Genomic DNA, 72,089 nt, shown 5'->3' with positions numbered 1-72,089 from the left:
GGTAATTTCCATAAGGGATTTATTTCATGTTGAGAGAGAGAAGGATCAAATCTGACAGCTTATTACTAATTGCATAAATATATTTATACTTCAAACCAATTCACTGATCAAACATGAATCTACTGAACACCTCATTAAAAATTAAAACCAGAAGAAAACACACTCTGAGGAAGGAGAGCTTTAGACACTGACAGCCCACCCCATTGTCATTTTTCCTGTCATTTTCCCACAAAGCCATCAGCTGTTGGGGGACACGGGGCAGCCCAGCATGGTGTCTCTCTGGCTACACTGTCGCCCCCCTGCCCTTTCCTCCCACCAAGCTCGGCTCCCTCTGAGTCCTGGACTCCTCTGCTACTCAGACACGATGGACCCTGTTCCTCTGAGCTCTGTGAAAGGCCTGAATGAATGGTCAGGTGCCATGTCCACTGTTGCAGGTCTCCTGACAGTGGATGGGTGCCAGGCCCGGGGGGCAGCGATGGTGCACAGACACCAGGCTGACTGCGGACAGGTGCCAGGCCCAGGGTGCAGCGATGGTGCACAGACACCAGGCTGACGGTGGACAGGTGCCAGGCCCAGGGTGCAGCGATGGTGCACAGACACCAGGCTGACGGCAGACAGGTGCCAGGCCCAGGGTGCAGCGATGGTGCACAGACACCAGGCTGACTGCAGACAGGTGCCAGGCCCGGGGTGCAGCGATGGTGCACAGACACCAGGCTGACGGTGGGCAGGTGCCAGGCCCAGGGTGCAGCGATGGTGCACAGACACCAGGCTGACGGTGGACAGGTGCCAGGCCCAGGGTGCAGCGATGGTGCACAGACACCAGGCTGACTGCGGACAGGTGCCAGGCCCGGGGGGCAGCGATGGTGCACAGACACCAGGCTGACTGTGGACAGGTGCCAGGCCCAGGGTGCAGGGATGGTGCACAGACACCAGGCTGACAGCAGACAGGTGCCAGGCCCAGGGTGCAGGGATGGTGCACAGACACCAGGCTGACAGCAGACAGGTGCCAGGCCCAGGGTGCAGCGATGGTGCACAGACACCAGGCTGACTGCGGACAGGTGCCAGGCCCGGGGTGCAGCGATGGTGCACAGACACCAGGCTGACTGCGGACAGGTGCCAGGCCCAGGGTGCAGCGATGGTGCACAGACACCAGGCTGACGGCAGACAGGTGCCAGGCCTAGGGTCCAGTGATGGCCAAGTGTTTGTCTGCAGGTCTGCGGGAACACCCCACCATGTTGGGACGAGCCCCACTGTCCACTGGTCCCCTCACCATTCTTTCCACAGTGTGCCTGACCCTGCAAGCACAGGGCATCCTTCTCCTCACTGTACCCTCCGTCCCCGTAGGGGTGTGTCTGTCTGTCTTCCCTGATAATCTACTGGCTGCTTAGGGGCTGGGCCTAGATTCCGAATTTTCTGGGACTCCCACACTATGCCTTGAGGAGAGCTGGTCCTCAACAGTGTTCATGGACAAATGAACACAGGGACAAAGGAATGCCCCACGAGGTAGAGGGAGGATTACCTACTCGCCGCCCACCCAAACTGCTCACCACCAGATCTGAAAGGCTTTATAGGAGTGGAAAACTCCTGGCAAGGAAGAAGGAGCTGAGAGAGAGTGAGGGAGGGAGAGAGAGGAGGGGACTAGCACCCTCACAGCCTCTGGCCCTGCACTGGGACCTTCACCTTCGTGACCTTACTTTAGTCTCCCCAGACCTAGAAGGGCTCATGCGCTGTCCACGGGGTGCACACCTACAGGGCCCTCCGCGTCTGCTCTGATGGGGCAGCTTGTTCCATCTGGTCGGCGCCGTGACGTTTCAGTTGTCCCATCTGGATGGCCATGCCCAGGAAGGCCCACAGGAGCAGCTGTTCAGGGTCAGGACCCCAGGCCTCTGGTCCCAAACCCAGTCCCACCACCTAGAATGGTGTGACCTTGGTCGGGTTACCTACGCTCTCCGCTCTCCCCGTCTCTGAAATGGCTGTAGTGACGGCAGCCCCGCCCTGAGGTCATTAGGACTGAGTGAGCTACTGCGGTGACGCACGGAACACTGCCGCGTGCACCGGCACCAGCAGGCAGTCCCACTGATGCCTCCATTTCCCAGATGCGGAGACTGAGGCTCCGCAGGGCTCAGAGCTTTACCCAAGGCCACACCGCTAGTGAGTGTCAGAGGGAGGAGTCATATCTAACTCTGTCATCACATGTTTATCACAAGGTCGGCAGACCCCAAGGTCTCCCGACACCCCCCAGCAAACAGCCCCACCCAGTGGCTCTGACTCAGCACCGGCCCAGCCCGGGGGCAATGGCGGGGCGGGCGCTGTCCCTGGAGTCTGTAACACGGGACACAATGGATCCAGCGGGGTCCTCAGAATGCTTCCAGCAGGAGTTGGGCAGGATTGCCTAGACCTCAAATATTTCAGGATGAATGCATTATTCTGGAATGTTCTCAGGTCACAGAAAGAGGGGTTTTCTCTTTACATTTCTTCTTTATATTTTTCTGTTTCCCAAACTTTATGGCATGATAAAATTTAGTGTTTGAATAGTGTCCCCTCAAAATCCATGTCTACCCAGAACATCAGAGTGGGACCTTATTTGGAAGTAAAGTTTATGCGGATGTAATTAGTTAAGACGAGGTCATTCTGGAGTAGGGTGGGCTCTACGAGAAGAGGACACACAGGAAGACACACAGGGACAAGGGTGACAAGCCACAAAGCAGGGACCGGAGCAGCGCGTCTGTGTCTGGGCCGAGGAGCACCAAGGATTGCTGGCCACCCACCGCCAGCGCTGCAGGACACAGGGGGACCTGCCCAGCGCCTTGATCTCAGACTTGCGGCCCCAGAGCGGAGAGAGGATGAGTCTCCGTCGTGGAAATCAGCCAGGCCCTGGCCCTTGTTGCCGCAGACAGCAAACCGGTCCACCCACAATAAACGTAAGCGGGGGCCGTGGGGCCTGGAGGCGCTTCTTGTCCAGGTGGGATGAGGACGGAGAGACACGGCAAGAGGGAGAGGCGAGGAGGAGGTGGGTGTGTGGAGGAGCGACTTTCCCCGTCCCAGGGGCTGTCTCCTGTGTGACTCTTTCTGCCGTGTTTCTGCGCCCGTCTGACTTGACTGTGCTATTTGTCTTCCTGGGGCGCGTTGGTCTCTCGTCCCTCCCCTCCGGCTGGGCCGCGTTCTGTGCCTGCGGCAGCACCCATGGGCCCCTGAGCCTCCGCTCTGCTGCCCCCAGTGCACCTCACGCCCCTGCTGCTCTGAGCATCCAGCCGGTTAGTGGAGGACGGCGGCAGTTAGGCTTGTGGACGTCTTCCTGTCCCGTGGAACTGTGCGCAGTCGTTTGTCAGGCCCTGCGAAGCCAGACCGTTGCAGATCCTTCACAGAAAGGTTAAGCAAAGCCCGTTTGCATGGGCCACAGCTGATCCACTGACAGGCACAAATTGCTTAAGGAGACTTCGTCTCGCCGCAGGCAAAATCAGTCAGCGTAGGGTTGGTTATTCAGCCCCAGAGCCAGCGGCCGAGGAAGCGTCAGGCTGTGCAGGAGCACGGAGCACCCTGGCCCTTCACTCCCACTGCCCGTCAGCAGGCTGGGCGTGATGGACAGAGAGCTCCTGCCCCCTTCACTCCCACCGCCCCCAGCACCCAGCACGAGGTCGCGCCCTGGATACGCGTCCAGCAGCTGTGGGCCGAGCGGGATTCCAGTTCAGGCAGCTCCTGGATTATGGCACATGCCTACGGACAGTGTCCCCACTTTCCTCGTTCTAGCGGCCTGTGCCCTGCACACCCTGCTGTAGCTCCGGGTGGGGCCTCCTCGCCCTCCCCCACAGCAGCACAGCTGTCACCTGTCCTGACTCTGGCCCCCATTGTCCCCACCCACAAAGGCCACAGCCCAGGCCTTGGCCCAGCCTCCCTGTCTGGGTGCCGGTCCTCCCGGGTGGTCTCACTTCCCACGGCCTCGGGCCCTCGCCACACCCTGCAAGGGCCCCTGGTGACCCTGTCCTCTCCTGCCCATGGTGACGGGGCCAGAGTGGCCACCCGAACTCAGCCAGCATCTTTCGCAGCTCCCTGGGGTCTGGAGCAGAGCCTGGTGCCAGGGCCCTGCCCACGGGTGGGGGCCTTGGACCCCAAGGCAGCAGGGGAGGCAGAGCAGAGCCCCGTGGTCCTGGGGTGGGGTTCGGCCTCCATGGGGGCTGCTTTCCCAGTAAACCACCCAGAATGTGTCTCTGTGGCTTGAGTGACAGGGACCAAAACTAGTGCCCAGCGGTCATGGCTTCCTGCTTGCCACCCGCTCTGCAGCCACAGGGGAGGGAGTCCAGGGCGGCCGGGAGCTGAGAGGCGGGAGGTCAGGTGGGCTCTGGAGAGCAAGATGCATGGACGCCGGGAGGTGCCAGGCGTAGGGGGAGCATGGGAGGGGGAAGACTCCTGTCCACGGGCCAAGGGCCGTCTGTCTGCAAGGAAGGGAGCAAGGTGGCGGGGGGGGGGGGGGTGTCCCAGTTTCGTCATGATGGAGAGCTCCCTCCAGCACTCTCTGGGGAGACCCTCATAAAAACACCATCCCTCTGGTTTGCTCTGAAGATCATGCCCTGGGGAACCGGAGCAGGAGTCAGCGGGTCTCCCGTGGGTCTCATCGCACCTTGGAAAAACCCAGAGTTGCTGCTGTCACAGGTCGTATCCACACAAAGACAGGCTGAACTCCTAACCCCTTGCACCTGGGAAGGTGACCTTGTTTGGCAAGAGGGTCTTTGCAGATACAATCAAGTTAGGATGTGGTCATCAGGGTGGGTCTCCTTATACGAAGAGGAAAACGCCCGGTGAAGACACACGCCCAGGGAGAATCCTGTGTGAGGGTGGAGCAATGCCTCGCACGCCAGGGACGCCAGGGGTCGCCGGCCACCACCAGATGCTGCCAGAGGCAAGGGCGGTTGTGTGGCCCTGCTGACACCTTGACTTCGGACCTTGGTGCCTCCAGAACTGCGCGCCAAATTCCTGCTGTGTCAGCCGCCCGCCCGCCTGCAGTAGTTTGCTAGGCGGCCCTGGGGAAAGGGATTCAGCACTAGCAGTTGTGTTCCAGGAGGTGCCCTTGGGAAGAAGTGCGGGGAGCCGGCGTCCGGCTGGGACGAGGGCAGCTAGAAGTACCTTGCCAGCCCTGGATGGGGGAACGGGAAGACCCCGGTTTTTGCTGTCCTTGCTCTCTGGTACCACATGGGACGGCAGGACGGGACCTGCCCTGCCCTGCCCTGCCCCCAGGCTGGAGGCAACTCTTCCTCCCCCGCCCCGGGGGGCGGGGGGGGGCTGGCTGTGTCCCCCCAAGCCCCTCTCTGCTGCTTCCTGACTTTCTTTCCTTCCAGCTCAAAGCACCTCAATTATTTGTTGATGGAGGGGTGGGGGTGGGGGGTGGGGGGGCAGAGGCTGGGGAGACAGGCAGGAAGCTCTAATTCTGCTTAAACAAACTTTCTTCTAGTTATCCCTACCTTGTACCTGAAATGGGTGTTTTTGGTTTGGTTTGATTTGAAGCCAGGATTACGACACATTGGTCTCTGGTTCAGTGTGACAAATGCCCTGGTGGCGATGGAGGTCCTGTTTGTCATGGCTTAAAGGTGGGGAGGAAAGACACGTGGGAGAGAGGGGCTGCCTCGGCCACCCCGGGTGCTGCCATCCTGGGGTGACAGGGGTGGCCGACTCTGCTTGCCCCTGAGCTGGGGGAGGGGGCTCTGGGCAGGCAGAGAGGGGCCTAGCACTGCCGAGGACGGTCCCCTCAGCCGGCCAGTGTCGGAGGGGAGGAGACTGAATTCCTTGTCATGACACTCACTCAGATGGTCTCCATGGGTCACCCTGGGGGTCCTGGGATGAGGGAACAACGCTCCAGGCCCATCTGCACGGGTCACACCTGAGGACATTTTTATTGGCACAGACCTCAAAAGCATTAAAAAATCACTCCACATGGTAATGTTACATGCACATAAAGTAAGTCCACACGATGCCTGGGGACTCGATGTAGCAGGAAGTGGGTCTTTTGGCCACAACTGCATACAATAGATGCAAGATATTGATATTTAACAAATACACACTTTCGCTCTACTTTTGGTGAAGAAGGGTCTTGTATTGTTTTTGATGGAGGATCCAAGAACCGAAATGATGTAAAAAAGGTAAGAACATTTATTTAAACATGAATTTCATTTCAGGTCCATGTGTGAATAAAATAGCCCCAGAGACATCATGTTTCATGTCCAAGCATCACGTGGTAAACATGCCTCAAGCTTTGAGCAGTTTTCCAGAAAAATCTATAACCGAAGTTAGAACCATGACAGCTCAATTATGTCATTAGTGTCGTGATAAAGAACATGAAATAACAATGTGGAGAAAAAGACAGATAAATTTAATTATTCTAAATAATTAAATTTGGTGTGATGTGTATCATGTGTGTGTGTATCGTGTGTTGTGTGTTGTATGTGTATCTCTGTGTTGTGTGTGGTGCATGTTTGTGTGTGTTGTGATGTGTGTTGTGTGTCTTGTGTATCTGTGTGTTGTGTGTGTTGTGTGTCTTGTGTATCTGTGTGTTGTGTGTGTGTTGTGTGTCTTGTGTATCTGTGTGTTGTGCGTGGTGCATGTTTGTATGTAGTGTGATGTGTGTTGTATGTGGTGCATGTTTGTGGTGTAATGTGTGTTGTGTGTGGTGCATGTTTGTGTGTGCTGCAATGTGTGTTGCAGTGTTGTATGTTGTGTGTGGTGTCGTGTGTGTCATATGATGCGTGGTGTGCGTGTATGCACAATCTCAATGCAGGTGGGTTACCTAGGCACGGAGGACACCTGGGTAGAATGCCTTTAGAAAGTTCAGCCAAGAATCGTTTCCACAAACCAAGTCAAAATCTTCCCTAAAACCTGCCCTTCCTCCTTATGGAGATGTTGTTTAATTTAGTTATTGTTGGGCAAAAAGGCAGAAACTTGAAGTTTTTAATCATCATGAAAGAAGTGTTATCAAACGAGTCAGTAAATAGATCCTAATAGCAGTATGCTGCAAAACATGTCAGTCTGAGCACAAACATGCTGCCTTATTAGAGTTTATGTTCTCCATCCTGCAACTCCTGCCACAGCCTCAGCCGGGTGGAAGGAAAAGGTTTAGGGAGCTGTCGCTGAGCAGAAATTGTTGGCACATTTTCTCCCTTCACCAAGGGTCAACATTTCATGGAAAGTTACACGTGACAAAATAATTCCACAGCCAAGTAGAACTGGGGTGCCACAACTCCCCTTCAAATTACATACAGCTTTGGTTTCCCGAGTGGTGGTTCTTAACTTGGCTGCCTGCTGGTCTCCCTGGGGAGCTGTTAGTCAGTTCTGCTGTTCAGGCTGCACCCCTCCCACTTAAATCAGAGTCCCTGGGCATGGAAACCAGGTATAAATATTTCTTAAAAGTCTGGATGTTTCCAGTGTGCAGCCAAATCTGAGACCCAGTGTTCTGCCCTTGCTACTAAGTTGCGGGTCATGCATTAGGAGTAGCAGCATCTCCTGGGAGCTGGTTAGTAATGCAGGATCTCAGCGTGCTTCTGACCTACTGCACAAGAACATGCATGTAACGATCCCCAGGAGATGGGCATGCACACTGGCATTTGAGAAGGGTAGAGTGGATCTTTGCTCTGCACCTGCTTGGTACCAGGGAGGCCAGACTTGGGGAATCAATTCCTTGCAACCAGGACAGTCTCAACCCAACCGTGTGGGAGAAAGCCCTCTGAGTCCCAGGCTGTAGTGCTGACAGCTCTCTTGCAAACCCGTGAGTGCTTAGACTGGGCGCCCAACTACTCCGGGGAAACATAATGTTTCCAGGGGACTCACAGGCACCGAAAATTTTAGGGAAACCCTAAACACATATGGATTATTTCTTAAAGCTGGTCTACCTGAGAACGCCTCTCCTCAGCCAGGTCTGTTCTCATTTCACCTTGGATCTCCTGAGCCAATCACGAAATGGCCCTACCTCACACCTGTCCCAGAGCTCTCCATGGTGCTGTGCTCTGGAGTTTGAAATGCCTGCTATTTTTGCAGAAAGCAACATGGGGAAGATAAACCAAAAGTTAATGAAAGCATTTGTGCATAAATGTAGATGGGAATGGGATGAAAGGGACAGGGGAAGATATCTTTTTATATCATTTTGGATTTGGGGATTGCAGTTAATGATTTAGATGCTCAAAAAATAAAATAAAATGAAATAATCAAAGATGTGGAAAATGCTCTAAATTGAATACAACCAGAAAAAAACCTTACCTTATTTCAAATGAATAACATACCCACAGTGAAGAAAAGAAGAACTCATCTAAGTAACTTCTGAGCATAATATTTTACCATACATCCTCAGTGCCTGAAGTCTCCTAGCAGGTTTATTTTTCATGGTACAGTGTAGTGATTCTGAAACAATTTGGGGTATGTTTAGAATCAAACAAATGAGCAACCATATTGATTGAATTAGAAGCCGGTGTTTCTAGTGTTGAAAAGATATAAAAATATAGGGTGGGAGAAGGCAAGGAAGGACCCTGTGTCATGGTTCATAGACATCAATATGGACTGTCAGAATAAGACTCAGAAGTTTCCAATGAAAAGATCTAGAAATGATGACAGCCTCGCCCAGCAGCAATGGGCACACCTTGCATACAGATCTTGATTTCTCAATACCATTCCATACTGAAGGGAACCCTAGTTCCCGGGAGAAACAGCTGATTCCAGGGAAGGGACAGGAAAAGCACAAGATAAACCTGGAACATCTTGGGCCAGAATGTAAGAAAGTGCTCAAAAAATGAAAAGGATATGTCAAAATGGCTAGAAGTCAGCTTAAAGAGGCTTTCTACTGGCCAAAGCTGGGACAATTAACCACATAAAAATGAATACTAACAGCAATGCAATATAAGCCATTAAATAAGAATCCATGAGTCCAACCTGAAAAGAAAGGAAGAAAGAAGAGAAAGGAAGGAAGGAAGAGAAAAGAGAGAAAGGAAGGAAGGAAAGAGGGAAGGAAAAAACATTACTTACAGTAGAATGCCAACTAATAAATGGAGGTAGAAAATCAACATTTTGCAAATAACATTCTAATATTTAACTCAGGCAAGAATCACCAGTGGATACTAAAACTAGTCAGTAAAATATGATGAGGAACAATATATTTATGTGATCCCAAAGTAACCCCCTCCACAGACACGCATTGTTCATTAATGATAAGGGAAAAAGTAATAACTTTACAGTGGAAAAATTTTACAGACATCGTCTTAACCAATCGATCAAAGTTAGCATCACCAGGAAGGAGAATATCACCATCATGTGTCGTCTGATAGCCATGCACCGAGGGGAACACACCATCGTGTATGGGCTGTTCCGCTGAGAAATATACGACCTGAATCCAATCATGAGGAAACAACAGACAATCTGAAATTGGGGGACATTCTACAAAATAACTGGTCTCTACTCATAAAAAAATCAGTATCATGGGGGCAAAGAAAGGCCAGTGGACGGACATTCCACAGATTGACAGCGTTTAAAACAAAAAAAACCAATCAACAACTAACTACAATGCGTACTTCTGGATTAGATCCTTTTCAAAACTGCTATAAAGAATATTATTAGAATAACCGGTTAAATTTGAATATGGATTATATATTAGGTAATAGTTTTATGTCAATGTTAAACTTTCTGACTTTGATAACTATACTGGCATTATGTGAAAGAAGGTTCGAATTTAGGGATAAATTATGTCTGCAACTCACTCTCCAATGATTCAGAAGATAAGTGAATGGATAGATGGAAGGAAGACAGAAAATATAAAATAAAAAACCCTGGACATCAACCATAGAGCCCATCACTCCTGTGAGGAAGCACCTCAGACTTTCATAAGAAAAATTGAATGTGCAGACACCATATTTCATTCAGTCCACAAATATGACGGGCTTTGTGTTCGCTCTGTGTAACTCTATTTCTATCCTCTTCTATATCAGCCATCTTAAAATTAAAATTCAGAAGTAAGAAGGTTGTATTCTGTATTATATATACAGAAATATTTAACATCAATATACTTATTTGAATTAGAAGAGCAAGGTTAGACTTCATCCAACTGGTATCTGGGGCTTGGCATATAGACTTGGCAGCAGGACTGGCCTTGCCAATTAGGTTATATGACAGACATTCTGCATGACTAAACGAGCCAAATCAGAATTCCAAGCTTTCGGCAAAAATCTATTTAAAGCATCTATAAAACATATAATATTCCTAAAAATATACTCACTGAAATTATGTAAAAAAATTTATATAACTTGAAATTAAGTGCAGAGATAACTGTTTTTCAAAATCCTTTAAGGGACTCATGAGCAAAATTTTAAAGTTTATTGTGCAAGTACACAGGTGGAAGAAGGTTACGGGAATGAATATAATTTCTTCTTTTACTTTTAAATTTTTATGTAATTTCAGACATAAAAAAATTGTAGCAATAGTACAAATAATCCCTGTATGCTACTTTTCACCCAGAATTCCACCCAAGTTAACATCATACAATCCTTTCTCCCCACCCTCACCTGTTCACTGCTTTTTACGCTTGTGATTGTCTATCTTCTTGGTTACAGCCATCTTAGTGGGTGTGAAGCTGTATCTCACGGTGGTTTTGACTTGCATTTCCCTAATGGCTAATAATGTTGTTCATCCTTTCTCATGTTTGCTGACAATTTGTTTATATTGTTTACACAAACAAGGGATTTGAATATAAATTTTTAATTACATTATTTATCTTTTCATTGTTGAGTTGTAATAATTATTTATATGTTCTGCACAGATCATTATCAGAATATCTGATTCCCAAATATTTTCTCCAATTTTTTGGGTTGTGTTTTCACTTTTCTGACAGTATGCTTTGAAGCACAAAAGTGTTTAATGAAGTCCAATTTATTTATTTATTTTTTTGGTGGCTTGTGTGTGTGGTGTCATAAGGAAGAAATCATTGCCTAACTCAAGGTCACAAAAATGTACTCCTATGTCTTCTTCTAAGGATTTTATAGTTTAGTTCTTATATTTAGGTCTTTAATCTATTTTGAGTTAATTTTTGTATGTGGTGTGAGGTAGGGGTCCAACTTTTTTTGCATGTGAATATCTAGTCATCCCAGCACCATTTGTTGAAAAGACTATTCTTTTCCCTGTTGAATTACCTTGGCACCCTTATCAAAAATTAATTGTCCATAAATGTATGGGTTTATTTCTGGACTCCCAATTATCTTCCATTGTTCTATATGTCAGTCCTTATGCCAATACAAAACAGTCTTGAAAAATGTAGCTTTGTTCTTATAGTTAAGTTATTTTGACTCTTCTGGGTCTCTTGCATTTCCGCACAAGTTTTAGGTTCAGCTTATCAATTTGTGCAGAAAAGGCAGTTGGGATTTTGACAGAGATTGTGTTGAATCTGTAGACTAATTTAGAAAATATTGCCATGTTAACAATATTAAGTTGTCTACTCCATGAGTATAGCATATCTTTACATTTATTTAGGTCTTCTTTAATTTCTTTCACTGATGTTTTATAGTTTTCAGTGTACAAGTCTTGCAACTCTGTGGTTAAATTTATTCCTAAATATTGTATTCTTTTTGATGCTCTTGTGAATGGGATTGTTTTATTAATTTCATTTTCTAGTGTATAAAATAAAATTAAATTTTCTTAGCTTGATTTTCTATCCCACAATCTCCCTGAACTTGTTTATTAGCTGTGATAGATATTTGGGGATTCATTAGGATTTTCTATACACAAAACCATGTGATCTGCACATAGAGAGAGTTTTACTGTCTCTTGCCAATCCAGATTCGACTTACTTTTTTTTTTTTTTCCACCCAACTGCCCCTAGCTAGCAACCTCAACAAATTATTGAATAGAAGTGGCAAAAGCGTTAGGGGAAAAACTCAGTTTTTTGGTTTGTTTGTTTGTTTGTTTTTTTGCAGATGCCTTTTCAGATTGAGGAATTTCCCTTCTAAATCAGTTTCCCAGGGTTGCCATAACAAAGACTCACAAAATGTGTGACTTAAAACAACCAATATTTTTTCTTTCATAGTTCTGGAGGCTATAAGTTCAAAATCAAGTTGTCTGCAGGGCCATGCCCTCCCTGAAGCTTCTGGGGGAGGATTCTTTCTTGCCTCTTCAGCTTATGGTGGCCCCAGGCATTCCTTGGGGTATCTAATTCCCCAGGTTTTCATTTTACACATTTTTTTGTTAGCTTATTGTTTGCAGGCAGCTGCAAAGTTAAACAATGTCTCTAATTCTTTCAACAAATTCCCCCAGAGAAAAGGCTTTTCACACAAGATGAGTTCTGAGACAGGTCAAATAAAGACCACTTTGCAAGTGAGGACTTCCAGGCAACCACTAAACATATCAAATAATGATGATTCTTTGAGAATGAGGCTTTGAGTGAGTGCCAGTCCTTTTCTGCCCTCTCTGATGATGGCCAGGCTGCTGTTTTCACCACAGGTGTCGGCTGTAGGTTTAGATGCTATAGCAGAATTGGAAAGTGGGAGTTGGGAACAGGGAAAGTTAAAACACCACAAAGATCACTGTTCTTACCGAGATTCAACTATTTTCTTGAAATATCCCCTCAATTGTTGCAATCATTTAATTTCCAGAACTCTGAATAAGTTGATTCTGACCATTTTGCCAGTTATTTTATTTCTTTTTATGAAAGAAATAATTTTCAGATGTTCTTACTCCACCATGTTTTGCTTATGTCATCACTCACTTCTATTCTTTTTAAAAAATTCTGGCAAAAAATGCATACTATAAAATTTATCATTTTAGCCATTTTTTAAGGTGTACAGTTCCATGACATTAAGCACATTCACATTGTTGTACAATCATCACCACCATCTAGCTCCAGGACTTTTTCATCTTCCCCAACTGAAACTCTACTTACTTATTAAATACCAACTTCCCATTCCTCTCTTCCCAAGACTCTGGTAACCTATCTACTTTCTGTTTCTATGAATTTGATTATTCTAGGTTCCTCATATAAGTGTAATCATATGGGATTTATTTTTTTGTGACTGGCTTATTTTCCTCAGCATGATGTCTTCAAGATTCACCCATGTTGTGTCCTGTGTCAGAATTTTCTTCCTTTTTAAAAATATATTATCCCCATTATCATTATGGGCCTTTTCACTGGATGTAAAATTTCAGGTTGGTATTTCATTTTGAAAATATCCTTTCATTGTCTTCTGGCTTTCATTGCTTCTCTTGATGAATTAGCTGTCATTCTAACTATTGATCTTTGAAAGTCATTAGTATTTTTTCTTTGATTGTTTGCTTGATTTTAAGTTATTCTCTTTGTGTTTAGTTTATTGCAGTTTTACTATTCTGTGTTTGATCCAAATTACTTGTTTTTCTTCCTGCTTGCAATTGTTCGGATGTCTTGAATCTGTGGATTTTAGAGTTTTGGAAAAATCTCAGCCCTATCTTTAAATATTTCTTTTTTCCCATTTTCTCTTTTCTTTTTCTAGGGCTCTAGTTATATTTTTCTGCTGTATTATCCATGGTTTTAATTCTCTTACCTGTTTATTTTTCCCCTAAACTTTTGTCCTTCATGCTTCATTCTGAATATTTTTCTTTTGATGTGTCTTCCACTTTGTTAATTCCCCTTTCTGCTGTGTCCAAACCACTTAAACCCAACTAACTGGATTTAAAATTTTATTTTGTTTATAAATTCTAGAATTTCTATTGTTTTTTTCCAAATATAATATTTCTTGTTTTATAAACTCTGGTTTTGTGATTATAATTTCAACCTTGCCTTTTGTCATCTTGAATATAGGAAATTTATTTATCTTAATCTTTGTATTTAAGAAATCCATACTCTAGAGTCTCTGTGGGTTTTGTCTACTGTTTGTCATTTTTGTTATTGTTCACTGTTTTTGTTCATCAAAAGGTGTTGATTCACTACTATTACAGCCAGACTTGTGTTTTAGAAAGAACTCTGCCCATGGTGTGGAAGTTAGATAGAAGTGTTCAAACTAAGGAGATAATTACAGTCCAAGAAATAATAAAAACCTGAACGAAGGCAGCATTGGTGGGGAAGGAATGGAGAAGAGATCCCAGAAACACTGAAGAGTTATAATCAGCATGATGTGGTGACTGGCTCTTAGAGGTGAGGAAGAGAGAGGAGTCAAGGACCACACTTGTCCTTCAGTTTGGCATTGGGTGGATGGCGTTACCATTGGCCAAGATAGAGAATATAGCAGAATTATTGGGTTTGAGGATGAAAATCCAAGTAGAGCCTTGTGGACAGCAGATGAATATTCAGAGTTGAGGCTCAGGAAGAGGGTTCAGGCTGGTTAACAGATTTCAGAATCCTAAGCATATAAGTATATTCACAGATGTGAGTAAAAGGGGGTTAGAGGAAGGTGTCAGCTGAGCTCAAATTTGTTACCTCTTCTGTCACCCAGCTGGCTGAGGAATGAGCAACCACTGCAGAGGAGGAAAAGGTGGCCTACTGCGAAGTCTGGAGGGGATCCCACCAGCATGTGAGGCTTTGGCTCTGAAAGCCAGTGGGGATGCTCCCGATACATGGTGGTGCAGGCACCCTGCCTTTCCATTTAGAGAAGGGGAAGAGGCTTACAATCCCTGTGGGCTGAGGGGAGGCACACGGGGCACAGTATGGTGATTCCTGGCTGCTTAAGAAGAGAGAATTTTTCTCCCACAGGAAGGCTGGGGGCTCACCTCAAGAGGCACAACCATGAGTGCTCTCTCCTTACCTACGCTGGCTCCTCTGCTCCTTGTTCATGCCCTTCCCCACACAGGCCCATTACAGTCTATCAGGCCAACATCTGCATCCCTTCCTTCAGGAAACTCCACCTTCCACAGCACTGGCTCCTTCCTTGGCTCCTCCCTTGATTGGCCCAGCCACTTCGAGGAGCCCTCAAGCTTCCCTTGGATGCACCATCAAGTCCAGAATTCAATACATAGGAAAAGTGGCATTTCGAGAGTGTGACTAAAGAAGCCATTCAATAAATATTTTGGGGGGCAATGCCTTTATATTTAGAATAAAATAAATTTAATGATTTTTTTCATACCACATGAAAAATAAATTGTAAAGGGATTAGGCACTAAGTATAAAAACAAGATCATAAATGAATAAAAGCATATGCAGCAGAATATTTTTGAAATCCTGTGGTTGGGAAAGCAATTTTATATAAGAAATTAAATTCAGAAACCATCAAAGAAGAGGGCAGATTGGACTACTTGAAGACAAATACCAGTAAGTTAAAGACACTAGAACAAAGTTAAAAAACAAGGACCAGAGAAGTGAGAATACACATGAGCAAGGATTGCTAACGTGCAAAAACTTCCACGCACCAGCAACAAAGGCAATCTGGTAGAAACTGGACAGAGCACACAAACAGGTCACAGAAAAACAATTTAGACGACCAATGATCATATAAAAAGATGGCATGTGGAATTTTCCTGTACGGAAACTGGCTTGAAATTATGTTCAAGCCGTTGTATGTTCAATTCTGTTGAAAATGTCTCTCTGTGTTACCTAACCTTTTAATTCTGATCAAGTCTGACAGTTTGTGTGGTTTTTCTAAATTTGAAAATCTTTATTCATAACGCAGAGTGGTCAGTTGAGTTGCCTTATCACTTTAAACACTCTTCTGATTTAGGCAGAAATACATTCTGTCACATCTCATGAATAAAATAAGTTTTAGGAAAACGTTTCTGTTCTTTAACACAGAAATTAAAAGCTGGGTAACAGGAGAGTAGCTGGTGATTTGTTAATACTATGGGACAGCGCAGGCCACATCAAGAAAGCCAGTGGTGTAACTTAAACTGCATTTTAAATTCTCTTAACTTCTCTCTATGAGCTGCCTCTTTCAAGGTGAAGTGAATTACTCCCTTTGCGGCTTCAAAAATAGCCACTAATACTTACATATCACCATTCCAACTTTAAAAAGCCACATACATTCAATGAGCCAACTTAATTAAAGTCGGCTTCCAGGATTGATATATATCTGAAGTAATTTAAATAAAATAATGAAATTAAGGCTGGACTGGACTGTGCTGGGCATTTCGGGCAAGTCAGAGAGACCGCGGTTTCCCCGAGGCTTTCCGGGGAGCATCGTTGATCAGGACAGCGACACCCCTGCTAGCGGGTCTCGTCCTTGACTCTGTCCTCCTGGAACGAAATTACTCTTGGATCCCATCTGGTCCCAGACTTTCTGTGACATGCTAATTTTCCGTCACCTTGTTCCCCCCTCTCTGTGTCAGTTTTTACCATCTCTTAAACGAGATTTCTTTTATGACTTAGCCAAATAGATACATTTTTATTACACAGATAAATGCTTCTGTGTTTGGGAGGAACTCACAACCTCTTTTTAAGACTTAAATATTTGCAACATGCGCATTATCTGGATCACTTAATTTTCAACGACAAACACCAACCAGGTACATGGACATGTGTGCTGTTGGTACCTGAGGAAGGAAGAATTAGTTATCGTCCTTTCAGAGAGCTTGCAAGCACAAAACTAGCTTTCACTTATCACAGCCTTCTACAGTCTCCACCCAAATTACCTCCCCCACATCTCTGCTCCCAACCCCTCCCCTGACATAAGCATTTTTTTTTAAAAAAAAAAGAATGTGCCAGAATTCAAATGTCATCTTCCTTTTGGAGATTAAATCAGTCGTATATGTCAAGGGCCTTGGGAATATTCCTGCACTACGACCCAATCGTTTCACTTCTGGGTTCTATCTTAAGGAGCAGATACCAAATATGGAAAAAGCCATGCATTCAAAGATGTAAATTATGTCATTACTTTTGCACTAAGATGGGATTATCTGCCCTCCCTTGCCTTCCCAGGCACAGCACGTATCCATCCCTCTGCTAGGGACCTGGGTCATACCCAAAAGTGCACTAAAACGGGGCCTTCTGTGAGAGAGAGAAAACAGCAGAGACAGCTGGCAAGGCAGTGCCCCAGCGGTGGCTGAGCTTCACTGTTTCCTTAGACGTCTCACTCCAGACGGGAAGAACGTTTTCCTCTGCCCCTTCCTACACAAGCTCTTGGAGAACTGGAAGCCCTCTTTCTCTAAGAAAGGAAACCGTTGGCTGAGTCTCAGTCAGAGAAGAACCACAGGAAAGACCTTGGGAGAAGGCAAAAAAGGAAAAACATCCAAGGGCGTTGAGGGGCAGCGGCGCAGAGGGGGGCAGACCAGACGGGCTCTGGGGAAAGCAGCGGACAGGTCTCCACCATCCTTTCTGCTCTTGGCAGCGCTCAGTGCTTGAGCAGAAACGCCTTCCTGGGGTGCTGAGCCTCTTACTTGGGTTCTCTGGAAAACTGAGGCAAAGAGTAAAGTGGTCATGCTGTATTTGGGAGGCACAACCCCCCTGGCAGCGAGGCTGAGGCTGAGGGGCTGTGCCCTGGGGAGTGATGCCCCAGCGCAGGGCTGCTCCACGCAGGGACAGGGAATCGCAGCAGGTCACATCGCCAGTGCACCAATTTGCCGCGGGGCTGCCAGGAGGAACCACCAAAAAGAGCGGGGAGAGGAGGAAGGTGTCCGCGAGCCTCCCCATGGTCTATCTTCCACTGGCTGGTGTTTGCCCTGCCGGGCTGTGTCATTGCTGTGCTGGGTGGGTGCTCACACGGAGGGCCAGTTTCCTACAGAGGAGGTGGCTGCTCCAGCCCCGGGACAGAGGAGGGCAGAGAGGTGGCAGTCTTAGCCTCTCTGTCACAACGTGGCTGTTTGGAACTCAGGCCACACCCTGAGTGTGGTGTTGGTTCCCATTCAGCAGGGTGGGAAGAACGAGAAACGGAGTGTGGCAGGGCCCTCAGGCCACGTGAGAGGGAGCACGGCGCCCCGGTGGCAGGAGATGGGGGGTCCCTGGGGACAGCGCCGTCTGGGTGGGCAGCTCAGAGGGAAAACTAGGAGGTGCAGACAACTTGGGTCTGGTGTAGGCAAAATTGCACCAGCCTTTCAAAGGAAAAGTGTAGGAAACGTATTATTTACAGTTATAAAAGCAAAAACTTGAAACTACCTATATGACTAAGAGTAGGGGAAGGGTAAGCAAACAGTGCATCTACTGGATCAAAACATTATTCAGTTATTAAAATAATGCTATGAAGGTTACACTATAACATGAGAAAATGTTTACAAAATAAGTTTTAAAAAATCAATCCATATTCAAAGTTGCTGGTATACAGTGATTACAGCTATCTTAAAGCTATCCATAAAATAAAAGTTGGGAGATCCACTTTCAAAATGACAGAGTGAGGGTCAACAGATGTTTTTCCTCAAAACCATAGAACTGGACAAAACTGTCAAAAACAACCCTTTCAATGCTCTGGGAATCATCAAAAGTCATGCAATAAATTATACAAAAAATGAAAGTACAACATATCAAAATTTGTGGATGTAGTAGTGCTGAGAGAGAAATTTATATCACTAAATGTACATGTTAGAAAAGAGGGAAAGTCTTAACACAATAATCTAAGCTAAGCCTTCAAGAACCTAGACAAAGAAGAGCAAAATAAGCCCAAAGCAAGTAGAAAGAAGAAAATAATGAAGAGGAGAGAAATCAATGAAATTGAAAACAGAAAAACAATAAATACAATCCATAAAAGAAGGAGCCTGTTCTTTAAAAAGATCAATATAATCGACAAACTTCTAGCAAGACTGAAACAGGAAAAATGAGAGAAGACACAAATGACGGATATCAAGAATAAAACAGCACGGCAGACGACGTGGGCTCCCGGAGGTACCGGGGGATACGTGATCAGAGCTACACACAGAACCTTGGTGGCTTGGAAGAGATGGATCAATTCCTCAAAAGATACAAACTATCACACTCACATCATATAAAATTTATATTTTGAACAGCCCCATAAATATTAAGAAAATTGAATTTTTAATTTACTCCCACCGCCAACCTCAGAGAAGCTTCCAGGCACAGATGGTTTCTCTGGGTAACTACAAAATCAGCACGAATTCTACACAATCTCTTCCAGGAAATGGAAGGCGAGGGAACTTGGCTCAACTCATTTTATGAGGCTAGTATCATCCTGATACAAAACCAGACAGAAATAGGCAAGAAAAGAAAACTATAGACTAAAATCCCTCCTAAACATCAATACAAAAATCCTTAACAAAATGTCAGCAAACTGAATCCAGAAAACATACAAAAAGGATTAACATGAATGTGATTTATTCCAAGAATACAAGGTTGAATTAACATTCAAAAAATTAATTCTCCTTGTAAACCATATTAATAGAATAAAGCACAAACCACACTATCATCTCAATAGGTACAGAAAAAGCATTTTTGAACAAAATCAAAAACTATTCATGATTAAACAACAACAAAAAAAAAACTTCTCAACAAACCAGGAGTAAAGGGAGCATCCTTAACCTAATAAACAGGTAAGGGACAACTATGAAAAGCCGGCAGCTACCATCATCCTTAGTGGGTGAGGACTGAATGCGTCTCCCCAAGACCAAGAACAGGAGGGACATTTGCTCCTCACACCCCTCTTCAACACTGCATTGGAGGCTCTCCCCAGGGCAATGAGGGTTGATAAAGAGGTAAATGCTACCCACATTGCAAGAGAAGAAGCAAAGTTATCCGTATTTTCACATGATTCTATTCAATATGTAGAAAATCCCCAGAAATCCACGAAAAGCTAATAGAACTTGTGAGGTTAGCAAGATTGCAAAATACAAGATAAATATGCAAAACTCAGCTCTCTTTCTATAAAAACAAATAGGCAATGAACAATCTGAACATGAAAGTAAGAAAACAATGTCATTCAGAAAGCATGCAATTCTTACAGTAGTGTGTTCACACCAGCGACCAGGCCCTATTTAAGGGTAGCCATGGGGTAGCCTAGAGAAGGGGTCCACGAGGCCAGAGTCACAGGGGTGATGGGAGAAGATGGTAAGAAAAGAAGTCTTGTCTGATGTCCTGTCGCTGACACGTATGTGTGTGTGTGTGAGAGAGAGAGAGAGAGAGAGAGAGAGAGACAGGAGTGTGGAGCAGGGTGTCCCTGGGACTCAGCAGACACAGCTGACCCCTAGAGAGGGCACTGGGACTGGGGAAACTGAGTCTACGCCAGCCACTACACCAAGTGGGCTCGACAAATGGCAGTTAAAGAGCAAAGCCCCAAAGAAGGTGTCTGGGGTGTGCTTGTTTCCTGCGGCTGCTGTAGAATGTCACCACAAATTTAGTGGCTTAAAGAACCCAGATTTACTGCTTTACAGTTCTGGAGGTCAGAAGTTTAAGCTGGGTCCGCAGGTTTCTGGAGGCCCTAAGAGACAGCCTGTTCACCCCTTTCTCATTTCCCCAGGGGCCACTGTAGCTGTCACTCACGGCCTCAGTCACTCTGACCGAGGTGCGTGCACCCACCTTGTGCCTGTCCGACCCTCCCTCCTGCCTCCCCTGCCAGTGTGATCTCACGGGGCCCACACATCTTCCAGAACACCCACCCCAAGATTCTCAGCTCACTTCTGTCTGCAGAGTCCCTTTTGCTGGGTCAGGTTCTGGGCATTGGAATGTGGACACTGGGGAGGATGACTCTGGCTACCACAGCAGGGAAACTCAGAGAGAAATGGGAGGGTGAGCCGGGTGGCCTCAGATCCGTGGAGCCAGCCGCAGCAAGCAGAAGGTGCACTTTTTAAAACATGCTCTTACTTACATTTATTTCCATTTGCATTTGTTTTTATTATTGGAAGTAACCTCAGCTCTTGGTCCAAAATCAAATATAGAAAGCCGCTTTGTAAAAATGGAAAGTCCCTGCCCAGCCACCTGTTCCTCATCAGAGGTAATAATGCACGCTAAACCGTTGAGTGTGTGCTACACATTTAAAAAATAATTTCTATACTTTGCCAAATATTCTTACGTGCTTGCTGTTCAAATGAGATGGGAAGGTTTGTGAAATGCCTGCATGATGAACAAACTTTTCCATGAAATCCTTTTGTGCATCAGGTTTGTTGTGGTATAATTTACATATATTAAAATTCACCCTTTTAATGTGCCGTTCTGTGAGTACAGTACTGACAAACACATCGAGACGTGAAGCCCCAATTACAGTCGGGAGGGGAGAGTGCCAGCTCCCGGCCCTTCCCTCCCCACCCCTGGCTCCGGCTGGCCTGCTTCCAGCCCCTATATTTTGCTTTTCCAGAATGTCATATAAAGGAAATCATGTGTATGCAGCCTTTTTATTTGGCTTCTTTCACATAGCATGATCTCTGTGTATTTTTAGTATGAATCTCAGTCTATTATCTCTTTTGTGTCAGAAGTATTTTTGGAGATTTTCCATAAATTTGCTTCACTTTGACTCTGCCCTTGATCTCATCAGGTGGGAGAAAACGCAGCGTCTGCCATTCCCAGGTTGTCCCCCAACCCCTGTCACCCCCAACTGGAGAGTGTCACTGTCTCTGGGTCTCTCTTGGGTCCACACCGGGCGCTGCTGAGATGCCCACAGCACCCTGGCCCTGGGGGCCCTTCTGGTCTCTGCTGCCCGCCGGGCTCAGCGACCTCTGGAGAGCTGGAGACTATAGTCCAGATTCCTGCCTTCCTGGGCGCCTCCGCCTCGGGGACACAGGGGCGCGCCTCTCTCCCCCACCCGGCCCCTCCGTGAGCTCAGGCTATTGAAAACCAAAGCTTGGGGGTCTTGCCAGCATGTCCTTGAAGCAGGGAGGCCCTGAGCAGGCCACCTTGAACTGGGGGGAGAGAAAGGAGACTACAGGAAGGAAACGAGGTTAGCATGTCGCAGAACCATGCCAACCCAACGTCCTTCGGCTGAGCGGTTCACTTACGGCACATCCGCACCAGGGGCACCGCTCCGCAAGGACACACGACAACTGGATTTCAAGGCTGTCAGGCTGGGCGAAGGTCACATGCCGTACGATTCCATTCACATGACATTCTTGAAATGACAGAATGGCAGGGATGAAGGGCAGGCAGATCAGTCGTTATGAGGGGGGCGGGTGCGGGGTGAGGGTTGTGCTGTGAGGGAACGGGAGCCCCTGGTGACGGAACAGTGCTGTGCTCGAGTGCGGTGGGGGTCACACAAAGCTACTGAAGTGATAAAACTTAGTAGACATGTGCACACGAGTGCACTTAACACTGTGACGTCCCGATGGGCTCTGAGGTGTGAACCAATGCCCAGTTCTTGGTTGCGATCTTGTACTCTGGTTACGCCAGATGCCACCACTGGAGTTGGCCATGTGATGGCCGGCCTCCCGGCATGTTTGCTTATTTCAAACTAAAGAGTTAAAACATGTGTCGTGGCCGGGCGCGGTGGCTCACGCCTGTAATCCCAGCACTCTGGGAGGCCGAGAAGGGTGGAACGTTTGAGCTCAGGAGTTCGAGACCAGCCTGAGCAAGAGCGAGACCCCGTCCCTACTAAAAATAGAAAGAAATTAGCTGAACAACTAAAAAATATATAGAAAAAATTAGCTGGGCATGGTGGCACATGCCTGTAGTCCCAGCTACTCGGGAGGCTGAGGCAGGAGGATTGCTTAAGCCCAGGAGTTTGAGGTTGCTGTGAGCTGGGCTGACGCCATGGCACTCTATCCCGGGCAACAGAGTGAGACTCTATCTCAAAAAAAAACAAAAAACAAAAAACAAAACAAACGTGTGCCCTGTCACACATAGGCACATGTTTGTAGTTTTACTTTTACAAAATGGAATTATAATATCGATGTTACTCTCCTATTTTGGAGAAGTGGCCATTTTTCACACATAGATTTACCCTTTCATTTAACAGCTGCATATTTCTCACTCTAGGGATGTATCATAATTTATCACCCAATGTCCTTTGGGTGAATGTCCCTTGGGTGAAATGTTGTCCCCCCCGCCTGGATTTCTGCTGTCACAGTTAGTGCTGCACCGACTGCCTTCCACGTGTGGCTTTGTGCACTTGTGTGTGTGGCTTTCCGTTCGTTCCTTTTAGTCCACAGACGTTTACCAAGTGCCAAGTGCTATTTTAGGCACCAAGAACATAGTGGGGAACAAAAGCCTTTGCCCTTCGAGAGCTGACACTCTGGTGGGAATCGTGTCATATAACATAACATAAAATAACATATTGAAAGGGGTGGCATGCGCAGAATCGCTGGGGCCACAGTATGTGCCTGTCGAATTTCGAGGGCCATCTGGCCATCTTTTCAATGACATGACGAAGTCACTGTGGACGAGTGGGCAAGGGCAGAGATCAAAAAGGAAAATTTATAACCATTCCCAAGTCATTAGTAGATAAAGAGTTTTATATTCCTCATGAAACATTCCAAGAGGGACATCGGTAACTTAAGGAGAGACCAGAAATACAATTTTAGGTTCCATGAAGGCTGACAGAGGAAACACTTTGTAAAAGTAGCCTGAAGGTCATTTATTCAGCCGATATTTGCGGGACGGAGCAGAGCACCCTCGCTACCCAGATGTGTCCAGCAGGCTGCGTCAACACCCCCTTCCCCAAAGTCCGGGTGCTGTGGGGAATCCCAGGACACCCCTTTCTACTCTGAACACTGATTTGTCTCATACTTTGCCCCCTAAAGGGACCAAAGGATGTTACCTTCCTCTCTTCTCAAAGGAAGGGGAAAACCAAAATCAGTCTGTAAATACATGATGGAAAGTCCCAACTTGCCCCGGCTACGACTCCACGTGCCTTGCGAAGGGTCTGGCCATGGGCAGGAGCTTGGCACGTTCCACCAGGGAAGTCTGGCCCCCTCAGGCCCCAGGGGACGGCACGATTGGCCAACAGCCCAATCCCTGGCCTCGCTCCGACCAGAGCCACCGGCTCGGCCCTGGGGAAGCTGGGGCCTTCCCGCTGGCTCCGTAGAGACCCCCAGGCGCCCCTTGAGGCCTCTTGTCTCCCCTCATCACAGGTTCTCCCTCCAGAGTGGTCATCTCCCAGCGGTGCCTTCTGAGGAGCCCGACTGTGTCGTGTCCTCCCAGACACGTCCCCCTGGGAATTTCTTTTCTGTCATTCTCTCTTGTCTCTCCCCCTGCCCCTCATCTATTTAAAGTCCTAGTTGGGAGGTTTTAAGAACTCTTCAGTTATAGGTCTTGCTTGATAGGAAATAAATTCCCCGCAAGCACATCCATTTTCCAGCATGACTTCCTTTCGTGTCACCTTTTCTCTCAGCACTAACTCCATTTCCAATCTCCTTTCTCCCAGTGACTGCGTGCCAAGGACTGGGGCACCGTCCAGCCGCCTCCTACCGAGAGCTCGGGTTCACACGTTGGTGTTCCCCACCCCCAGCCCTCAGCCTGCGTCTGCACCCGCACGGTGTGGGGAGATCCGACGGACGTCGGGGCCTCCCTGCCTCACTCCCCTCTCTGTTCTGGCAGCTCTTGCAGTCAGCTGCAGAAAGAACGGGCAGGTCTGACTTTCAGGAGGTGTCTCCTGGAACAGGCTCCCAGGTCGTGATGACTGCACCATAGCAACCGCGACAGTAACAAGGCCGCCTTTGAGCCCGTGCATCCAGCATGGCAACGCTCCAGGACACGTTTTAGCTCTTACATTTCGGTCTTTGATTAATATTGAGTAGTATTTATATATGGTGTAAGGTAAGATCCAATTTCATTCTTGTGTTTGTGGATATCCAGTTTTCCCAACACCACTTGATGACAGGACTGTCTTTCCTCCATTGAATGGTCTTGGTTCCCCTGTGAAAATCATTTGACTACGTATGCAAGGGTGTATTTCTGGGCTGTCCGTTCTGTTCCATGGGTGTGTATGTCTGGCTTTATGCCAGTACCGTACTGTTTTAATTGCTATAGACTTGTCATAAGTTTTGAAGTCAGGAAGTGTGAGACCTCCAACTTTTACTTTTTTCAAGATTCCTTTGGCTATTCAAGATCCCTTGAAATTCTATATGAATTTTAGGATGAATTTCTCTATTTCTGAAAAAATACCATTTGGATTTTGGTAGGGTTTAGAAACACTACTCATTTTAAAGTATTCTCTCTGTGTTGAAGGATATTAGCCCTTTGTCTGGCTTGTGACACCTTTTTGTTCTTTTTTGGAGAGAGAGTTTTGATCTGTCACCCAAGCTAAAGTGTCATGGCATCATCATAGCTCACCGCAGCCTCACACTGCTGGGCTCAAGTGATCCTCCTGCCTCAGCCTCCCAAGTAGCTGGGACTACAGGCATGTGCCACCATGCCCGGCTAATTCTTTCTCTCTATATATTTTTTAGTTGTTCAGCTAATTTCTTTCTACCTTTAGTAGAGATGAGGTCTCGCTCTTGCTCAGGCTGGTCTTGAACTCCTGAGCTCAAACAATCCACCCGTCTCGGCCTCCCAGGGTGCTAGGATTACAGGCATGAGCCACTGCACCTGGCCCCCACTGACTTTTGATAACATTATATATTAATTTCCTCTATTTACTAGCCAGGTTCTGGTTGGTTGTGCTCTGGATTTATACTGTTTTCTTCTCAAAACTATTACTATCTGAAGTTCCTGCTCATCATGCCTGAAACTTCAGCGGATGATCCCACAGCAAGGACACGCTCCTCCTCGGCCAGCCACTGCCACCGCGTCAGGCGGCCATGTGGACTCAGGCTTTGTTCCGCCTTCCCCAGTTGTCCCAATAAGGTCTTTAATGGTAAAGGGTCCTGTTCACAAGCCCGAGCTGCACCTGCTGTGGGGTGGCTTCTGTTTGCTTCCACCGGGACGTTCCTCAGTCTCCCTTGACCTTCCTGACCTTGACACAGGCCAGCTCCTGTGTGGAAGGTCCTCGGTTTGGGTTTGCCTGGTGTTTGCTGGTGGTCGGGGTCAGGCTCTGCCCCTCTGGCAGGAATGTTCCAGAAGCCATGCCCTGCTCACCCCATGGTGTCCCGTTGTGTGTGTGCATGTGCACACACTTTTACATCTAGATTCATTTTTGTATCTATTTATATAGAGCAAAAAACCTGAGCTCACGTCAGTGCCTCCAAATCCAATTCCACACCACAGGGTTCGTTCCAGTTTCCCTGTTCTGATCTGAGTTCTTAGCCACAGAGTCGTCACAGGAGGAGAGTCGGTCTGCCTGGCTATTTTTTGGAGTACATGAAGTACTCCAAACAGCAATAGAAAGATAAAATACTTTTGACAAAATGAATGTTTTTAGTACATCTTTTATAGAGATCACCTAGATCAAATAAGGTTGTGACCAGTTCTTGCCACAGCCTATTTCCTGCTTTCTTCAGCAGGTGGTGGTGTGGAGCAAGGATCCCCCTTGTTCAGCGGGGCCCTGTTAGGGGTGCGCTGACCGCGACACCCTCCCTGCCGCAGCCCTCCCTGGGGCTGTTAGTGGTTCTCGTCTTATAGGCTGTTTCTATAAGGCATAAAGTCAGATGGAAATTTAGCAATTTTCTGAGTTGCATCACTGAGTAATTCAGGTGTCTATTTACACATTAAAATAGAACCAGATAATGACTGGGAGTGTCAAATCTTTATTTTTTTACTTTCTATGTAAGTTCACACTTAAATTTTTTTTTCAGAAGGAGTATAGGAATACGTGCTCGCTATAAAATTGTAAACAATATAGAAGCATGTGGAGAAACAGCTTGCCAGTGCTGGCCTTACTCCAATTATTTTACAAGAATTAGTTCATTTAATCCTCACTGCAATCGTATGACTGAGGAGCAGGCACTGTCATCGACTCTACTTCAGTGATGTGGAAATGGAGACACAGAGAGGTTTAGGTGTTTTGCTCAAGTTGCACAGCACAAGTGGGAGCAGGGTTTGAACCCAGGCAGTCCAGCCCAAAAGTGAAAGCCCTTCCTCACCCTCTGCCCACCCCAGAGACAACACCCTCAGCAGTGCGGTGTCTGCTCATTAGACACATTCGTCCATGCATAAATGCGGGAGTTGGGGTTTGTTCTTTTTCTCCTTTTAAAACACAGAGGGGACATGACTGTGGGCACTGTCTCATTTCCTGCCTCCCTGCAGTGGCCCCCAACCCCGTGGCACCATCACACAGTTAGCCACTCCTGATGATGGCATTTAAGTCCCTTCCCACATTTTGTCATAACAAACAACGTCACAACTATCACCATCGTTTGTAAGTTTTGTGTGTACTAGTGGATATTTCTGCAGAAAATTCCTCCTGCAGGTGGATTGCTGGGCAAAGGTTTGAACATCCTAATTGGTAACCGACGTTAACAAACTCTTCTTGAAGTGGTAGCACTTTCCAGCACCCAGCCCTGCCTCAGAGTGTCATTGCCCACACCTCTCAATGCCACGTGCTACTGAACTTCTGAGCGTGTATCTTTACGTTTGAATTCTCAACAGATTGACACATGCAACTGGAACGCAAGTAAAGAGCCCTAAGGGGCCGGGCGCAGTGGCTCAAGCCTGTAATCCTAGCACTCTGGGAGGCTGAGGTGAGAGGATCGCTTGAGCTCAGGAGGTTGAGACCAGTCTGAACAAGAGCAAGACCCCGTCTCTACTGAAAATGGAAAAATTAGTGAGGCGTGGTGGTGAGTGCCTGCAGTCCCAGCTACTCGGGAGGCTGAGGCAGGAGGATCGCTTGAGCCCAGGAGTTTGAGGTTGCTGTGAGCTAGGCTGACACCACGGCACTGTAGCCCAGGCTACAGAGGGAGACTCTGTCTCCAAAAAAAAAAAGCCCTAAGGAGACTTCCCCGAAGTGCCACTTTTCAGAGATGTCTTATAATCATCTCCCAGTTTTAAACAATCCCATAAACCATCCCGCTGCTTCTCCCTGTCCTGCTCCTCCTCTGGCCCAGGCCTGGCAGGGAGGACAGGGCTCACATCCTGTGGTCTCCACCAGGACAGCCTCCCAGAGCCATCGGTCGCCGCGGCGTGGGCTGCTCACACAGACACAGCAGGGGCAGGTGTTGCCTGTATGAAGCTGTCGTGGTTCAAAGCTCTGCCACGAACACCGACATTCTACCCGGAGCTGCACATGGTTTGTTCCATCCGGACAGGTCAGATGGCTCCCGGGGGCCCGTGCTTCCGGAAGGCCAACATCCAAGGCGGGTGAGAACCAGCTCACTCGTTGTACCCGTCACGCCGTGTTCGTCAGCACTGTCGGGATGTAGACACCACACCAGTGACTCTAACAGAAGAAAGGGAGGTGGCTCCCGAGGTGTGGCGCTGTGAACGAGAGGGGCGTGTGGCACGCTGACTGTCCAAGGCTCTCAGTTTTCCTTCTGATGGTTACAGTCTGGTGTGTTTTTTCTTTCTGTTGTTGCTGGGAGAATTTCTTGTTGCTTGAGTCAGTGATGCTTATTTGCCTCCTAATCCAAGATGTGGCGGCTTGCTTTCTGCTCCCTTGGACGGACCCCCAGAGCTGGTCACTAGGCTCTGTCCGCCAAGGGGAATTTTTCCTGCACGTGGAAAATGCCACATCACTTCCCTTTGCCATGAGCTTATCTAATTACCTAGGCTGCCGGCAGGAGGGAGAGCATGCAAATGGTGTTCATTACTGGAAAATATATTAACGCTTTTGTTCGTTTTATGCAACCCACTGAGGGTACTTCAATTGCTGTAATTTCACTCCTGTGTTCTCCCTGCCTCGGGCGCGGATCCCACGCTGCCGGGGATGAAAGTTGCCTTGTTCTCTTCGTTGCCTTCCACGGACCCCCTTTCTCCTCCAGAGAGAATTTCAAAATCACTGAAATAAGGAAATAGTATCATTGTTATGAACCGAAGCCTTAATGTGCTATTTCATATAGTGGTTCATGTTATTTTGCTTGCAAGACTGGCTTCAATTATCTTGAATTATATGAACTGTCAGAAAAGCTGCAGCAGCAGATGAGGGTGATTGGAAAGATTATCCTTCAGCAGAGAGGGAACGAGACTGGCTCCATCGCTGATGCATCTGACTTGCAATTTTGTAGCTGTTTCTAAAAACACTGTAATTAAATTCGCGGGTAAGAGGGCTGTGTAGCAGTCCTAACTGCAGAAGAGAAAAACCAAAGCTATTCTCAAAACCATCCTGCACACTTAAAGTTCAGGGCGGTGCCTGGCAGAGGGGAGCTGCAGGAAGATGAAAGGGAGAGAGAGATTAAGGGAAAGCTGAGATAAACCAGGCAGAGCTGTTCTAGTTCGGTCTTTCTTATTTTGCTCTTTAAAAAATTGTTTAATGCATTTGGCTTCAGCTCTTCCTTAAAAAAAAAAAAAAGGCAATAAAGTGAAAAATCTGAAACCTCCTCCGCAGGCTTCCCTTCCTGCCTCTTGGGCGCCCTCTGCAGGCGGTGTCCACCCTTCCCACTCAGGTGCTCCATTCTTCAGCGACAGCCGTGTCTGGGTCCAGAAACATACATGGTAGCACACGGTGCAGGTGCATTTTCAAATTGGCCTCCGTGGGGCTGTGCTGAACATAACACTCTGCAACTTGTTCACTCAACATCGAGTCATATTTGAAGACCTCACTGGTGTTCATTAACTGCTGTACAGTATTACATTTCGTAATTATACAGTAATTTATGGGCCCATCCCTGCCTTGTTGGGCATCTGTGCTGTTTCCAATTTTTCACCGTTACCATGAACATCCATGTCCACGGCTGCGGCAGGTAGTGTCTGAGACGTGTTCTCCCTCTGGTGTGCCCTGGGCGGACTTAGGGACCCAGCTCCAGAGGACAGGCAGCATACGTGATGAAATGCTGCTGCCACGGCCACCAAAAGGCTGTGGCTTCAGTTTTGGAGCTCCTCCCATGCTCTGAGGGACGCCAGCTGCCGTGGAGGGGCCTGTGCAGTGAGGAACTGGGGGTGGCCTCAGCCAACAAGCAGCAGAGAACGGAGGCCCTCAGCCCAGCAGCCCTGGAGGAGCCGCGTCCTGCCACAGCCACCTGGGTGGGCTTAGAAGCAGAGCCTCCCAGAGCCTGCGAGCTTTCAGATGAGACTGCAGCCCCGGCTGGCAACTGCATCACAGCCCCCCGAGAAACCTCCAGCCAGAGGGAGCCGGCTGACAGCACTGGGATTCCTGATACACGTAAACTTCTAGACAATAAGTGTTTGTTGTTTTAAGTCTCTTAAGTTTTGGGGCAATTTGTTACACAACAGTAAATAACTGATGCAATGTTGCTGTGCAAATTGCCAGAGTCTCTCCAGAGTATTACTGGAATTGGAATCACTGGGTCATGGTAGGCCCGTCTTCAACTTTACTATACTTGTCAAAAAGTTACATGGATTAGAAATAAGACAAGTAGGTAGACTAAGTTACAACTGTTCAACCAGGGAAATTATTTTTTATTTGTGCTTGATGTAAATTACTCTGACTATGCAGGCCCAGGCCTGGCTTTCTGCTGCACCCCTCACTGTTTTGTCATTTCACACATGCTTGCTGGGCTCAAGCTCCACGCTTTGGCTGTGCAGTTGGTTCTCACTATGTGAGGTAGTTATATTCTTTAAGGTTGTCTTGAACACTGAATTAGTGAAAGTTGAACCATTGTTCCTGGGGAAATATGAAGGTAGGCTCCTGTGAGCCTTCGGTCACATTTTCATCAATTGATCAAGACATAGACTTGTTTTACATGTGTTTGTTTAAAGACACCTTAATATATATCGTTGACTCATTAACATTGAACTCACAACTGGCTGCGCCATAATTCATGCCTGAAGGAGGCTTCTAACGTGTGTTTTCTCCAAAAGGCATATCACAGCCTGTCGTGCTTAGGAACACCAGACAGCACTGCAGCACGGAGCATAGGGAACATTTTAAACAGTGAAGTCACCAAGAAGCACAAAAATGTGAAAAATGTGTCCTTAAACATCCCACAAAAAGGAGACTCATTAACAGCATGACAGCTGAAGCAAGAAGGCAGAGGACCCGCTGCTGAACCGCAGCTGGGAACGTCACAGCAGGTGACTCAAAGTTTGGTTGCTCTGAGCATGTCTGCAGATGACCGCAAAGTGCTACAAGTATTGATTTTGGGGTTACAAATAAACTTTAGTGAGCAGGTGAATTCACAAATAAGGAATCTGCAAATAACGATGACCGACTGTATAAATGCATACGACTCTAGGTTCCCAGCTCAGCCTGTGCCTCAGCCGAGTCCTCCTCCAACCTGTGACCGAGGAGCACCTCTTCTGTCCGGCACACGGTCCAGGGCAGATGCTGTGCCAGGCCTGTGGGACCCTGAGTTTGTGAATGTCCCTGCTCTGTGATCATGGCCTGCACACCAAGCATCTCTCCTTACAGGGGGCACAGGGGACACCCCGGGAGGCAGGGGGCTTCCTTCCTGGGTGGAATGTGCTGTCGCACATTTTCTTGCTCCTGTTGCAGCCGTTAGTGTGTGTGTGTGTGGGGGGGGGTATCCAGTGGTGCTCTGGCCAGCTCTGCCCTCAGGGACATTGCAACCACAGCCAGAGCCTGGTGATGCCCTTGCTGCGACCCTCTGGACACAGGTAGGGGGCTCTCCTGCCACCAGCCCCAGCCAGCCTGCACTCCAGGGGTGTGTCCCCCACCTGCCTGCTCTGGGGACTGCCAAGCCCAGGCTCCGGGAGCCCTTGGTCACAGGGGCCTGTGAGCACACCTCCCTGAGGCCTGACACCAGCCTGGACGGGGGACCCCTGTCCATGGCTGCACCTCTTTGCCCTCCCCCTGGACCCTGGCATTCCTTTCAGGCCTCTTCACACCTGTGTAATCATTCCCCTCTCGTGGGTTAGTTTTCTGTGCTGGACTTCCCTCTTTGAATTACTGCTGCGGACTGCCCACGCCCAGAGCCCCAGTGCCCACCGGTGCCGTGTGCCCTCCCACCGCCAGCCTCCGCAGCCCAGGTGTTCCCAATCACCTGTTGCCTCTGGGGTCCCCACCTAGCCTGGAAATCCCAGTTTCAGGTTTATTTACCCCACAAAGCAGTTGTTCAAGGTCTGCCTCACAGGCTTATTATCCCCATTCACTTCCCCACCCTGCAAAATATTTACACAAAACCAGACGGGCTCGTGTATCATTCCTGCACTATTTGTAACAGAAAAATAAGGCACCATCAGGTTCTCCCCCAGCCCTCCCAGACAGGTCACTTGTTTGCATGGGCTTGTTTCTCCACAGGCCGGGAGTGTGGGTGTCATTCAGAGGAGGCCCCTGCAAAGTCTTGGCATCTCTAAGCACCTGCATTTTATCCAGCTCTTCCAGGTGACCAGCTGCCTGTGGGCTCCATGCCCCCACCCCTCACAACCCCAAGCCCCAGCCCAGAGCCCCAAGCCCCAGTGCGCCCTACCAGCTCCTCCCTATCTCCTCCCCTTCTGCTGTTCTCTCCCCCAACCCTTCCCACCACGGTCATGGAGGCTGACTTGCCCTCCTTCACCCAGCACTCAGTCCCTCCGACCACACGCACGCACACACATCCACACACCGCGACACCCATATGCACTCACGTCCTCATACACGCGCTCACACACCCTCACCCACTCTGGCACACACCCGCCCGGCCGCCAGAGGCCCCTGCCCCTCACCCCACCTAGTGGCTGGCACCCCTCCCTCTGCTGCCCAGTTCACTGATGAGCTTACTGCTATCTATACTGAGTACTTCTTATTTTTCCATAGTAAAAAATATTTCTTGAAATAATGCAGTTTCAGTTAAAAGTCATGGAATTTCAGATACCCATTACAGCACCACTGAATGTTTTTCAGTAAATATTAACTCACTATGAGGTCTTTGAAATACCTTAAAAAATAATCCAAGCAGGGGATGGCACTAAGTTTCATTTATTTCAACTCGGAGTGGCGTGAGTGGCTTCTTGAATCCGTCTGTTGAAATGGTCTTTGCGCCCCGCTGCCTGCCATGCATGGGAGACGGCCGCAGCAACAGCAGCAGTGACAGTGCCGTGCACCCTCTCCCTACCCTCAGCGTCATTGCTGCAAAACTTCCAAAACTTAGTCCTCCCTCACTCCAATCTATTGTTTTACAAGAATGTGCATAAAGGCATGAATGTTTTAAACAACATATGTAGGCATGCCAGAATGGCTATTTTGTTGCCATCAACTAAAATTTATATCCTTAAAAGGCTTATAATTCATTAATATTTGCTAAATCCAAAGAAGTTTATAACATTATGGATGTCTTTTATGAAAATGAGCACCCAGGGAGGATGCTGGGATGGGTGACATGCAATTTATACTTCCCCCACGGAGATTCAGTAAGACAAAGTGCCCACGAAACCAGAGTATATTAACAAACCAGAAGTGGAAAAAATACTATATGAAGAGAATCAGAATAAAGCAAAATTACAGGCAAAGTAAAACACGATATTAAACTTCTATCTCCCCTTCCATTCCTTCCACTGATACCTTCTCCCCCAACCCCACCCTAGAAAGAAACTGCAACCCAGGAACAAACTGACTGTGAAAGTTTTTTATTAAATTTGTAAAGGACAGTTTTAAAACAAAATGTCAGTAACACTCTTCGAACATTGGTTTGTTCATTAGACACTTTCTCTATCTGCACCAATTTTTATTACAAAAATCAGAAAAGTAAAAATTCATTACAATATTTGCACAGTGCAACCACTAGTTGCCTAAACAAAAGCTAATTTCTATAAAATCTTGAACTTAATGCAGTTTTATTATGAGAGAGCCAAAATTCTCTCAGTTAATTGGATATATAGTGGTGTATATTTAAAGCAGAAAACCCCCCAAAAAACAAGGAAAAAAGAAAATATAAGACAAAAGAGTCAGTTAAATATTTTGACCTGACAATTCCTACAAAGAGTAACTTCCACTACATATAAAGGAATCTGTTATCCATGGTAAAAGTTCTAGAGACCGAGTAGGAGATGTGGAATAAAAACACAACAAACAGGCCAGGCTGCAGCCCGAGGCAGCAAGCCACATCGTCACAGGGCCTCACTGACCCCCAGCCACTGTGTGTCCACAAGGCAACTTGCCAAGCTTCAATGACACACACTGGAAAAGACAAATGTTCTTTTCTTCATACAAATCATTTCCAAGAAGTCTTTGTACCTTGCATAGGGAAACAGCTGTGTTGTGTCACAGATTCTACAGGGAAGAGTGAAAGCAAGCTTTGAAAATGACTCTGTGCAAACAGAGATCAGGTACCAGGCACCTCCTTTACTGCCCCAGTTTATCTTGATCGTGTGATTTAATTTGACAAAAGGGAAAATGGCAGTATCTGGTGATAGTATTAAAAACAAAATGTTCAGACTGGCACCAGAAAAATTAACCTCCAAAAGTGCATTTTATAAAAGGACCAATACCCCACTATAGAAACATCTATGCACTAGGTAAGCCCTACTCATGCACAAACGAGCACTCACTGGGAACTTGTCAAGTTTACTTTTTCAGAAAGTATAAAAAACAGTACAAGTCATGACATTACTCAAGTTGATGCTACATCAGTGTTCTGAGTTGGCTACCAGGAAGAATGGCTGCATCTCTGAGAGCCAGGCTGCTGTCCTTAAGAGCCGTGGTACAGGTGCATGGTACCCAGGACGGCACAGTCGTACCGCTCCTCCACCTTCACTGAGTTGGAATGCTCGATCACACTGTTCAGCTCAGGGATGCTTTCAGCAGTGTCCCCAAACCCATGGTAATGTCCATAGTGCAAATTGTCCCCCATGTCTTCTGCCCAGGAAGGTCTACTGGCTATGCAGCTGCTTGGACTCCCATTCAGGTGCAGAGAACCGCACATCTCAGGGTTAACGCTCATGGTCTTTTCTGGCTCCTCAGTCCCGTTAACAGAGAGAGAACCCTGGCTACTGGGAAACAGCTGTCCTGGGACCGATCCACTGCTAATGCCAGTAGATCCTGCCAAGCACTGGCCATTCCTGCTTTCCATCCCACTGAGCTGGCTCGTGGAGGAGAAGTCCAAATGTCCACTGATGACACATCCATTTGTCAATGTATTCGATACGGAGCTACTGTTTTTCATATCTGCATTAAGAAATACACCTGTCACCAAAATTCAGAACCAGTGGGAAGAGGAGAAACTATAAAATGCTTCATTGTTGCTACAATTTTAAAGAATTTAGTTTCTTTTCTTTTTTCCTTTTAAACAAACCAGTTTCTTTTCCAAAGAAAAAACAATGTGCATAGGTAGACTTAAAAATAAAATAGTATTTTCCTAGTAAGATAGGAAAAATACATGCATTTTAGTAGCATTGAGTAGCTAAACTAAAAAATATAAGCCAACAAATATACTCCATGAAAAATACCAACACAGTACTAAAAAGCCGTCAAAAACCTGTTCTCATTTTCAGATTACTTTCACAGAGCTGTTTTATAAATCACCCCTGAAAAGGTCCATCAGAACTGAAGGTTTTCAACAAAGGGTTAATATTAATACAAAACACAAAAATTCTCTAGTTCTTAAGGAAAAACAGGAGATAAATGAAGCAGGTGAATTAAGAAAGCTCTTCAAACCATGTAGGACAGCATCATATAATGTTTTTAAAATCTTCTCTCCTCAAAATTGTCAGGGAAGCATGCACAGGAATATTAAAAGGAACAAATTTTTTCTTAGTAACACTCAAACCTATGTAGTACTTCTGCAAAATGCCACATTAAAAGCATTGGCAGAATACAGAGAAATCAGCAAGGAACTATGAATATTAATGATTCTAATGCACACAGTCTTGGGCCAACAGCACAATTCTGAATAGTTTCTTCTGAGTCCAGCAATTAAAATGACTAGGATAGTAAAGGTTTCATTTTATTAGGTTATACTAGAAAAAATGCTGATAGTTTATTTTTTGTTTTTTTTTTTTTTTGAGACAAGGTCTTGCTCCATTGCCCAGGCTGGAGTGCAGTGGCATCATCATAGCTCACAGCAACCTCAAACTCCTGGGCTCGAGTGATCCTCCTGCCTCAGCCTCCTGAGTAGCTAGGACTACAGGTGTTTGCCAACACACTCGGCTAGTTTTTCTATTTTTTTGTAGAGATGGGGTTTTGCTGTATTACCCAGGCTGTTCTCAAATTCCTGGCCTCAAGTGATCCTCCCACCTCTGCTTCTCAAGTGCTGGGATTACAGGCGTGAGCCACCATGCCCAGAAAAAATGCTGATAGTTTAATCCGCATATACAGACATCCATTAAGAGGGAGATGTCTTACGGAAAAAAAGCCCATCACAAAATATTTGGGCACACTGGGAGAGGCAGTTACAAGTTATTTGTCTGTATACTGGAACGTGAGAATAATATTCATGTTCACAGGAAGTCACAGAACAGTATAAAGAATAACATAAAATTATCACTTGCTCAGTAATGTTAAATTTTATCTCAATATTATACATTATCAAAGCAAGGCACGATACTAAGTATAGAAGAGCTCAGTTCTAATAACTTTTAGAATAAGGACAGAGTTTAAATATGTCTGATTACCCTAACACCTCACACACCATGTGACTCTTCCCATGAAGGGCTTCCCTTCCATTTCACCACCTATATGCCTCTGACAGAGGTTTCTGTTGTGTCCTGGAAGTCTTCCTGCCAACAAAAGATAACAGCTTCTTCAAAGAACAAAAATATCTTCTAAACATTCCATGAATCTTTCAATCTTTTGGCAATTTAAGCAACAATCATAGATTATAACTACTATAAATTCTTCAGAAAATAGAATTTTTTTTCAATTTCAATGATAGCTTTTCTATTTAGTTAAAACTCTAAAGAACAAGTGTTTCAAGGACTAAATATAAAATAAAAACAAAACGAAATGAAACAAGTTATTCCCAGGGGAAATTTAAACTAAATTTTTTCAAAAACAAAGTATAAACCGCCTTTCCTGGGAGATAAAACTCATTTATATGATGGCAACATAGATGGTTGTTATGGTTCACTATGTGTGTGTGTGGTTTACTGAAAGAATAAAGTAGAATTTTTCTTTAATGCCTAGTAAAAGTAAATTAGTTCTATTACTTAATCTCAAAATCAAGGTTAGTTGGTAACTTCCTACTGTTATGGAAAAATCTAATACAACAGCGAAAGCAGAGCAGACATTCCAGAGACCTGCTGATTGGGCCCACTCCTGGGCCCACACGGCTCCTGGCTCTCACCAACGCTCTCCTCCTCTCTGAGCTGCCTGTCAAGACTTGCACTTTCTTCTCACCATCTGCCCAGCCATCCCGAGGTTCTGTCAACACCCAAGGGACACAGTGAGGGCAGCCAGGATCAGCCTGGGATGAAGCTTCTGCCAACATCCTCCCTCACCTGCAGCCCCTCTGACGGAAGATCTGGATTGCTAAGCAAACGTCTCCTAATGTGAGTCCTCCCTCTCTGGACGTAATGACCCTCTTCACCCCTACCCTGAGTCTCAAACTAGGGACACTTAAAAAACGAAGATATTCCTGCTGAATTGGGGGAAAAAAAAAAAAGACATTTGTGCATAGTTTTTCAGAAATGTATAATCTTTGAAAACAATCTCACCAGAACAAAAAACAAATGGGAAGTATTTAAAGAACACCCTGACTTTTGTGATGATTCTCAAAGAGAAGTGGCAGTTCCCTCAGCTTTTAGTGGATGTGGACTTCTATTTCACATGAGGAAAACTGCGAACAACCGCCACTGATTTCAAGACTTTTTGTTCATTCAGCCAGAGTGTTACAAATCAAACAATGGAGAGTGGGGAACGTGTAGGTGGCATCTGGCATGTGGGCTGGGAATAAAGCATGGCTTTTTCACCATGATGCTCAACCTCAGAGGAAGTTTACCAAGGAATTAATGTTTGAGGAATAAAAAGGGATTACTTCCACCTGTTCAAAAGCATGCTTTTGAAAAAAAAAGCAGGCTTTGAGTTCTGTTACGTATCTTTAGCCACAGTCAAATAGCTCCAACTACAGAAACCTATTATTTTAAATGTACTATCCAACCAGAATTTCTTCTGGAAAATCTACTGGTTTCATTTAGTTATTTGGCAAAAAGGCTACATTACCCCTAACAATTCTGTAGCTTCCAGAAAGAGGCATACATTTCCTTTTAATTTTAATGAGCAGAAATGATTTTTTCATATGGGTTTGGTAAACAAAATATATAATCTTTTATCTCCAGTGAAGATTGAGCATAAAGACATAATATAACTCAAAAAAATATTAAATATCTACTTTTGTAACATGTTAAGAGAATGACTAAAAAGTAACTGTAGTCATTTAAACAAAAGAATAGTAGAAAAAAGCATTAGCTAAATGGACAAATCTTTTTTAGATATTCTAAATGCTACAAGAACTGAGCTTCTGCCTTTTACAAATTGGAAATAGGACTACTGTTTTAGTATACTAAAAATGTTAACATTTAAAATGTGTTTTGTGAAACACAGTGTTCAGCATTTTAATAGACTTAGAGTGAAGGCCACAGAAATCAAAACCAGCAAGAGTGTTGGGTAAAAGATTCTATATTGTCAAAACCACATCTACGAGTTCTCAATGTTTACTGCTGATAGTCATCCTTGCGGTAGACTGCTTTGAAAATACTAGCCACAGCATGGTTCCGTATATTCACCCAAAGGTCACACGTCAGAAAATTAAAAATGCAAATTTCGTCAAAAATAAGCAAGGCACATTAAGCAACACCTTCAAATCAGAATAGGAAGATTGCACTTATGTTTCATATCCACAGAATGCACCCAAAACACTTATCCTTTTATCTACAAACTTGCCCAAGATATGCAAATTATAACATTTTGTAAAGACACTGGACAACAAAGTGCAAAAACGTTTAAGGAAAACGTTATGTTAGAAATAATATGCATACTGATTCTTGCAACGACAAGGGGTTTGCATTGCTGAAACAGTATATATTTCTATTTCTTTTGGTCCAACAGAAGCACTCTCCTGTTGTTTGGTGTCTTCGACCACTGGATTGTTGTTGCAGCTAACAGGAAACTGTCCACTCCCACCTGTTACAACGGCAAACTCTCTATCAATGTGCATTTTGTCAGCCTCATCTTCTGTCTCGCCATTCACTAGTGGCATGGCATGATCCAAGCTTTGAGCTGCACAGAAAACAAAGACTACGTCAGATTCCTTTGTATGTAATAAGAAAACCTAAAACACATGTTTTAATTCCTTTTGGGGATCACTAAATGCTTTAAACTGTTAAATAATTAAAATCTCTATAGACCACTAATGAGCTTAGTACACTACTGAGAAACTTACTTTTCCACAGTAAAAAATAACCCTCGAAATGTGCAATTTCAGTTAAAAGTTATGGAATTTCACATACCTATTACAGATTCACTTGATGGCAAACATCCTAATTTTCAGGCTATTTGGAGAACACAAAGTAGTGATATAACCTAGAGTCAATTCTAACTTTTTCAAATTCATCAAATGTTTTTACTCTTTTTTTTTTTTTTTTTTTTTGAGACAGAGTCTTGCTCTGTTGCCTGAGCTAGAGTGAGTGCCGTGGCGTCAGCCTAGCTCACAGCAACCTCAAACTCCTGGGGTTCAACGATCCTACTGCCTCAGCCTCCCAAGTAGCTGGGACTACAGGCATGTGCCACCATGCCTGGCTAATTTTTGCTATATATATTTTAGTTGGCCAGATAATTTCTTTCTATTTTTTTAGTAGAGATGGGGTCTCGCTCTTGCTCAAGCTGGTCTCCAACTCCTGATCTTGAGTGATCCACCCACCTCGGCCTCCCAGAGTGCTAGGATTACAGGTGTGAGCCACCGCGCCTGGCCTCCAAGACAATTCTTAAGTGACAACATATAAACCATTAAAACAATCCTGATTTTCAAAAAATGTATACTAATTTCATTAGCAAAAAATAATGTAAGGTCTGAGACTCGAGACCAGTCTGTGACCATACTATCCCAGACTGGCATTTGATCTGAGCACCAAAATACAATAAAATTGAAAACATTACATTAAAAAGTCTTGGTTCCAAGAAACTTGGAGCTGAAGCTACACACACTGTGTACAAGATTATCATCTCTGTATTTTGGAGATGCTAATTTTAGCACACGTCTAACCACTTTCCTCCAAGCAATGCATACAGGGCACAAATATGGTTCCCCCAGACCCTGGTGACCCTCACTTCTCAGGAACAGCCCCTCCCGTCTGATAGATGGTGTCTAATCTTAACGTGAATGTGTTTTTCCCAAAAAAGATTCTAACAAATCACTGCTACACCTTGCTTTATCCATTTACCATGGCATAAATCCCATTATCAACTAATCTTTAATCTGCCAAAGGACTCTATTTATAATACACCTAACCAAATTCCCTGCAGCTGTCTGGGTTGCTTCACTTTTCTTCCCTATCACGAATATCATAATTAACATCCTCATAAACACAGCTTTGTACACATTTCTGGCTCTTAACTCAAATACCTAGAATTATTTCTGGGCCAAAGAATACACGTAACAAATAACTCTCAGTGCTAAATATTTCTTTCAAATAAACATTTAAAAATAGGGAGAACTAAATTTTGCAGCTTTACTTAGTTCTAATTTTAGAGGCACATGAGTCATTTCCAATTACACTGTGTATATCAGTTCTAGATTATTTCCCAAGGATGCTAACTTACAGAATGAGAAACCCAATTCCTGAATGATTAGTATGTAGGAGACAGAAACAGAACAGTGTGATGTGTGTAGTTGGGAAAATAATAGAAGTCTGCACAGGTATGAAGCCAAAAGCATTCTTCAAATGCAAGTGTGCTCTAAAACCAGAGGCGTTAGACTGCAGCTTCCACCAGGAGCTTTTCTTTAATCCTCCATGGGCCCCATGTCTGCACCATGGCACAGGCTGTCACTTTCTAGGAGTCAGTGGCAAACAGGGCACCTCAAGAAAAAAATGATGAGGGTACGGGGAGAGGTAGAGGCACAGGTCCCCCAAGGGTGCCAAGTGACAAAGTCCTCACAATCTCTAGGGAGTTCACAGCATTCAGAAATGAAGAATCAGCAGTCAGCAGTGGGTCAGGTTTGCTCCTTCCACACTCTGCAAAGTCGCTAAGCAGAACCGTGAATATGCTTTGCAAAACAGACATCACCAGGAATACAAAGCAGACAGCTTCAAGTATCCAAAGGTAACTTTAGAATTCATATGCTAATATTCCCTGGGTAAAGTGGCAACTAGAGGTTATATTTGCAATGTCACACCTCTGAAAAGCAGATTAAAAAAAATCCCACAGATAAGAGGACAAAGAAAAAGCTTAATGGAAGCAGAGATGTTGACTTTTCACTAAGCCTCAGTGCCTAAAATAGTACCCACATCAACTGTGGAAGCCACTGGCTAACCAGAAAAAATAAAACACAGAAAGTAAACAAACTATTAAGGATAACTGGCACATCCAGTAATAAAATCAGAACCACAAACATCTCAGGTGAGACTGGACGTGTGCTGATGCCTGAAGTGCAGCCTGAGGGCACAGAGGCCACTAGGGGGCCAGAAGAGCTGTGGCCAGGGGAGTCGGGGACATCATCCGACTTAGTACAGCACTCCTGTACTAGGAGGGACCTCATTACCCAGTGAGTTCTCTGAAACTGCTCCATTTAGTAGATACATCTTTTGTTAATGCAGATAAAAATGAAAGGCTTTCACATTTTAGCAATCAAGAAATTGTGGGAAACAGATGCTAACACAGCATCCTAGAATTCTATTATCTTTCTCCACAGACAGCCTTTTAGAGTACCATTCCCACAATCTGCCATTCCAGAGCCCTGGCTAATACTTTTATGAATGCTTTCTTCATTTCTTTATTCCAAGTACCTCTAAGTAAGTCGTTCTCAGCTGGCTGGTTGGAGGCATTATGGCTGCAATTACTTACCTTACATTACAAGCCATGAAATTAAAATTGTCCTCTCAAAATTTTAAGAACAATGGATTTGGACTTGACTCTGCTTCCGCCCATAACCAAAGATCCTGCCAGCTGCAGCACTTTCTCCCATACGTACCTATTGCTATTGCGGAAGGAATCATTTAAACTTTACACATTCTGCATTTGAGAAAGGTGGTCTGTATAGACATTTCAGAAAAAATGTCTTCTTCCAGAGTTATCAATTTTTATTCTACTTAGTTTTGGAAAGGAAGCACCTTGTCTTCCCATCTTTGATTTTCACAGTTAAAAGTTACTGAATGTCTCTGGAAATGTTACTTAACATGATCACTTCTTAGTGTCCTTGCCTTTTGACTGCCACAGCAGGCATCTGTTAAGAAGACAGGCTTCTAGTACAAGTTAGATACTGAATATTCAGGATTGAAAACTACATAGGATTGGCTCCAAACCTCCCAGCCTCTCTCCTGAGAGGCAGCCACTGCCAGGTGTGAGAACTGAAGCAGCCACAGCATGCCTCTGGCCGGGCGGGGACCAGAAGAGATGTTCCCTTTGGGGCTGGCATCCAGGACAACTCAGCGTCTGCGTCTGTACTTACATCTTTCCTAAAGCCAGTTCTCAGCAAGACTGTACCCACCACAATTATTTATGATCAGGCAGTGGGAAAGCTGGAAAAGGTCTTACCCAGTTTTAAAAGCCAGGGAAGTCCTGCTGCATCACAGAAGTAACGCAATCGGACACCAAGGTCCTGATGTATTTTAGTGCTGACTAGGTTGACTTAGGATGCACTCTGGTGCACCCCTCAAACTGACACACGCAACACGCATATAAAGACAAGACTAACTGCTAGGCACACCTGCAGAAGACTTATCTAGGGCTTATGAAAAATGCCTAGTCATGCTAACATTGTTCTCTTAAGAGGCCAAGGAAAAAAGCAGTCTAGTCACATACATATCTTAAGACATAGATGTAAGTGTTCTGACCTACCCCACACTGGTTATGTGCCAAGAGCAAAGCAGGAGAGACAGTTTACAAATGTAAAAACTGCCAAGTAGTTTCACACAATTAGTTTAAGATTATGGCAGATTGATAAACGACCTTCCACTGTGCCTCTAAGATGCCATGTGGAAGGGTCCCAGGTGCTGACTCATAACCCTGAAGTGGCCAGGTAACCAGAACACCTCATGCCCCTGCAGCCTTTTCACTGAGTGCCCTCTACTGAGAATGCTAACGACTGGGGAAGCCTCAATTTCCCCATTAAAGGAGCAAGGAAGAAACCTTTCCTTAGTGGTTTTCCATCAGCCGTTATTAATTAGAACTATTGTTTGTTCTCCTATAGAGCACATTTTACACAAATAACTATTTTCGTAAAGGTCTTGTTAAAAATCAAAATAGCACTCAAGACCAGAATGAAGGCTCCTTTACTACAAGGAGACCTTCTGTTGGACTTGGCCAAAATCCCAGCAGAGCAAAGGATGGCAAGGACTCAGGAAGTGGCAGTAGTAAGGGGAGCAACACAGGACAGAGACACAGTAGTGAGTGCTTTGGAAAGACTAATGAGGGATTTGGGATTTTGTCCAAAGAACACAAAAGGGAAGCTGTATGTGGTAAGTCTCGGTAATTTCCCACCACAGTGTCCACCTATGTGGAAAACAAGTCAGGTGCCTGAGGTTTGCTGAATTTGAGACTTACAACAGTAGAAAACACAGAAATTGTTGGTCCCTAAATACAATTCAGATAGTATTTCTAAAATGTCACATCTTTAGGGATTCAAGACAAAACAATCACTTCATATTTGAACACAATTAGGCATGTTCTGTCATCCTGGCTAAATTTTTAAAAACAAATATACTGTACATACCTAACTAAACTAGAAGGAATGAAATTAAAATTTTACTTCTGGCAAGCATTTTATTTCTCAAATCTCAAGTTCCAAGCAATTAGCTAACATCTATCACTTAACAAACCTGCTGGTCACATCCGCCCTCCACCAGCCCGTTTTTCAGCCTGCTCAACAAGAACAGTAAATGGAGGTCCTTTATTCAGGTCAAATTCATCCTGGGAACAAGTGTGCTGAGAAATTTTTCATTGCTAATTTTAAACTAAATCATAATGTATTTTTCCTATGAAGCATTTTTACATTAAATTACACATTATGAATAAGACTCTAAGATCAGTAATTAACAGAACCTTGAAGTCAATTTACTATGTGAGACCCGGTATCACCACAGCCTACTTCCTGTGGCAACTGTTTTCCCAACTGCAAAACTGAAGGTTATTGGGTCAGTTTTTTAACTCACACTGCCTCCCCCCAAGACTATGGAGCTCCAAGCAAAACAATACTAACAAGATGAAGTTTTCATTCATGGAAGCGATTGGCATTCTTTTCTAACCAGGATCACTGAAAAGTTTGACAACGCTTTCAACAAATACACATATATTAATAAATCATTGCATTATTTCTGAAGATCAACCAGGAATGCTAACCACCTAGTTTTACACAGCTGGTGCAGCTGGAGTCCTGAAATCCATCTGTCTTACCTCCTTTAATATATGGTTCATAAACAGAAAAAAACCAAAAATATTTATATACTGATGCTTCCTTAAAAGGGCGCCATCTAAAACAAAACCCCACCCTGGGGAGAGTATCAAATTGCATTTTCATACTGACAAGAATGACTTTATTAAAGTTTTTTTTAAATAATCCCTTTTCCAAAGATGGAAGTATGAATGCTTGTAGCATAACTTGCTTCCAAAGGACAGTTTATACTCAAGCAATACCAAAAGGGAAAGTCATTATTCTCCATTTAAGATCTTTTATATCAACATGATCTTCAAGGGGAAATTACTCCAATTTAAGATACTTGAAAGCCATTTATTAAAAGCAGAGTCACTACTTTCTACGGGGAAGAGTGGATAACTTTTAGACTCATGATTCCAAAGCATAAAAAAAAAAGTTAAAGAGTGAAATTTATGCTCGGCAAGGTGGCTCATGCCTATAACCACAGGACTTCGAGAGGCCGAGGCAGGATTGACTGAAGCCAGGAGTTTGAAACCAGGCTGAGCAAGACCCTGTCTCTACCAAAACAAAACAAAAAAATTAGCCGGTGTGGTGGTACACCTGTAGTCCCAGCTACTTCAGAGGCTGAAGCAGGAGGCTCGCTGAACTCAGGAGTTTGAAGTTGTAGTGAGCTATAATGATGCCACTGCATCTAGCCCAGGATAAAGAGCAAAAACCCATCAAAAAAAGAAAGAAAAAAAAAAAAAGTAGTGAAATGTATAGGGATCTCTTTAAAGATTAGCTTAACCAGGACAACTTCTGGAAGTAATTGTTTTTATAAACCCCACACTCAAAAATCTGAAATTCTAGAAGACAGAATGGACTAAGCTTTATTTAATAAGGTCCAAGTTATGTATCTATACAGTTATATTATCCCAGGCACTTGTAATTTTTGAAAAAGCCAAAAAAATGACAACTTTAATTCTTTATATGTTATTCTCAAAAGTATTTTATATGCATGTGTTACATGAGCAAAGAAAGTACTTACTTTTATCATGGCAGGAGAAACAAAAACTTATCTAATAACATAATTCAGATTAAGCAAAATTTAAGCTCACATTTAGACAGCAAATCAAAACAAGATGCCAGAAATTACAATGAAAACAAACTAAAGCAGTATCTTGAATTACTAACTAAAAAACTGGTCAAAAAATGGAAATAATTTGAAATAATTCTATTTAAACCAAGAATATCAGGTAATTGGGGAAAAAAATCCTGTTTTAATGATTGATGCTCACTCCCAATACCCCACACATTTCACATCGAGTATGTAACAGTAAAAGGAAAAAAGACAAGCCAGCATTTTCCAGAGTGTGGCAGGGGGTGAGGGCTAAGATGCCCATCTATGTTCACACAAATACAAAATTAAAGACACACACTTAGGTGACACGTCGGGCAAATCTAAGGGCTCTCACCTACTGCAACTCTCAACTACTAGAAAGCTTTAGGAAATTAGTAACTGAAGCTACAGTAAGTAGACAATTTAGGAAGTATTAGTGAAGTTACGGTCAGCAGACTGGGGAACTAGGGACAGCAGCTTTAATGTCCATCTTGGCATAAAGATTTCTCCTGTGATGTTCACAGAAACACTCATCGCTCAGCGTGCATGTGGACAGCTGTTCAACCCTTTAGGTCTACATAGCTGTTTATGTGCAACACAAGTGCCAGGCTCCAACGCCATTTTCTTCCACACGGGCTTCCTCGGGCTGAGGACTGGGAACTGCAGTTTGGGGGGGCTGCAGGGAGAGTTTAATGTGCAGGCATAAACCTCTAGCCACTGGTCAGCCACAAGGGATCCTCCACTAGAGAAGGAAAATCAGAGTGACTCTTCAAACCCAATTCATGTAGTAACAAAGTTTAGGAAATGGCAAGGAATCCTTGGACATGCTTTTCAGGATAGATTTAAGCAATGTGATATTGGCTAATTCAACTGACCTTAAAAACTAGTTTTAAAACCCCTCTAGGTACATTTCTGAATCTGATTAGAATGTTAAGCAATTTCTTTTTAAAAATACCAAACACAAAATTTAAGATTTATCAGCAATGAGGGAAAATAGCATAAATCATTTTTGAAGGACATTTAAACTATGAACATATACCGGTAAACATGTGTAACCCATGTTGAGGGCATAATCAGGATACCACCATTCTATTAAATTAACTGGGCACTAAATGAAACTGCACAGAGTATTTTTAAAAAGTGAATGCTCTTAAAGGGCTTTAAAAACATACCAGAAAAAATACAATGAAACAGGATACAAATAAATAACAAAGCTGAATACATTTAAAAAAAAAACCACCATTTTGAAATCTATATGCATACCTTCATGTCATTATGATCTTTACAGCATCTTTCTAGAAATTATGTCTATAACTTATAGAAATTGACTTTGATAAACTGTTAAGTTCATACATTCATTTCTACAAAGAAGTCACATAATCTCAAAAGTTTCTACAGTGACAAGATTTAAACAGTTGTGAAGTAGATAATTTTTACATTTTATCAACTTTAAAGGAAAAAGTTTCATTTGGATATATTTCAGTTAAATTAAATGAGGTAGGAAAGATAATGTTGACTCACGTGAAATTTAAAGTCAACTAAAACCTCTAAATCTTTAAGTGACTGACTGATACTCAGGTTCTCCCCATGCTACACTTAGGGCACAACTGTGTATTTATCCTCAGTAAATCATATCTGAGGTCATGGGTTTTTCTTTTACCTTATACTCCCGTACCTTTCCCTTTCTATGTTTACTAAATATTTCTGCCAAGCTATCAATCTGTCTTCTGATTAAGATATCTGATATACAATCTTTTTCCTATATGAAAGGGAGGTTTTTCAAATTTAAGACTAGCTGAGACTTGTGCTTATATGCAAACTCTAAAACTACCTTTAACAAAAAAGGTGAAAGAATACTTAAAACTAAAACAACTTACCTTGGAGACTTAAACCCTCAATATCAAACTAACACACCAGATCTCACTGTGGTAAGTGAGCACACATTATTACTATGTGGGGTATGAAGACCAGCTGAGGGCAGATCACAGTGCAAATGTAATAGCACAGAAAATATTCACCTTCCCAAATGTGAAAATATGTTTTACTGCCAGACCATTGGCAATTTTAATAAGCTCAGGAACATTCACAAGAAGCAAATAAAAAAAAATCAGGCATAACGGCAGATTCTTTTAATAGTTATATTTCAAACAGATACAACAAATGAAAAAAAATCTTTCTAATCCATGGCAGGTAAACATGGGTGCTCAGAAGTTATATTCACATTTACATTTGGGCTGTCAACATTCCCCTCTTACATACCCACCCCCCAGCCGCCCTTTGGTTAAGTGGGCCGTCTTCACACAGTGGCATGTAGGAAAAAACCTCCGTCACTGCACAAGAATCCACCAGGCACATTACCACTTCTTAAGTGAAGGTCTCATCTTGAAGGCACGTTCAGCCATAAAAAGAAAACTATTACAGAAAACAAGTGTTTTTTCCCACCACAAAGCGGTCTCACCTGCAGTTCTAGCTTTCTTTACTCCAAAGGATTCTGAGTCTTCCAAGCTTCTCTTTCGATTTGTTCCCACACTAATATGATTAGGAAATATACTCTGATGACCCCCATTCAAGGTGCCGTTATTATAGAAACGGTTCAGATGGCAATTCTGGAGGTTCAAGAGAAACTGGGCACACTCCTGGAAACCCTGGGTTTGTGCAATGTCTGCTGCCGTCAGGCCACTGGCATTTCTCAGGCTGTGCGACACAAAAACACTGAATTACACACCACCCGCACGCCAGCCCGGTCTCTGCTCCTGCTGAACTGACTAGCTATCTGAAGGTGACACGAAAGAGTAAACAAAATTTACAGCAAATCTTCATTAAAGAAGTAGGTAATCAACCTAGCTCTGTAACTAACTTCTCTTACACACATTTGATTTCTAAGCAAGATTTGGGAGATATTAATTTAAAAAAATCAATATACTAAACTTTAAAAAAAGGTATCTTCCTATTTAACTTCTCAAAATCATGTTTTTTGTTAGTCTGAAGAAATCTAACTTTATGCTAAACTTCAGACTTTACCTGAAACTGAATTCCATATTATCTGCACTTAATTTTAATAACCCATTCCTTTAGCTTGAGTAAAATCATAACAAACAAACATGTACTGAAAAATTGTCCATGGCATTCATAACAACTGGCTTCCTAAAAATAAAATAATGGCTTACCAACAAGCCAGATTTTATGCTAACACGTGACACTATAAGTGGAAGTTTAGAAGGACATCCTGACATTAAAGTAACCTATCAGACTTGAGATCTGAAAAGCTGAGTGTTTCTGTGTCTTGATTTTTTTGGCCTTGCTTAGGAAAATTTGCAGGAGTGTTACATTTTGGCACTCGAGAGCACTGAAGTGGATATTTCCTCTGAACAGCCTATCAACAGTGTCCTCAAAACTCATCCACTAGACTAAGAGTCCTAACAACCAACATCTTGTAATACTTGGCTAATCACTAAAAAGTAAAGGTCTGTGTCTTCTACAGTAGCTAAGACTCAGATTAAAGCAGGAAGTTGATGGCAGAATATAAGTGAAAGACCTGAATAAAATATAAAAGAGTAAATTGAACTTATAAACCTTTAGAACACTGAATTAAAATTGAGGGACCAAAAGCAACTCCATGTTGAAGTTCCCCTGGAAGACAAGAATATACACTGCTCTGTGAATTAAACCTGTAAAAAAGCAAACATTCTGTTAGCTGCAGGTTGATAAACTGAAACTGGAGAAGTACTAAACAGCAAAGATAACTCCTGTGCCTGTTCAGCAAGCTACACTAGATACATAGTAAAGATGTGATAAAACAAAAGCCTTATTTTGTGGCAATGAAATAACCAATCCAGAACTCCAATGCTTGTGTTCACTGGGGTTACACAAACACACATATGCACACAAAAACCCAGAACATTTGAGAACGAAACCTTCAGAATCAGGGACAAATAATGTTTCTTTTTTAGTTTGTAAGAGTAACAATAGCCTTTATTCATATTTCCAAGCATCCATAAAGCTCTAATCTCAGAAATAAGGCATCTCCGTGGACACTCACTAAACATGTCTCTACTTTTTAAAGTATGAGATAAATGTATTATACATTTTGAAGAAAGATCCAAACCCAATTTGATCAGATAGAAAAGACGACGACTTGAGAATCACAGAAATCAACAAAATGTTCTCAAAAATAGAAGGCAGCTATGTGCAGGTCTATTAGGGACTAAAACTGACATTAATTGCCCTAAGATTTCACAGCTGTGAATTTTGATGATTATTATACTAGTATTTCATAATATTTTTATTTTGATAAAGATTTAAATGAAAAGGAAATGCCAAAGTGTGGGTAGATTAAATTACATTAAATTATAATGGAAATTGTATGTGTACAAACATCAACTATTGAAATTTAACATACACAAATATTAAGTGTATAGCTTAGCTGTATAGCTGGATGATTTTTTAAAATGGTATTTCATTTTCACAAGATATCAGAAGTGAAGAAGGCCTAGAAAGGTCTACTCTTGTCAAGAATGTGAATAGAAAAATAAGTTGCCATATGAAAATTTAAAACTCTTCAAAATTTGAAAAGATGAAGACTGAGAACATAAAGTTGATAAAATGATCACTTCTATAGAAAAGGATAGACTTGCTCTCCAACATCAAAGAATAGAGAAGCCTTCGCTTAGCATTAGGACAAATAAAAGTACCAACTTAATAAAGCTGACAGTAAAGATTACTCTTTAGTGGATCAGAGAAAAAAGAACAGCAAATAGATTTTTTAAATGGCATTTATTAATACAATCACAAATGCCAGTTCACTGAGGAAAATTAAGATGCTTAAGGGGTATGCCAACATCTTAAGTTGTTAAAAGAACATCTAAAACACAACTCCTTTACTCCACATTCAGAAGCCGAATACTAGACTGAATTTGGGTGAGAAGAGCAAGTTTACTGTTCTTCCAAGGAACTACAACCTTAAGAAAAGGCAACAAAATGTCAGTATGTGGAAATTACTGGATATTTTAAATGTCTGGGAATATCCGCCTGCTTCTGGCTAACATTGGCAAGGTCTCCCACCTTGCTTCTCCCCTACCAAAAGCAGTTACATACCTGCAGGGCACTGTACTTGCACTAGAGCCAACCAAACTTCCATGTGGTTTTACGTTATTAATTCTAAAATTTACTTTAAAAGAGCTCAAAAGAGGAATTATAGTCAACTCATGTTATGTGCTCCTCCTATGTATGGACCAAACAAGCAGGAAAGAATAATCACAAATCAAACTTCTACTGGTTTCTCACATAATTCTGGGGGACTGAAAGTTAGACATGACAGGGAGATCAAAAAATTCTAGAAAATGTATTGAACAGATATCAAAATCTGTGAATATAGTAATTGCGAAAGAATTAGAGACTGTAACTTTGCTCAACATTTACGTGGCTCTATCTGTGCAGTACTATCAGAAATATGAACATATAGTATGTGTTCTTTCTCCGCTTCTAGCGAGCTATTTCCACTTTGGTATCTCTGCTACTAGGGACTGGATGCATACAACATACAGTTTAACTGAACGGCATTTATATTCTCAAGCAGAAGGATCTGCTAATGCCCGACGCTGGTGCACAATAAAACCAGCCACCACTCCCTCTCCCGCTTTCCTACATTCATTACCTCCACTCTCTATCCCTGTTTGAAATACCCTAATTCTTCTCTGCTCACATTAAACTTGCAAGTGGTAGCTCAACTGTGTAGTGCACATAACAGAAATTGGCTGGAAATGATCATTAGTGATCACCTAATCCAACGGCAGGCACTTTTTCTATAAAGGACTAGACAGTAAACATTTTAGCCTTTACAAGCCATATACCCTCAGTCCCAACTACTCAATTCTTTTGTTGTAACCTGAAAGCAGCCTCAGACAGTTGAGTGTGGCTATTTATGGACATTGAAATTTGTATTTTATTTAATCTTATGTGTTAGGAAACATTTTGATTTTTGTTCAGCCATTTTAAAATGTAAAAACCATTCTTAGCTTATAGATCATACAGAAACAGGCAGCAGGCCAGATGTGGTGAGTTAACATTTAACCAAACAGATGATACTGATAACTATTCTTTTATTAATATTTTAATTGACACATAATTGTACATATTTATGGGGTACATTCAAAGTTTCAGTACAATGCACAGTGATCAAATCAGGGTAATTAGTATCCATCACCTCAAACATTTATCATTCAAAATCTTCTTATAGCCATTTAAAAATGTTATGGTTGACTACAAGTCACCCTAGAGTGCTACAGAACACTAGAACTTATTCCTCCTATCTAGCTGTAATTTTGCATCCTTTAACCAATTCCTCCCTATACTCTCTCACCTTTCCCAGCCACTTCCATAAAATCAATTTTTTTAGCTTCCACATATGAATGAAAACATGTAGTATTTATCTTTCTCGGTCTGGTTTATTTCACTTAACATAATGTCTTCTAAGCTCATACATGTTGCTGTGAATGACAGAATTTTGTTTTAATGGCTAAATAGTATTCCATTGTGTATATATATATCACATTTTCTTTATCCATTCATCTGCTGGTGGACATTTGGTTTATTCCAAATCTTAAGCTATTGTGACTAGTGCTCAATAAACACAGGGTGTAGATATCTTTTTGATATACTGGTTTTCTTTCTTTTGGATATATACCCAGTAGTGAGATAGCTGAATCACATGGTAGTTCAATTTTTAGTTTTTTCAGCAAACTCCATATTGTTCTCCATAGTGTCTGTACTAGTTTACATTCCCACTAACAGTGTGTATAAAAGTTCCTTCTTTGCATTCTATCAGCATTTGTTATTTTTTGTCTTTGATAACAACCATTCTAACTAGCGTGACGTGACATCTCATTGTGGTTTTGATTCTCTTCAGAATGAAGAAATCTTTCACCTTTTACTATTCCTCTACTCTTAATAATGGATTTTCTGAAAAATGTCTATTAATCTCATGCACTTAATATTAAATTCAAAAGATAACTTTTTAAAAGTTGCCAAATCTGTAACAAAATGTTAAATACCAAGAAAAATATCTAAAGGTAAACTTTAGAAAGACGTAAAACAAAAGACTTGAGAGACCACAGAGAGGTAAAACAATCCTAGAACTCCAAGTGAGTCTTTTCCATTGCATATTCTAAGTGCTTTACAATGCAATCAGGCAAGCTGCTTCATTTGGACAAAGTGAGATCTTCAGAAGTCTGAATTCTTCAAACTATTTTCTACAGTTTAATTTCAAATGTATTACAGACACTGAAAATCACAAGGGTTTCCAAGTAAAAGATTAGAATTATTAAATTATATAGTTCTCAAAACGCTTTCATTTAACAAAAGATCAGGTCTTTAAATTTTATTTTCATATATGCTTTCCTATTAGTTAAGCAATATTTCAATTCTGATGTTTTAACAGTAATCCTGGCTAAAATTTATCAAATTTAAACTCCATTTAGTGTTCCAAGTTAAAGCACATACTAAATCTAAGCTATGCTGCTTTATTTTCCCAAAATTCAAGAGGTGTTGGGCACATAAATGAAAAACTTGATTTATAGGTCCTATGTTAATTTCACATTTGAATCTAGTACTTTGTTCTGTCACAGTACTTCTTAAACAATCTATCCTTCACCCTCCAATGCATAGATATTTACTGAGTGTATTATGTGGACAGGGGTGCTTGCTACCTGTTGGCCGCTCCTGTCAACCTTAGCAAGGCATTAGTAAAGACCATGTTCATCTATCTGCACTGCAATATTTGCACACAGTACTTCAGGGGGAAATTTACAGTATCTGGAAGAAATTGTTTAAAAAGATTCTCAAAAACTGTATTTTGAATGAAAATTGTGGTAGTTATGAAAGCACATTATTTTTAGACTGAACCTTTAAAACACACGGACTTCTGAATTTAGCACCTTGTTTGATGCACACAGACTGTGCCTGACCTAAAATGTGTCTTTATCCATTTCAGACAATAAGGGGAGTGTGCTGTGAGGTCATTCTAAAGCTCCAGCCCACCCTCTCTAGTCTTCCCTAATGTCTATTGTAAAAATCTTTGAAAATGGGCAAATATTTAAAAAAATTAGAAAACAGGCAACTTGATGTTCAAATTGGTTCTAGCTTGAAGTTTTAAATATTAATTTTCTTTAAAAGAAAGCTGGCATGACCAGATTTTTAGGCTGAGAAGCCAAATTCATTGCAATTTATTATGGAAACTACAATGACTACATAAATCTATAAATTCTAGCTTTTATAACATTCACCAAGACTTTGACAAGCAATCACTGAGCAGGCCACTCGTTTCTCCCAATAGTTCCTACTATTCTTTCAAAATTGTAATATAAAAACATGAGATGACATAGAATAATCTTTACTATGAACTAAATGTTCTGCCAAGTAACTGGCAAAACCAAATCAAACTAGCACTAACCTTATTAAAGTTAAGACAAATGCTTTATATACCCTATTTTCTGTAATATCCTATCCAGCATATTAAAATTTATCATATATAGTAAGTACCCACACAAAAAAACTTTAAAAATCCAAATCCTTTCTGCCACCAGCCACTGCTGCTGGGCAGTGTCCTATTTAGTTTCCACTTATAGTGCCACAATCCTAGATTAAAGAAGCCATTCTGATAAGGACAGTTTTTGTTGTTGTTTTTTTTTTTTTTAATTTTGAAAAACCACAGATCAGGAAATACCTGAAATTCAATTTTAGAATCCAAGTTGTCACCATCATCTTCAGGATGTTTTCTTATTGTTAATGCCATGTGACAATAAAGGATAACCACAATTTTTATATAAATAATATTTCTGTTAAAATTCTGATCTCAACTTAGCTATTGTTAGTTTACAAATAAAAAGGTAGATATCATAAATTAGGGTAAGCAAAGCATGCAAATCTAAAGAATCTATATCTGAATTCCTAGATTAGCATTAAAACCAATCACCGCAACAAATACCTCAACAGTATGCCTTGTGTGCAGAAAGGAAGCGATACTGAACATTCAATGCCACAACTGTAAGGTTTTCGGAGAAGCACCTGTGGCAGTTTCAGCAGTTTCTATATGGAATGCTCCCCCTTTCTAGGATTACTTGAAAAAATCAAGTCAATTCGAATTACGTAGCTGTAAAACATTGACATGTGTAGTTTTTACAGATTCAGAATCTTCTGTGTGATTTAAAACGGGCAATGGTTCATAAAACAGGAAACTTAAATAATAAGGGATCACATATTTGCAGGCAACATTGGATTAAAGATACAAACACACAATGAGGTGCAGAAGCACATTTACTGAGCTTAAGCCACTGTCGTGTGACCACCTCGACCATGAGCGACTGCTCTAAAACACTGCCTTTTAAATTACCTTCAGTAATTTTTTAGCATGAAGCCAATTTAAATATGTCAATATTTCAACAAAAGTTTAACAGTATGGACTAAAAACCATCAACTCACGATTCTGGTTACTTTAAAATTTGGTATGCTGTATCTCAAATACATTAGTAACTATTCCTAGATGGAAATAAGCAAATACATGGAATCATTAAAAAAAGAAACATTACTAAATGTCCATTTGTACAGACAAAACATTAGCAAACATCTAAAATTTCTTCAGTAAAAGAAATTTTAACCCTTTGGTATCCAAACTCTTATATAATTATGAAGACTTTCTTAAATATATTCTTCAGTTAACAATAGGAAGAAACTTTTCTTTTAAAAGTTTCTACCTGAATAAATTTGGTGCCAAGTTTTCATTTCAAGTTCAATACTACTGAGGATAGTTTTACATTGTAACTGAACCATGATTATGTTTGCATACATTAAAATACAAGAGCATAATTCAAGGAGTTGGATGTAATATTTAACATGCTCACTATAATTTAGTAAGGATTTGGATTTAGAAATCATTGGTTTTACGTGAATGTACTACACAAGCGTGGTTACACTAATATTAAAGCCTATACATTATATGAGCTGTTATGAAATATAATCAAAATTTTACACTTAAATTTGTCAACAACTCTGGAATACCGTCAGCCCACCATCTGCTCCTGTCTGGCAGGCAAACTTCGATAGCTATCTTAGGAAATGATTCCTCCATTCTGAAACACTTTAAGAAGAACCAGGAAGCAGCAAGATCAAAGAAGTTTGCTACAGTGATGATTAGATAAAAGAGGCAAATACCAGGAGGTAACAATGCCTAGGATTCGGAGACTCTAAAATCAGAAAATACTAATTCAGAGTCTTAATTCTGATAAATTTCATAACTAGACTATTATTCTGAAGGACAAGTAAGTGAACAAATGAAGACATAAATTTCAAAAATGAGTGGCTAATAAAGTAAATCTGGGTTACATTTGCCAAGAGCCAAAAGTTGCAAATGAATTTCTGACCCTAATATTAAATATGCTCATCATCTGTATTTGCCATAATGAAAATCTGGCTTCTAGAAAGAGATCTACGGTAAGCAAATAAAGGCGGGTCACAAATGTCACAAATTATATTAACAAACCAAACTAAATTGGTTTAGTTTGGCTTAAGAATTTCTAAAAGTTCAGCAGCATTCTTTACAACAATAAGTCTATTAACATCACATTCTAAACTTTTGTTATTATAGCCAACTGTGTCTGTTTTCTAAACTAGGCAAGAAAGACTTTTCTAGAGTGAGTCACTGAACTTGCTTATGTAAGGCTATAGATGCTTCTCCCGCTAACTAATGATAGTTAAGTTTCTCTTGGGATCAAAATAATTAAGTTAAAATGTATTACTATGTAGCCCACTTGAATATCTAGTTGCCACAGAATAAACGGCTGCTAAAGAAATCCACTCCTACAGAAGGGTATGAGACTTTGCCATTCAATACTAGCATCTACATATGCGTTCATCTGTGTATGTGGTATTAAGATGGACTAGCAAATTTGCCTGACATGCAAGTAATTCTGGTTTCACTCTAAATCCAGCTAAGTCCCTTTACTTCTATTCACTGGCATAAAGCTATTTTAAAATCTCGTTGATATGGAAACATTCTCCACTTTATCTCTCAAGAAAATAAAGATAAAGAAGTAGGCAAAATTAACCGGTACCAAGTTACTAAAAGTAAAGCTAATCCAAGACTCAAAATCTGTTATTTACAATGTTAGTAGTAAAAAGGTCTAAGTATCAGCAGACAGTCAGCAAGTTTTCAAGTCTTTTTCCAAAATCACATGAAGACTTAACCTTACGCTGTCACTTATTCCATGATCCAAAGGAAAAATGAGGTGACGACTTTTTCAGGTTTGTATATGCCCTTCTTCCCATCAAAACCCTGAGGGGGAAGCAAGCAGCGTTCAAATACTGGCCATGATGAAAAAACTTAACTAAACCACCAAAGCAAGATGAAAGGTGAAGACAACTTAACACACTTACTGAAAACTCCAGGCTTAGACACAGAAGTTTAGATCCTTTAAAGTACACAAACATTTAGTTTGGTCACAGAACTGAGATTGAATGCTGTGTATTTTAATTTTTAGAAGTAAATAATGGCAAATAATGACCATCCTATAAGCCAGAAATAGAACTTCACATAGAAAAGAAAACTTGGCACCAAAACTCAAGATTTAAAATAAGAAAAGAAAAAGAAAGTCCATTAACATACTCACGTGTGGTGCTAGAAAATTTAATACGATGCACAGCAGCTGAAATGCGTTATCTTACAGATGCAACCTACATTAACAAGTAAGTTATGTAACAAACCGTTCTAGCCACAGACACTTAATTGTACTTGCCCTCATCATCTACCTGATGTCCAAAAAAGCACAATTTAAGACTTTGGCCACTTTATGTCACAGAGATATAAAAAGCAAAGCAGGAACTAAGAGCAAAATTATTAATTAAAAAATACTGACATAAGGTAGCTTTTAATCTATTCACAGGAAAATGAAAAATTTATATTTTCTCCTGAATGTTATAGCATGTAATATGAAGAATAATTCAGCCCATTCTGAACAGGGAAAAATACATAACTTTAAATTAACTGATCTTTAAAAAAAAAAAAAAAAAGGAGGGGGGTGTATTATTTGCTAGGACTACACTTTACCATATGAGTAGCATTATAGGGAACAAATTAAAAAAGACCTAAATACCATTATTTGGGGGATTCAAACTGTTATATGTTGGTAGACTAACATGGGTAAATTATAAAAATGTGCAGAACAGGTATCAAGAAGCAATTTACAACTTAAATTATGGCAAAACTGACATTTTATCTGTATGCTAAAACTAAGTAACCACAGATGTAATAGCGATAAATTACAATGACTTGTGCTTTATCCCCAGGCCAAAGACTTATAATTTTAAGAATTGCTTTTGGCTAGGTAGCTCAGGTTAAATATCTCTTCTAAAAAAATCTGAAAGCTCAGTCCAGGGAAGTCACCATAATGCAGGGTCTTGAGGGGTGGCTCTTATACTGAGAAGGAAAAACAGACTGGCACCTGAGGCCATCTCAGCCACACCTGGTAGAAAAGAGACACTTGAGGGCCCTGTAACCAAGGACAAAATTGTAAATAAAAATTCTCATTTTTAAAAAGACACCTACTAAAAAAGGACATTGTGATAGATATTTATTGGCTCAAAGGATTAAGCTATCCATTAAAATGAATGAAACTAATATCTTTGTAATGAAATGCTCTGGACCAATTAGAGTATTATTTAGAAGAATAAGTCGTTAAAAAAATCAACTTCTAATTATTTCAATAATGACAATTAAGCAATTTAATCAATTGTTATATGACTCTGTATTTTATAATCAAAGCTTCTGTTATTAAAGATTTGTTTTTAATCTAAATACAGCTAAGAAAAATGCCTATATAACTTTGCTTTAAAGCAACCCATTGAGAATTCTCTTAATATTCTAATATATAATATGTATTCATATTATCAGTTCTTTTTACATTACCTTACGTCATAGCTACATATGAAGTCACCAGGGTCCCTGCAATGTAGCAGTAGATAAAGGCCATATATATAACACTATGTCACTACATAAGTAAAGGATCCAAGCCCAATCTAATGATTGATCTTGACAATAAACTTAATGAAACAGAAGCTAAGATACTAAGAGACTAACGACAGCCTCTGGTACTTAGACATGCCTTGCATTAACCTCTATGGTTTTGCTGTCCAGGATCTATTTTCAATATTTATTATAATACAGAGTCAAAGCAATGAAATGGAAACCAAAGGGTTAAACTAAGTTAGTTTTGTGGGTTTTACTTCTCCCAAAGTCTAAATTTTCACATTTCCAATTAGAATAATGTGGTTTATAATTAATCATTATGAATCATTCATAACAAGGTAAAACAAAAAAGCTGGTATTATCAGTTATTTTGGTTATTACAGCTCTATAGCTTACACTCAACATTTAAGGGTGAAAACCGCATCCATTTTGTTAATGCTGTGAACTGCAGAAGAAAAATTTTTATAAAATAAATTTTTAAGAGAAAGTTAAAACACATGAATTTAACACCTAAAATAAACGTATAATGCCATGTCTAGCTAATATCTGCATACAAGATCACATTTCTAAATTAAAAGACTGTAATAAGATTGTTCTATCAAATTATAATCTAGTTGATGTAAACTGGGCTAAAACAAAGACATTCTAGAACAACGCATCACTATCAGAAACTCACAACAAGTTTGAAGTCTTTAATGCATAGTCCTATCTTCCTAGGAGCTATAAATCATTAAGTCATAATAGGCTTTAAAACATCATGTTCTCACATCTGCTAAGATGAGGAAATCAAAACGTAGAAAAGCTAACTGTCTTCAAGAATTTTTTGAGCCAAAGAAGCCTGAAAAGATATTCTAATCCAAGCCAAGCTTCTTGTTTTGAAATCAAAACTTGGCAAAAAAAAAGTCTGAAGACTCGCCCATGGTGACACAACTAGTTAGGCAGAGTCAATGATGCCAAGTTCCAAATCTAATTAGTTAACTGTTTTTTCCATCCAAATACTCTCTCTCATGACAAGAATTTGGAGGCTGCTGTGAAATTAAGCCTCTTCTGCTACTGGTCAACTTATGCCACAGGACTGTCCTCACTAACACCAACTAGTCTAAAAGGCAATTTTACATTACTAATTTTAAAAACAAAGTTTCAGGACTTTTGCTTGCTCTAAGTACTGCCTGTAAACACAACATCCTTCACTATATCTTTACTTGGGAAGAATAAACAAAGACACTTACTCGATGTAGGCCCCATTCGCCACAAGGGCACTGACGCATTCCAGGCTCCCAGAGCGAGCCGCCTTGTGAATGGGAGTTTCACCCTCACAATCCTGAAACGACAAAAAGCAACACACACACACACTCAGACCTAACAAAACTTCTGCCATTTTAAAGAAAAATAATTAGCATTTAAGCCAAAGATGATCTCATTCATCTTTGAAATAAAACACTGTGGTGAGTAGGATTTGAAGCAGAGCACAGAAATCTCCACGTGGAGAGAGGATAAAGCCAATCAGGGAATGTTTAGCTAAGGCCAATGACCAAGCACCTCAGGGCCCCTCCAGCAGCGAGGGTATGAATGCTCTCAATGGTGATTCACAAACCATTTTATGGTAGATCTTAGCACAAATGTGTTGTACATTAACTCAAAATAATTGTAACAAATAAAAAAAAAAAGATACTTCACGTTAAAATAGTGATCGAGGCCAAGAGATAGCAGCACATAACAGCCACGGGATGGCCTGATCCACCCACGTTCCTCTGTGCCTACCACAACACTAACCTGAATCAGTGGCACCAATGTCTTACTTGAGTTTTCTATTTTGAACTGGCATTGGGAACACATTTTAGACAAGATGGTTTGGCAAACAGAAGGGTGAACAACACAAAGGGCAAACACAGCAAGCTCTGCACGAGAATCGGATTTATGCTTTAGAACTCCACGATGGCGGTGGCAGGAAAGACATAACACAGGCAGAAGGAAGTGAGCAGACCCAGGGAAACTACTGCGGCAACTAAAGTCATCTAAAAAAAAGCTTATACTGTGCGGTAAGTAAGAGACAAACAGCAAATGTAATCAAAGGTACAAGCCATCAAGAGAAGAAAACGATTTCTGTCAGAAAAATTAAGAATTTGTGGCTGGGAGTTCTGAGGGCTCAGTAGCAATTATACTTCAAAGCCACCGCAAGCTGGACTTGGCAGCAGGCGACCACCACATAATCAAGGGATAAAGATAAAAAGCAGGAGTGGGACAAGTGTGGCTGGTGTGTGACACCAGAAAACAGTTCACTCAACATTCAATAAATATCTGGGCTCTTTCACCAATGCATTAACTCACTGGAATTTTAAAGCTGGGGTGGGGGGGCCACCCAAAGCTAAAACAAACAGTGGTAGATTCATTTGCAGAAAAACAGAGTAGGAAAGGCTCCACTGCTTAGCAGAGGGAAAAGTATGTCCATTTATTTAAACAGGGGTCTACACAGCTCTGAACAGAATACAAACAAAGATCTAAACAGAAAAATCTCATTTTTGAAGAAAGAGAAACACATACAACCATGTGGCTATACAGGAAACTATTTAGTAAACTCAGATTTTTAAAAAAGCAAAAACCTAGCCCTACCCTCCCAAAAAGGAGAGGACAAAGAAGCAGTACAAAATAAGGACAAATAAAAATTACACTGACATTGCCAGGAAAACTAAACTGAGATTTAGATGAGGTTTTTGCAACCCCTCCCCCCAAAAAAAGTTTTAAAAGCTATCCTCAGAATAAGATGAAATAAAGAAGGGTTTGTTACCTTGGTATAGCAACAGATGATGAAGAAAAATCAAAACTACCCAGCTCCTGTTTAGTGTTATACAAGGAGAGCAATCTTTAAGGGCAGAACACATGAGACACCAGGAATGCATGCACACAGAGCAAAGACCATGTGAGGATACAATGAGGCGGCAGCCAACTACAAGCTTAGGAGAGATGCCTCAGAAGAATCAAACCTGCTGACACCTTGATCTTGAACTTTTAGCCTCCAGAATGGTGAGAAAATACATTTCCGTTGTTAAAAAAAAAGGGGGGGGAGGGGGAGGAGGGCAGAACACACCCTGTTTAAAGGAATTTGCCACCAAAAGCTTCCAAGAGTAACAGCCATGTGAAGGGTACCCAAGTCTCCAGCTCAGACCAGTCACCTCTAAACTATGGCAAACTCTGGTTGATAAAGGGACTGAGAGTGGTGCCAGAAATCTGAAGACAGGCCAGTCACCTTGATTTTTAATATAGGTGCCTAGCCTGTCTAATCTAGATACTACAAACTAAAGGCAACATCAAATGCCAGCTACATTCTAGAAGAGGTATTAAAGAGAAGGCTTGCAAATACTTACCTAGGCTAGTCAATACAGACTCTAAAAACAAATCACATGAAAGTTGACTTCACTTCCTCTTGGGGAAACCCAGACACTGAAGCTGCAGAAAGCACATCTGCATTTCAGTAACCGCCTAGGCTCGCCTAAGAGATGGCCAGTCTGTAGTATTCACCTTGAGGAAAATGAACTTAGAACTGTTAGCAGCTAACATGCCAAAAGATTAACAGACTAGAAGATGAGTTTGCTATGCCAGGTTCAAAAAAATTAAATGTACACAAGCAATGAAGAATGAGAAAGACCTGGATCTGGCTTTGTAAGAGTTTCTATAGAGAAATGAGAAAAACTGATTACCTCAAGATGAGTCAACAGTGTGTTGGGCCAGCTAACAAAGGGCCATGGTGACTTCAAGGGTCACAGGGTGCCCACCACAAGAGAGGTCTGGGGACTGCTTCAAAGCAGACTCTCTAATGGATGCTTCTACACCCAGATGCCTGTCTTGTGCAACCAAGTCCCTAATAATCTGAACACTTGTGTGCACGTGTGTTTCATTTAGGTGAAAAGATACTGAAAACACACCATGAAAAAAGTGGCACAATTATGTTCATGTTTGCATACTTAATCTTAAATCCCAAGTCTGTGCATCACTTACTCTTCCCACTTAGTAAATAATCCTTAGCTACTTATCTGCATCCAGTCATCATCCCTAACTTGTATCTGAAACAACATTAACTTACTTCAGAGCTGACTTAATAGTCCTGTTTTTGCTAGCATGAATGTGTTTTTTAAATAATTATCTGTGGGAATGAAGCTAAGGCAGCTGTGAGCAGGGAACCAGGAAACTTGGACTCCAGGCCTGGCTCCTTTAATTATCAGCCATAACCCTGGGCAAATCACCCTGGACACAGTTGATTACCTTGAGTCACATAATAGTCACCTATAAAGCACTCTATAAACAAAAAGCATTGCTATAGAAAGGGCCTATTACCCACAATTAATTGAAGAAACAAATTCCAGTTTGCCCTCAGGTAAAGATATCAAACTCTAATTAAGGTCTCAATTTAAAACAGTACCATGTGCATAATTATAACTAGAAAAAGAAAAAACAAAAGCAAACAGTCAATCACCTGTTTGTTAATGTTGGCTCCAGCTTGAATCAGCCAGACTAGGCACTGAGGATGTCCTCCAAAAGCAGCAATATGGGCTGGTGTCTGGGAGTACCGCGTGGTGGAGACATTCAGTGTGGCTCCAGCTCGCACCAACTGTATTAAACATTCCAACTTCAAAAATAGGAGGGGGATGAAAACACGCAGACATGTCAGTTTACTATTAAACATTATACAAACAGCCTAAATTCTATAATGGTGATAAATGGTATTTTTGTTATTGATTTTTTCATTTAAGAGAACAAATTAAGTCCTTCCTTCCCAATACCATGCAAATTTTAAAAGGCATTTAAAAGAACATTTCTCCTTGTCCTTATAAAAAAGTTGGAGCATAGGAATAGAAAGAAATGCAAAAAGACTAACACCATACGGATTTAAATATTTTGGTTTCCCTACAATGAATAAACCCCCAATCAGAAAAGATTAGAGTGCATTACTCAAAGCCTTCTACCAAAACTGGGTTTTCTGCACATACTATTCAACACAAAGAAAATCCTGAAGTAACTCATAGCTTACAAAACTTTCTGTAGCCACAGTAAACTATAGTCAAAGACTGTTTTCTATACTGTGCACAACTGCACACTTTTATACAACCCAGCACTGAATATTCATTCATTATCCAATACTTAATTGAGGCCCCTTCTCCATATTATTTTCTTAGTCTTCTAAAACTGTATAGAAAAAAAGCTATGCAAAAAAAGGCCTACAGCACAGCTGCGCTCTGCACCTTGCAGGTGACTAACAAGAAGACTGGCAAGAGAAGATTTTGTAGCCAGGTATCAATACTATGCTAGCCTCTGGCTAACAGAATTCATCCCGTTCAACAGCGCCAGCGCCTACCATTTTATCAAGCAATTGCTCAGCTCCACGTGTACTCTGATCCTGGCCTGCCTGTTTCCCCTCCTGGATCACAAAGCAGCTAGTAAAAAAGCATGAACTGTAAGCAATTCTCTTTCAAGACGAAAGACCTCACATGAAAAAAGGTATCTGACACTCCCATCCTTATCTATCTCTTTATTAATTTAAGCTTTTCCTTGCAAAGAATAGATCACTTCAGTAAACACTTTTGTGAGATGAACTCACAGCCGGGAGCACACAGATTTCAAACATGGTCTGTCTTCAACAAACTTGAACCTAGGAGTGAAGGCTGACTAGACAACTTTTGTGTATTTTGATTGACTGCCTTTATTAATTTACTGAGTGAAAAATGAACAGATTTTAAACTCAATAAAAATGAAACAAAGATGAAAATCACTGTGTGCCAAAGTGGTTAATCTTTAACATCAATTGAGAGCTCACCAGACTTAAATCTGTCACACATTGGTTTAATTTAGGAAACTGATTTTGAAATTCTGAAAAGATACTGTTCAAGAGTGTATTTTATAAAAGCAAGGTGTAATTAGAGGTTTTAAATAATGTTTAGTCCTCTGGGAACAAATAAGCCTCACAAACCCTTAGGTAACTTGTACATCACTGGCACATTTCTCAGAACACAAGCCTGAACCTATATACAAAGAGGGCAACCGCTGGCAAGGTGGGGCGAAAGCATGGTCTGGGAAGCTGTAGCCCTGAGTAATGGCCTAATTTCTGCTCTGCCAGCTTTTTCTCACAGATTGGCATGGACAGGAGAGAGAGGGGTTTCTAAGACCCCTTCTGTAGCTGAGACAATACAGGCCTAATGATTAAAGACAGCTGAAAACAATAAAGGAATTGCCCCCTAGTAAAAACATTTGGTTTCCACGGCAAATCTACTACTCAAGTTTCTCAGAGATAGAGACTTTTAAAAGTGATTTTAGTTGGTTTCTTTAAAAAAATTCTGGTAAAATACACGTAACACAAAATTTACCATTTTAAAGTAATTATGGCATTTTTTATCCTCAGAGATAATTGGAAGCATCCTTGGGTTGGTAAGTATTTTAAGTGACTATTTGTAATGAGGCTTTAAGCAGTATACAGATTGCACACTGATTATCATGAGATACTGTGTCATCCTCAACCAGGGTACAGAGAGGAAACCAACCATGGAGGGATTCTGCTCAAAAAAGAAAAGCAGTCCTTGACTACGAGAAGACTGTTTTCTCCCCCAAAACACAGGGACAGAAAAGATGTTGAGAACCAACACTTTTAGTTTCCTAAGGCTTAACTTAAAAATAAACCAGAGCAAGAGACACTCTGGAGGGAGAGAAGCCTCAGATTACCGAGTGCCTTGGGAAATCTATTCAAGGCTAGAGGCAGAAGGGCAGGAAAGAGAGTGCTTTAAGTTTTGTTTTTTGCAAGACTGACTTCCCATGGGCACTCATTTTCTGCGGCTGGTACTGGAATAGCACCACTTTAGACAGAGCTGGGGGATCCAACAGCCCTTGAGGGTTGATTAACTTGTTTGCCCCACCCCCACTGTCAAAACTTCATTTCTTAAGTCTCTGACTTTTCCATTTTACAAGGAGAATCAGGAACTGTTTCCCAAAAGATACAAGTGTGCAGTGACATAGCACTACGGACAGCAAGGCACCCGAAGCTGCTCCAGCTGGTACAATAATCTCCCATATATTTCAGCAAAACCATTTCTTTATTTCAACCTAACCTCATTTATGAGGGAAAACATTTACAAATGTTCCTGAATTTGGGAAAGTTTAAAAAAGGTTAATCATTTTTGAAATGCACGGTAAACTCAGTTTAAGACAATTGAGCAAATACCCCAATCGACTTCACAGATGAGGAAACTAGTTATCTAACCTTTTTGAAACCTAGAATAACACTATTTCCTCCAAATCTTTCAATTCAAAAAGCTGAAGGGAAATGTAAAGGCGCCAGAGGAATATGATGCTGCTTCATTTTTTTTTTTTGGTGACAAGGTCTCCCTGTCTCCCAGGTTGGAGTGCAGTGACCTCATCGTAGCTCACCGCAGCCTCCAACTCCTGGGCTCAAACGACCCTCCAGCCTCAGCCTCCCGAATAGCTCGGCCTACAGGCACAAGCCACCGCGCCCGGCTAATGTCTTCTTTGTAGGGACGGGGTCTCGCTGTGTTGCCCAGGCTGGCCTCAAGCGATCCTCCCACCTCGGCCTCCCAAAGTAGGATTATAGGCAAGAGCCCGAGTACCCGGCTAATGCTACTTAATCTAGCCACTTTCACAGTAATTCAGAGCCAGCACAAATACAACTACTAATTTTACTACACCTGCGCAAGCAAAAAATTTTAAAAACAAATGTGACTTTCTATGCCCTAAAAACATGGAAAAGCGTCAGCATTTCACTTACACGACCACCTGGGGACTTCCCAATCTAATCAGGTCAGTTAGTCCACAACTGAAATCACCTCAAATACCACCTGCAGCTAAAAGCGAAGCTGCCACAGGGCAGAAGCGGAAAGGACAATCGCCGCGGCCCGGCTCACCCTTCGAGCCGCCTAGGGGCCACGGGTAGCGGGAAGCTTCCCGGACACCTGGCTCTCTCGAGGGCTCAACGCCTCCCCCAGGACTCCTGCCCAGGCCCGTGCCGCGCCCCACGGCCCTGCCCGAGCCCTCGCGCCAGGCAGGCGCCAGCCAGCCGGACGGACTGCAAGGCCGAGCCTCCCGGGGCCCACCCCGCTGGAAACACGCACAGCCCGGCAGTCATCGCACATGCGCCCTGGGCTCCGCCGGCCGCCCACCCCGCTTCCGTCCCGCGTTCCCGGCACGCCACGCGCCCACCCTATGCCAGGACCCGGACCAAGCGCCGCCACACATGCGCCCTAGGCCTCTCCGGCGCCGGTGGCGCCGGTAGCGCCGACCCCGCTTCCACCCTGCGCTCCCGGCACGCCCCGCGCCCCCCAGCTCCCGCCTCCCCGACCCCCAACTGGAAAGCCGCGGAAAATGGCGCCTTAAAGCGCCCGCGCCCACCTTGCCGAAGTGCGCGGCCCAGTGCACGGGGGTCCAGCCATAGAAGGAGTCCTCGGCGGCCAGATGGGCGTGCGGCGTCTGCTGCAGCAGCGAGCAGAGGGTGACCAGGTCCCCGTCGCGGCAGGCGCGGTGCAGCGGGAAGCGGAGCGAAAGCAGCTCCTCGCTGGAGAAGCCCGCCTCCACGCCCGCGCCCGCTCCCGCCGCCGACATGGTCTGTCACCGGAAAGCGCGAGGCTAGGGGAGCCGAGAGAACGCGCGGGTGAGGAGCTGAGAGGCCGCAGCCACCCGAACACAAAAGAGCGAGAGCTGCAGCGCCGCCGCGTTCCACAGGCTGCCGAGCGGAGCGCGTACAGAAGGGCAGGGCGGGGCCTGGAGCGCTGGGGCGGGGCCTGCGCCGGGGGCGGGGCCCGGAGCGGCCGGAACCGGTGTCGGGGCCTGGCTAGGGCCAACGCCTGAGGCGGCCAGGGCGGGGGCGGGGCGGCGGGGCATACGCCGGGGCTGGGACCTGACTGTGCCGACGCCCCGAGCGGCCAGGCCAGGGGGCGGGGCCTGGCTAGGCCCGACTCCTGGGGGGCGGGGCCCGGGGCAGCGGGGTGGGGCCTGGGCAGGAGGCGGGGCCTGCGCGGAGGCCGCCGGGGCGGGGTTTCGGCCGCGGCCCCGGGTCCAGATTCCTGCGCGGGCAGTGGCCTGTTCAGCCGGATGAGGGAGGTCCGCTGCGGGAACCCTCCCAAGACAGAAAGCCCTTCCCTTCAGCGAGAACAAGGCTTTCCGGAGTCGCACGTCGAGGGGGTTCTGTGCGACTCCCAGCCCCGCGAGCAGGTGGGACTGCGGGGTCCCAGAGGGCCGCTCGGCAGCGCGCCTTGGATGCCTGCAATTAATATTTATTGGGCGCCTGCGGGCAGCAGGCCTTCTCATTAAAAACCTGAAAACCAACAAGCCCTAGTTTCTTTACGGAGCGGGACAAATTATTCGGCTTTATCTCTTAATTAGGAACACCTGCCTCGTAACCAAGCACAACTTTAAAAGCTTAGTCATAAGACCAGCCAGCAAAAAATAAAAGGCTTTTTACTGAGAAATGTATTACTGTAAGGAAATATTAAATTCCTTATTTCAAATGATAGAATATCATGGCCTTTTTTAAATAGTTTGTTTCTGATTTTGAAAAGCATCTATCATTTCACTGTCAATAACTACTATTAATGTTTATCTATGTTTTCTTTCCATACTAATATATGGTCTTCTAATCACAGTTTATTTGTATGAATTGTTTTTCCTTGTGTTTATCGCGTTTCCTTTTGCAAAATTCTACATCACAGACATTCAACTTTAAAGTAATGAGAGGTCTAGGGAAATACTGATGCATAAGAAAGCATATTGCAGCATTAGTTAATAAAACAAGAAATTAGAAGCTTAACAAAGGAAAATTGTTACCTAATAGTGTAAACAGACAACACAGCCATCTATTCATACAAGAAGACATTTGTTAAGTACAATGGAGATTGAAACAGATGCTGAGAAATGCTCTAGATATTGTCAGAAAAGCAGCAAATAGTTCTGTGAGCAGTGACCAATTAATGGAAACATGAATGAGGCATAGAATCTATCTCCTCTCAAGGAATTTATAATCTATTAGATGTGTCAAGAAAAAACATTTTAATAGTTTAAGCAATACTTTTTGTTTGGACCAAAAGAGTAGTAATAGGCTATAAACTCATTTCAAGCTTTGTCCACTGTAGAATTTAATCATTTTTCTTTGCACGTGCCCAGTTTTAATCTAATTATCTCTTTAACACACATCCCCTAGTAATGACCTCCACCCTTCTTAGGAGAGAGGCGCATCATTTTGCAAAAGGACATAAGCATCCTTATATCTTGTTATCCACAATAATGAGAGGGAGATGACTCTTTAGGCTGTGTTCTGGGGACGGTGAAACAGACACAGATGAGCTTGGGAGCTTGCCCAAGGACAAATTGAATGCCTGTGGCAGAGCTTAGAATAATATCCAAACCTAGTTTCCAACCCATTGTTAGATATATTTTTTTAACCTTGGATTTTATTTTGCAAAAAGAGTCTTTAAGGCCTGGAAAATAAAATAGGTTATGGTGATACGATACTTAATGTCCATCTTTCGTCACTTAAGATGACTCTGGTGTTTTAGGATTATTTGGACTATATATGTATTATGTAGCCATACAGAAATAGGCCAACATACATATATATGGTGATGGATCCCCAAAATACGTCTTATGACAATTGTGGGCGTGAGAATTATGAACAGGATGGTATCTACTCCCAAATGCCAATGTTCCAGTTGGGTGATCTCCCAAGTTTTGCCCAACTCTTATTATCAGTCACAGATTTTCTTTAGGACTCTTGTTTCTAAAAAGCTCTAGGGAGAAGGAAAAAAAGTAGATTCATAATTAACATCTTTTGTCTTTTATTTGATAAAGCAATCATAAAAAAGCAAACTTAGGTATTTGAAGATATGACTCAAATACATAAACAGGGTGTGGCATGGTGATTCACACCTGTAATCCCAGCACATTGGGAAGTTGAGGTGGGAGGATTGCTTGAGGCCAGGAGTTTAAGACCAGGCTGGGCAACATAGCAAGACCCCATCTCTACAAAAAGTTGAAAAAAAAAATAGCCAGGCATGGTAGCACGTGCCAGTAGTCCCAGATACTTGGGAGGCTGAGGTGGGAGGATCGGTTGAGCCCAGGAGTTTGAGGCTGCAGTGAGCTATGAGCACACCACTGCACTCTAGTCCGGGTGACTGAGCGAGAGTCTGTCTGTAACAAAAAAAAAAAAAAAAAGAAAACAGAAAAGAGGAAGACTGGAAGATTCAAACCTCAAAATATTAAAAAATAAAAAAAACCCAAAACAAAAAAAAAATCCTGTTTTTAGGATTGGACTTGTATTTTTTCGAAAAAGGATTGCATTGTGTGAGGGATTGCTCAAGCGGGGCTGGGCTCAGTTGCATGAATGGCGCAGTCGCTGACGCTTGGTGTCCATACCTGCGACAGGCATTGGTGGGGTATCTTTTGAGTGCTAGTATTATACTAGGAGCAGTGTAATGCTCCTGGATTGGAGTGTAATACAGTGGAACTGGAGAGGAAGGCAGGTCCCAGATTATTTCCCATAGTAAGTATATCATGCAAAGAAGCTGTTTTTTAATTTCCAAAAGTGTTGGGAACTAGTGAGGGGGTCTGTGGTGCCAATTAAGGGGGCAGTGAAGATGTGGGTGGAGGGCGGGTACCTGGCTCAGACCAGGCTCTGGGGTTGGGGTGAAGGAGCCAGCTCTGCTACTTCTCAGCCTGGGCTCACCTGGGACCAGAGCCTCCCTTTCTCCCCTGCTCCTTGCTCCCCACACTTGTCGCACCACACTGGCAGATCTATATTTTGAGAAGGCAAATGTGTTTTAAGTTTAAAATAAGAACAGGTTCCCAAGCTTCAGCCATTCAGATACTATGGTTCTGTGGATTTTCACCCCCTCTGTGTAGATTTTTGTATCTATATAGGCTCTACGTAGGATTGATATTTTTCTTAAAACAGATTCACTTTTTGAAACTTACCAACTTTATTCCCATCCTCTTCATTAACCAAACATTAGTGAGTTTATAGTGCTAGTTACGTTTTTTTCCCCTACCCACCTAAACAAGTACATAGCAAGATACAATTTGTTCCCAGGACTTTCCGATTGGCTGCTGTCATTTGTGGTGCTGGGACTGGCTTTTTCGAAATGCTCCCGAGGAGGGAATTCCCACATCTGAACTGGCCTGGAGGTGTCCCCACAGCAGGGCCCCCGCCTCCCTGTGGACTTCCTGCTACACTGCAGGGCTGTCAGTTGGTGGGTCGGTTGATGGGTCACATCCTTGAAACTGAGGCTGCTTCTGCCTGGAAATCTTCTCCCTGCCCTGCCCCCCAGCATCCACTCCCTCTGTTCTGGGTTGAATTCTGTCCGCCAAATTCACGTGTTGAAGTCCTAACCCCCAGTTCCTCAGAGTGTGGCCTTATTTGGAAATAGGGTCATCACAGATATAACTAGTTGAAATGCGGTCACACTGGAATAGAGTAGGGCCCTAATCCAGTGCACCTGGTGTCCTTATAAAAAGGGGACATTTGAACACACACCTGCACACCATGTGAAGATGCAGGCAGAGCTGGGGGTGATGCTTCTACACGCCAAGGAACGCCCAAGACTGTGGGCAAACTGCCAGAGCTGGGGAAGGCCTGGGACAGACACTCCCTCGCAGTCCCAGAGGGGACCTACCTCCGTCTTGGCCTTCCCGCCTCCAGAATGGCTAGACAATAAATCTCAATTGTTTAAGCCACCCAGTGTATAATATTTGTCACGGCAGCTCGAGCAAAGAACACACTGTCCCTGCTTGGGTCCGCCCCTGAGACTGAGCCTGGCGTCCCCTGGAGCTCCCAGGGCGGCCCCACTCCCTGTACCTCCTTTCAAAAGCCCTTCTCCATCCGGGACTGGAGCTGTCCTCCCTCCAGGCAGGCCCCGGGGCTTTCCTGCTGTCTAGAATTTTAGTGTCCTGTCATCTCCAAATGAAAAAATTTAAAAACTAGATAAGTAAATGTGACTGATTTTTAATCATGAAAGAAATTGATTAAAAGAAATTCTGGCTGTGAAGAGGCATGCGTGAGACTGCACCCCCTACTCTAGACTGGCTGATTAGAAACTGCCAGAGCTTTGCTTCTGGCTCAGAGTGTGGGAGCAGTAGGTGGTCGTCCTGGCAGCCTCCTCTTGGCCTGGAGGGGAGCTCTCCCCGAGCCCCTCGGACAGGTGGAAGAACTTACTCAGAGGCAGGGTGCGGTGGCTCACGCCTGTAATCCTAGCACTCTGGGAGGCCGAGGTGGGAGGATCGCTCGAGGTCAGGAGTTTGAGTCCAGCCTGAGCAAGAGCAAGACCCCGTCTCTACTAAAAATAGAAAGAAATTAGCTGGACAACTACAAATATATATAGAAAAAATTAGCCAGGCATGGTGGCTCATGTCTGTAGTCCCAGCTATTCGGGAGGCTGAGGCAGAAGGATCGCTTAAACCCGGGAGTTTGAGGTTGCTGTGAGCTAGGCTGACGCTACGGCACTCTAGCCAGGGCAACAACAGAGTGAGACTCTGTCTCAAAAAAAAAAAAAAAGAAAGAACTTACTCTGGAAAAGTACTTCTGACTTGATGCGGGTGTTCTGTTGAATAATGTAGTAGATGGCTGGCACTCTCTCTCTTTCTCTCTCTCTCTCTCTTTCTGTCTCCGTCATTACTTGAACCCAGGGCAGTGTCCAGCCACTATTAAGTCCTCAACACGTTTGCTGAATGACACAAAATTGAGGATTGAAATTCAAATCAATTGGTAGCTCCTTTTCAGGAAGGGCAGACATGTAGACCAAGTACCTCAATTGTGAAGAACTTCAAGATTCTAGAATCTTACTAATTGTC

At 43.1% G+C, this 72,089-nt stretch overlaps 1 protein-coding gene across 1 annotated transcript; it reads right to left on the bottom strand.

Annotated features, from left to right (window-relative positions):
- Positions 1-33,243: 33,243 nt before the first annotated feature.
- ANKRD10 (ankyrin repeat domain 10) lies at positions 33,244-67,021 on the bottom strand. The gene is made up of 6 exons (XM_045567623.1): positions 66,645-67,021; positions 62,731-62,883; positions 59,492-59,583; positions 47,709-47,944; positions 38,748-38,843; positions 33,244-34,796 (listed from the first exon to the last, which is right to left on the bottom strand). The coding sequence occupies exons 1-6, from the start codon at positions 66,852-66,854 to the stop codon at positions 34,321-34,323; spliced, it is 1,263 nt and encodes a 420-aa protein (XP_045423579.1). The 5' UTR covers positions 66,855-67,021; the 3' UTR covers positions 33,244-34,320.
- Between the last annotated feature and the right edge of the window lie 5,068 nt (positions 67,022-72,089).

This window comes from Lemur catta, chromosome 13, assembly GCF_020740605.2.
Source record: "Lemur catta isolate mLemCat1 chromosome 13, mLemCat1.pri, whole genome shotgun sequence".
In the NCBI taxonomy this organism is placed as follows: Eukaryota; Metazoa; Chordata; class Mammalia; order Primates; family Lemuridae; genus Lemur; species Lemur catta.
Note: the sequence above shows the minus strand (reverse complement) of the source record. Positions and strands in the feature narration are given on the sequence as shown.

Bases quoted from the DNA above. Each gene is read 5' to 3' on its own strand.
- ANKRD10 (XM_045567623.1), bottom strand. From the start codon at position 66,854: ATGTCGGCGGCGGGAGCGGGCGCGGGCGTGGAGGCGGGCTTCTCCAGC. The intron at 38,844-47,708 runs GTGAGACCGCTT...TTTTCTGTGCAG, and splicing joins AAAGAAAGCTAGAACTGCAG to CTCAAAGCTTGGATCATGCC. The intron at 34,797-38,747 runs GTGGGAGTGGAC...TTCTTAATGCAG, and splicing joins AGAGTTTGCCGTTGTAACAG to ATATGAAAAACAGTAGCTCC.